Source organism: Xenopus laevis, chromosome 9_10L (assembly GCF_017654675.1).
Source record: "Xenopus laevis strain J_2021 chromosome 9_10L, Xenopus_laevis_v10.1, whole genome shotgun sequence".
NCBI lineage: Eukaryota > Metazoa > Chordata > Amphibia > Anura > Pipidae > Xenopus > Xenopus laevis.
In genome coordinates this window covers 122,039,500-122,094,692 of record NC_054387.1, presented here as the reverse complement: position 1 = coordinate 122,094,692, position 55,193 = coordinate 122,039,500, and the positions used below count along the sequence as shown (strand labels likewise).

At 40.0% G+C, this 55,193-nt stretch overlaps 1 long non-coding RNA gene across 1 annotated transcript; it reads right to left on the bottom strand.

The window, feature by feature from the left end:
* Positions 1-23,606: 23,606 nt before the first annotated feature.
* LOC121398030 lies at positions 23,607-30,629 on the bottom strand. Its single transcript, XR_005964083.1, has 3 exons — positions 30,404-30,629; positions 25,232-25,286; positions 23,607-25,100 (listed from the first exon to the last, which is right to left on the bottom strand). It is a non-coding gene; the product is annotated as an uncharacterized LOC121398030 (long non-coding RNA).
* Positions 30,630-55,193: the final 24,564 nt, after the last annotated feature.

Sequence of the window (55,193 nt, the reverse complement as noted above, 5' to 3'; positions counted from 1 at the left end):
AGCGTTTTGTGTTGAATCAACGCCTGCCTACACGAATCGACTGTCGGATAAAGACACTGCTTTCTGTCGGATGTAATGTAGTTGTTACCTCCGACTTATATCTTCACGCATGCGACTCCATCCGGGCGTCGATCTGAGCTCTACCCTAAATGTGTATCAAGTGCCACTGAATTTAATGGACCTGAGACTGAACGGATGAGTCTTGCACTACAGAAAAAACTGTGTCTGCAAGGAGGGAGCAGATAAACGCAATGACATCAAGTAAGGGGCTTGCAGAAAACGGAATTATTATTACTAAACACAAATAACTAATGTTTTGAGTCACATTGTTTTTTATTTATTACGTTTTTTTATGCATGTTACTGGCCCTTTAGCAGGACATCGGCAGGGAAGGAGATTTGACCGTTGTTGTAGGAAGTTTCGAAAAAGTACAGTCTGGTTCTAAAATTCTAAAATTATTTTTGTTTTGTTACAATGAGCATAGAGCTGGAAAAGCATATAAGACAATTAATGATAGTGGACCAGTAACATCAAATTTTTTTTTTTAAAAATTTGTTCGTATACCATGAAAAAAAAAACCACTAAGATAAATTAAACTTTAAAATCGCACAGCCTTTATTAAGAAATAACTTACCGAAACTCCGCTTGTGCTCCTATTTAGAAAAGGCTTAAAGGAAAACTATACCCCCAAAATGAATACTTAAGAAACAGATAGTTTATATCAAATTGAATGACATTTTAAAGAATCTTACCAAACTGGAATATATATTTACATAAATATTGCCCTTTTACATCTCTTGCCTTGAACCACCATTTCGTGACTCTATCTGTGCTGCCTCAGAGATCACCTGACCAGAAATACTACAGCTCTAACTGTAACAGGAAGAAGTGAGGAAGCAAAAGGCAGAACTCTGTCTGTTAATTGGCTCATGTGACCTTACATGTGGTTTGTATGTGCGCACAGTGAATCGTACGATCCCAGGGGGGCGGCCCTTATTTTTTAAAATGGCAATTTGCTATTTATGATTACCCAATGGCACATACTACTAAAAAAGTATATTATTATGATAATGGTTCATTTACATGAAGCAGGGTTTTACACATGAGCTGTTTTACTCAGTATCTTTTAATAGAGACCTACATTGTTTGGGGGGGTAAGTTACTGGTCCTTTAAGAAACACACATAATGATATGAATGCATCTTGACCAAGACTTGCAAATGAGTGAAATTGCTGCATCTCTGTAAGGGCTCTTACACACGGGTAATATGTTCATTGCACCAATATTATAACTGTGTCCCAAGTTATTTATCTGAATATGGCATTTCCCCTTAAAAACATCCTAATTGTAATTGCTTACCTCTAGCAGCAGCAGCAACACCCCTCCGCCACTTTATCAGTCTGGCACTAATCACTTCCATTGTGGCACGAATATCCTCCATTGTGGCCTATAACAATAATGAATTAGTCGGTGAATACATTTAAGCAGCACTTAGGGGCAGATTTATCAAGGGTCGAATGGAAATTTTTAATTCAAATTTCGAGTTTATTTTAGTGTAATTCCACTAGGCAATATTTGAGGTTAAAAAAAAATAGAAATTATAAATTTATTATGTACTGTCCCTTTAAGAATTCAAATTCGACTATTCGCCATTTGAAACCTGACGATTGGTGTTTTCGCCTATGGTGGTACGACCTCCTACCACCAATTTGGAGTCATTTGGTGGACTTTTGAAAATTAAATTTTTTTTTTAAAAAAAAAACTCAAAACTAATTTGATTGAATTTGATTCAAATTCGATTTGAGTTTGCAGGTCAATCCTATTAACCCGAATTAAAATTTAAAGATAAATTTTGGTTGGTCGTTTTTTTTTTTCGTTTTTAGAAACTCCCGTAAACTCGAAATTCGACCCTTGATAAATCTGGCCCTTTAAGTCTCTTTTTGTGGGTGTGCTAGTTGTGGGCAGCTCCTATTAATCTCAAAGTAGATAGGCAGATAATGTGGTTGGTTGGGCGAATGGGTGTATGGCAATTATCTCTCCTATTTATTTTCCACTCAGTTATTCAAACCACTGCCTTGTTGCTAGGGTAGATGGGTCCCTTGCAACCAAATAGCAGTTTTTTTAGTGGAGAGCTGCAGAAGGGTTGCTGGGACATGAGGTATGTTCCCAGTGACCTCCCACCATTGTACCCTAGGCCTCTTCTGCCTACTTCTAGTTCTGCCCCTAAATCGATCTAGAGTAGACGGTCATTACTAGTTAAACGACTGTAACTACAGGAGGAACAGGCTGCCCACCTAGTACAGAAAAATCATTACTTGGACTTTAACCTACATACAGGTATTGTATCTGTTATCCAGAAACCCGTTATCCAGAATGCTGAGAAAATTTGTCTCCCATAGACTCCATTTGATCCAAATAATCCAGTCCATTTTTAAAAAATATTTCCTTTTTCTCTGTAATAATAAAAAAGTACCTTGTACTTGATCCCAACTAAGATATAATGGGGCAAATTCACTAAAGGGCGAATTGTTACGCCAAGCTTCGCACCACTTCGCCAGGCACAAATTCGTTACCACTACACTAATTCACTTAAATGCGAAGTTGCGTCTCGGCAGCCAAACGCTGGAGACTTTTCGCTAGCGTTACTTCGGACAGTGCAAGCATTTCATAGCGAAGCTTTGCTAGCGTTCATTTCTGCCAAGCGAAACTTCTTTAGTACTGTTACTCTTGGGTCAATTTGAATAGGACTGGTACATAAAAGTCGTATAGACGTCTTTATTAGAGATGTTGGTGCAAATGCTTGAAGTGGCCACTTATTATTATAAATGTCCAAGGAACCATAATAAAGACACAAGAGATTCTCTAATGTCCTAGACATGAGCCCACCCTAAAACAAATGTGTAACACAAAAATAGTTCTAGACTTTTGAAGGCAATTCCGCTTTAAAAAAGTAAAAGTCGCCAGCGTTTTTTTTATAACTTTTTGGCATACAGGATGTGATGTCACTGACATAAGATTGAGGAGGACGAAGCTTCGTTTTATCAGTTCGCCAGGTCTAAGTGGCGAATGAAACTCTGTTAAAAGAAGTAACGTTCTGTAAAATTAGCACTTTAGTGAATTTGCGGAGTAACGACCATTCCGCAGAGCGAAAAGTCACCTGTCGATAGAGTGCGAACGTTGTTAGTAAATTGGCGATGTCCCTGCAGATGTAATTTCTGGCTAATTGTCAATAGCGACGGCCACTTTGCCCTTTAGTAAATCTGCCCCAATGAATCCTTATTGGAAGCAAAACCAGCCTATTGGGTTTATTTAATGTTTAAATGATTTTCTAGTAGACTTAAGGTACGAAGATCCAAATTATGGAAATATCTGTTATCCAGAAAACTCCAGGTCCTGAGCATTCTGGATAACAGGTCCCATACCTGTAATATGTGCACTATAGTGATGTATTGTATTCAATAAATAGTGAAACTGAATTACAAGATGAATACATTTATTTTTAATATAAATCAATTCAGACATGAATTAATTAATAGCAATGTTTCTTGTGCTCAGCAGGGGTTCTGTTCCTTCTGTAAATCCGATTTTTATTGACTGCCAGCACCAGTTAGATTCACTAATTGGGAACTGTAAGACCGGTGCAGATATTTTATTCTTAGAAATAGTGTTAAGGTCAGAATCAAACTAAAATAAATAATGATTTAAAAAACGATTGTTATTATTATTGTTTACAAATATTTCATGCTCATATTTATCTTTTAAAGGGCACTTATTGGCCGAAAATATTTTCCCCAACCGAAGCTGTGGGCTAATAGAGCCTGCAATCCAGATAGGGGTAAACAGTTTTTTATTTTTTCAAAATCCGTCAGCGCTAGGACACTCGCACTGGTAGGGAGCTCCTGGTGTGAGCGGCCATGTTGTGCAGACCTTACGCATAGTGAGCTTCATAATGAGTTAGTGACATCACGTGCATGCGCATAACAAGCAAGTTGCGGCATTCAATCATTATGCGCATGCGTGTGCCCCAACATGGCTGCATGAACCGGGAGCTCCGGTCCTAGCGCTGGCAAGGGGCCATTTTTTTAAAAAGAAACTACCATTACCCCCAACCAAAATGTGGCCTCTATTAGCCCTCACCTTTGATTGCGATTGTCCTAGCGCTGGCACAATTAAAAAAAAAAAAAAACTACTGTTACCCCCAACCGGAGTGTGAGCTCAATTAACCCGCACCTTTGGTTGGGTAAAATATTTTTGTCCAACAGGTGCCCTTTAAATCAGTTTTAATATTTATTTATTGACCGCCAGCACCAGTTATTCTTCCATTAAGACCTGTTGTAGGGATCATACATAAATCCATAAGGCCGATGCAGATATTTTATTTGTATAAAGAATGTCCAGGTTGAAATCAAACTCAAAACTAGTGGCAAATGTATAGGGGGAGCCGACCACTTGAGGAGGCCTTGTGGGACAGACTGGAGGGGTGTTGTGGGTCACCATCTAGGTTGGGGGACCCATGTTTGCTCGGGGTCCCCTGTGGCCCTGCTCTGTACCCAAACAAGGCAGCAATTGCAACTGCTTAGCTAACAACGAATAAACAAAATGCAAATCATTTTTATCAATTACTGTAAATGAATACTGGATACAATTATTTGTATTTTAATTATTCATTTGCATTACAATTCGTATTATTTAATTCATCTTGTAAATCGTTTTATAAGATAAAATAAGTGGCTATTATACCTGTGTGCCAGGTAGGGTTTCTGATCCTTCTGTGGATTGGCTTTTTATGAACACTCGGCACCGGTTATTCTTTACTAATTAGAAATGATGCTGCTGTAAGAATCATATGTAAGGCTGATGCAGATCTTTTATTTTTACCACCCGCCTCCCCCCAAAAAATTACTGCCAGTGGCAACACTACCTCAAATCAATATCAAATCAAGAACCAATGTTAGAAGGACCTTATTATTACCATTACCATTGCCCCTGCTCATATATTCTGATGTGAACAATTTTATTCTTATTTTTATCCTTTAGAAAGTGCCAATATGTTTATGCTGCACTTTTTTTTTTTACAGAGCCTCTTTATCATTGACATATCTGTCCCAATGAACCTTACAACATGGGGAGCAGACCCTGATACTGCTCTGGGGGTCCAGGAATGTAGGCCTAGTAGAGTCCTACAATATGGGCAGTTTCAGTGTATATATGTAATTAAGGCCATATTCCTTTCTTTTTCTGCATTCTACTTGTTGTCATATTGGGGGTCATTTATCAACACTGGGCAAATTTGCCTATGGGCAGTAACCCATGGCAACCAATCAAATTGCTGCATTCATTGTTCTACTTGCAGCTGGCTTCAAAAAGCTAATCATTGATTGGTTGCTATAGGTAACTGCCCATGGGCAAATTTGCCCAGTTTTGATAAATGAGTCCCATTGTCTTTATGGTTTATCGTGAACACTCAAATAAAATATTTTAAACATAAAAAGGCCATATTCCTAGGCTTATTGGTCTAAAAAGACTTTATCGCGGTACACGGTAACTTCTGCTTACAGAACCTTTTACTACTGATACACGCTAGAGCCAATTAACCCGTCCATAATTGGTTTTAGTGTGTAAATGAAGTGGAAACTGGGGGAACCCAAACCAATTGGGGGGGGGAGTACAAACACCTTCCATATAGCGTCTAGGCCAGAACCAACTCAGGAAGCCAGCGAGACAGCTGCACTATGGTACTGCCAATAATTACGAGGAAATGGCCCAATATAGTCCCATTTGTGAACAGCCTGTAGCATCAAACAGCCTTACGATAGAACTTACAATTGTGCAGTTTTATATCCCATACATACCTTAATATTTTTCCGATGAACTGTGTCGCTTTGATGGAGCGTAAGAAGGAAGTAAGGGGTGTGTAGCTCCTCCCATAAAACATGATGTATTTCCTTTTACCTTTTCTTTCGTATAACCTTTATCATAGTCATGTAAATGTGTAATCATAGCCCTTCCCCAGCATCTCAACTCTGTCTCAAAATCTGTTCCAACCCTCAACTTCACCTCCCTTCCATCACCACACCTACCAACGTCATTGTCTCTGAGCAGTTCACTTGGGAATGGCAGAAGCACATAGTCATTGCCGGCCAACTGTTCTCTGTTTCACGAGCTAACTATGGGATGTACTGCAAGTTCACAAAGCAGATGATATTAAACTTATATCATATAAAGAAGTCTATGGAATCCTTGGGCAGGTGGAATCCAATTTGCCTTACTTATAACCCATGCTGCATTGCTGCTAAACGGTACGTCCTCCATTAAAATGAACTTTTAGTAAAGGGTAGACTGGTCTTCTAACACTATATGCTACTGGTCATTATTATTTTTTTAATAATTAACACCCCCAAAAATTGGAACGAAGCCCATTTGCTCATGATTGCAGAATTTCAATGTCTACATCATAATAAAGGTTCATTCTAATTAAAAGATACAGCGTGAACTTGAACCTTTAAGGGAACTATTAACACTCGGAAATGTAAAACTGTCATACGCTTTCAAAATGTCATGCCTTTGAAATAAAATAAATCCTACGCTTAACCTGTGTTGTGTGTAACTCTCACAAGTCATGTGCCCGCATTCACATGCTCTTATTCTTACAGTATTAAAGGTGTAAGCGGTAAAAACAGCCAGTTAGATACTTAAGATTATTGTCAATAGCAGGTTTTTTTAATAAATTGTAATGGAACAAGCAATGTAAAAAGGGTCCCCCAGCTTAAGAAATCACAGAGGTCTAATTGCCCTTTATCAAGTGTTTAAGTAGTTTAACAGTAGCTAAGTGCCTCCAAGTGAGACATCCCTGACTTTAAAGGGGTTTTCACCTTTGAGTTAACATTTAGTATGACGAGAGAGTGATATTCCGAGACTATTTGCAATTGGTTTTTCATTTTAAGAGCTTTACCCTAGGGCAATCCTTACCTGACTGCCCAACTACAAAGCATCACCTTGAAAATAATTCTGGAACCCAACAACCAACAAAAACACTGACACAGAGTTTATTGAATGTTTCTTTTTTTTATTGCAAGTCCTTTCCTTTGCTAGCTCAGTAAGATGTTGGTGTGGCTCCATAAGCATGAGATGAGATGATTGAGCAGCTACTTTGACTCGAGTGTTCCATAATGCATTCTAAAGTGTATTACTCTTGTTACATCTCCAACGGCTGCTTTCAGATCTCAATTATAACATAAAATGTGACATCGGAGAATCAGGCTTAAAACATTCTCCTTATTATACTCCTTTCCACTTCTCTTTGCTACAAAGACATGGCAATCGTTGTCACATATTTCTATTCTACCCTTGTTCAATATCTGCCCCCTTCCTTCTTTTAAAGGCAACATTTATTCAATCTTACGCTGTCCTCCCAGCCACTGCACTGAGCCTCCTAGGAGGTCAAAGCCCACAGTTTGGGAACGGCTGCATTATATATTGTATTGCAGCTTCCAATTATTAATAAAAAAAGACTTTGTTTGTATTTCTTCAACTTGTAACAGTTGTTATTATTAGCTAGGGATACAATAGAATAGAATGGGAAGTATCCCAACACTTGTTATGGTACAGCTTTTTGATGCTCTTCTGGAATTCTTTCTTTATTCCTTTAACTGTGTCTTAACACTGCAGATGCCTTGTTCTTTTATGCAAATGAATACGCTAGCCTGGTCTTGTGGGATGCTGACCAACCCAAATGTCTTGTTTGGTTAAGACTTGCAAGTGGTTCTTATGTGGTGCAGACCAGTGTTTGACTGGGGCCCACCTGAAAACCTTAGACAGTGGGGCCTCCTCTCCTCACTCAACCTCTTTATTATCCTAGTCTTTTATATCTATTTACTATTCTCTTCCATTATTATGCATTATTTCTCATAAAGAAATAGGGAATGACCATGAAAATGGCCAAATGGTTAAAAGCAAAAGGGCCCACTGACACCTGGGCCCACCGGAGATTTTCCTGGTATCCCGGTGGGCCAGTCCAAAACTGGTGCAAACTGACTTGGTTGTTGTGTTGAGTGGTCTATTTCGTAGGATCTTATGTTGTGCAGAATAACCCACTATTCATCTGTGTTGTAGCCTAAAATGGTGTAGACTAATTAATGTATCTCATGTGGCACAATCTAACACAATAATGTGTTTTGTGTGGTGCAGACTAACACCTGCCTGTGATGAGACTGCTCCATCTCTTCCATCATTTCTCAGTTTTAAGTAAGGATCTTTTGAGCGTTCATCTGAAAACAAGAAAAATAATTTCCAACAGAAAGAACAGTGAAGAGAGGATTGAGAAAGGGTGTAGGAACATAGGATCTATAAATCCATGTCTATCTTTAGTGTAGTTGTTGGCGCATCTGTCAGTTATTTGCCTATCTATCATTATCTATCATCTATCTATCTATCATCTATCTATTTATCATCTATCATCTATCCATCTGTCTTCTATTGACAAATATCTGTCTATATTTATAGTGACAGAATGAGTGGATCAGAGGAGTGGGTGGCCAGTTGAATTTTGGCACACACAACGTGGTGCTCTTCACTGGCCTCCAATGTCCTAAATACGAATGTGTTTCTGAAATAGATTAAGTCTCAAAATCAGTATCAAGATCCATTCAGTTTAGAATAAATTACATTTGTTCTTTTAACTTCTATTGCCCATGTTGCCTATTATAGGAGGGCATTTCATTGTGCTAAAAGTTATAATGTAGCTGTCTACATCTATCTATCTTTGGTCCAAGATATTTTCGTTCCCTCTATGAAATTAAGACACAAGGGGACCAATCCATAATATACCCTCCTCCAGTATAATATCAGAAATCTCCATTCTTTGCAAAAAGAAAAAGTTCTACCCATGATCAATTTGCAGTACTGCAATGAATGACAAAAATACTTAATAATGCAATATTATATTTAAAAATGTCCAGCAGAGAATGTACTTACCATTCCAACAGACTCCTGGTTTCCCTGCATCCCATCTACACCGACTATTCATCCCTAACCATTCTGTCCTGTACATCTGACCCACTAGGAGAAAAAAAAATCTCTAAACTGAAGGATATATATCCTATACATATATCACGCAATACAAAAATAATATTCTCTGTTTGGACGTAATTCCAAGAAAAAGTAATATTTTTAGTCCTAAACCCCTCTGCTAGCCGTACAATATTGCCGTATGACAATATTGCATAAAATATTGGCTTTCCCATTTTAGAAAAAATTTCCTGGTGTCATCAGTTCTGGCTTAAAAAAAATTCTCTCCTCTAAAGAAGCTAAACAGACTTTGGTATCATGAAGTATGGTTTTTCCCTCCTAAAAGGAATGTCTACCCTGTCTTGAATACAGACTGAAATATCTACAGGAAAGTCTGTGTGTTATATATATAGTTAGCAAGATTGTAGTTATACCTGATATTCCAGTTCTGTTTGTTGTTGTGCCAAATACTTACGCAGGGCGAAGATCAACAGAAACCCACAACTGAATGTGTAATTGTGTAATTCTTTTGAGATCTTTCACGGTTCAGAAGTACCACCAGTCCTGCATCTCATCAAAAGGAAAGACTATAGTCATCTTCTCATTGTGGCAGTACTGTCTCTTCCATCACCAGCCCACAACCTTATTGCATCCACTTCTACCCCATGAGTCTTGTGCTTGTATCAAAACTACTGGGCCGAATTTGAGTTCTTATGTAGGAAAGCTCTTAAAGGTCAGATATAATGTTGGTGAACCTTCCTATTTCTAAACCTGCTGTATATTTTGCCAATAACAGTATATACTCCGTTCTCTTGATTTCATTATGATGTTAAATGTGTTTTTATGGCCATAGAGTTTTATATTGTGCAAGGGTAAATAAATGTTAAATATATAATTCTCTGTTAAAACATACATTCTCCATTACACCCAAAGTCAAGTCAACAATGCCAAGAGGATTGCAGTGAATACAGACAGATAATGAATGCTGTTTGGTCTTTACTATGGGAACCATAAACCTTGTTTCTTTATACGAGAAATTCTCTCAACAGGGTGTGTACAAAGGGCACGATGGGGGGAGTCTAATAAATGTTAACACTGGGTAGTCTGGAGGGAAATCTGCAAAATGTAAAGGATTTAAAGAATCTGACACAGGTGGAAGCCTTCATGGACCTCTTGGAGAGAGGAAGAATGGAGGACCTCCATATTTCTATTTATTCTTTTATTTCTTTGAGCGCTATATAAATAGATGATGATGATGATATAATCTAGGGATGCACCTAATCCACTTTTTTGGATTCGGCCGAACCCCCGAATCCTTTGCGAAAGATTCGGCCAAATACCGAACCCTAATTTGCATATGCAAATTAGGGGTGGGAAGGGGAAACCATTTTTTACTTCCTTGCGTATGCAAATTAGGATTCGGACTCGGTTTGGCCAGGCAGAAGGAAGGAATCCTGCTTAAAAAGGCAGAATCCTGGCAAAATCCTGAACCGAATCCTGGATTCGGAGCATCCCTAATAGCATCTATAATGTAGGCTGCATAATAAATCGATAATTTTATAGGTAGTAAATAGTAGTTGGAAGCCTTAATAAACCTCTTGGTGAGAGGGAGAGTAGATGACCTCCATAGGTCTCTTTCTTCTGTTATTTATTTGATGGCTTCTATAATGTAAACTGCACAATGAATCAATAATTGCGTAGGGTATTAAATAGTAGGTAGAAGCCTTAATAGACTTCTTGGAGAGAGGGAGAGTAGAGGACCTCCATATTTCTCTTTCTTCTGTTATTTCTTTAATGGCATCTATGATGTAGACTGCATAATTAATCGATAACCGTATAAACATGAAATCGTTTTATTTGCTAACAGTTGTTTCAATTAGGATTCAATTTATATGAATCAATATTTTATTCATTTTAATAGACACCTATTGGCATGGCTTCTTTGTCTACTTTGTAACCCTAGTAAGCAGATATATAATAATAGTAATAGCAAAACCTGCATGTGCTTCTCAAATCAAAGGCCTGGACAGGAATCTTTTATGTATCACTTAAAGGGGTGGTTCACCTTCAAGTTAACTTTTAGGGGCCCTTTTACTTAGCTTGAGTGAAGGATTCGAATGCAAAAAACTTCGAATTTCAAAGTTTTTTTTTGGCTACTTCGACCATCGAATGGGCTACTTTGAACTTCGACTACGACTTAAACTTCGAATTGAAAGTATAAATCGTTCGACTATTCGTTAGTTGAAGTACTGTCTTTTTAAAAAAACACTTCGACCCCTTAGTTCGCCACCTAAAAGGGTGTACGGCAGTTGCTAAAATAACGCTAAGCAGGTAGCCATAGTAATTGCTCCCAAGCAGAAATGCTTTGTTCGGTATTAGACAAACAGAAACACAAACATATACATACGAAAGAGTAAATCACCCGGAACGCAGTGGTTTATCCTTTGTCATCCGGGCAAAGACCAACAGCAATATGACTCCACCTTGTTGTATATGTTCCTTAAAGGGATACTGTCATGGGAAAAAAAAAATTTCAAAATGAATCAGTTAATAGTGCTGCTCCAGCAGAATTCTGCACTGAAATCCATTTCTCAAAAGAGCAAACAGATTTTTTTATATTCAATTTTGAAATCTGACATGGGGCTAGACATTTTGTCAATTTCCCAGCTGCCCCTGGTCATGTGACTTGTGCCTGCACTTTAGGAGAGAAATGCTTTCTGGCAGGCTGCTGTTTTTCCTTCTCAATGTAACTGAATGTGTCTCAGTGGGACATGGGTTTTTACTATTGAGTGCTGTGCTTAGATCTACCAGGCAGCTGTTATCTTGTGTTAGGGAGCTGTTATCTGGTTACCTTCCCATTGTTCTTTTGTTTGGCTGCTGGGGGGGAAAAGGGAGGGGGTGATAGCACTCCAACTTGCAGTACAGCAGTAAAGAGTGATTGAAGTTTATCAGAGCACAAGTCACATGACCCGGTGTACTGCCAAACAGAGTCTCTTGTAGTCTACAAGTCTATATAGGGGCTACCAAACAGCCAATCACAGCCCTCATTTGACATCCCCATGGACATGTTCATGCTTGTGTTGCTCTCCAACTCTTTTTTACATTTAAATGTGGCTCACGAGTAAAAAAGGTTGACCCATGATATACACCCAGACTCCTCAATGACCTTATCTTCAGGTTCTACCTTGTTCCAAGAGGGAAGTAGAAACAGCAACATTGAATATGTAACATGACAAGTACCAGGCAAGGAATCCAAGCATGGAATGCAGGGTCAAGTCAGTACTATGGGGGCAGCTGCAGCTTTGGATCCAGGAAACACCAGGCCCAAAATCCATGACAGGAAGCAACCCCCCCAGGAGTGGATCCCATAACTGCAAAGCCCCATCTTTCAGAGATTTTAACTTGTCCAATGTCCTTGAGATTCCTGCAGAAGGGCAAGAATCCCCTATGGCTTGTGTGTTTAGTATTAGCAGATATTAAGGCCTAAACCATTAGGGTTGTCCCCAATAGACAGATCAGCACAGCTTTCAGGACAACACCTAGGGGCAGATTTATCAAGGGTAATGGGAGTTTTTTGGAACTCTCATAACTTCGAAATTCGAATAAAAAAAGACCAAACGGAATTTATTTAAAAAAAAAATCAAATTCTTTAACTTCAAGTGAATTGGCTTTATTCGATCGTTCACATTTAATTCAGATCATATTTGATCGAATTAGATTCAAAGTATTTTCAACAAAAACTTTGATTTTTCAAATGACTCCAAGTAGGTTCTAGGAGGTCCTCCATAGGCTAAAACAGCAATTCGTCAGGTTTTAGGTGGCAAATAGCCGAAGTTGCATTTTTAAAGAGACATTTTTGAACAATTGAATTTGGACTATTCCCTAGACGAAGTACAGCTCCAAATTCGAAATTAAAAATTCGATTTTTCAATTTGACCCTTGATAAATCTGCCCCCTACTGTCTTAGATATTCTTGGAAACATCACCAAGGTCGAAAAGGTTATCAAAGGTCGAATTCTAGAGTTTTTTAAACCTCGAATAAACTCACCCGAAACTCAAATGATCTTTTCTTTTTATTGAGTTTTCAATAAGATAAATAAATAAAATTGACATGACTATTTGACAATCACATACACGTGTCTATGCCAATTCATGCAAATGATGTTCAAAAAGAATCTACTCAAGAACAATAAACAATAAAACAAGTAATGTTAAAACAAATCGACCTTTTCTTTTCCCTTAGTTCAAGCTTGACAAAATACATTTTAAGAATTAATAAAAAATAATTAATGAATAAATCAGCAAATTGTGTGAATGGTTTAGCCTTTATATAATATAACTACATTTTCTTTCTGTTGTTGTTTAGAGTTGCAATATAAAAAGACCATCTACGCTCAATTTTACCCTGTTTGAGATAAATCATCCACTCTATATCTAATGACCTCTTGAATACATAAATTTAAATAAATATAAAAATACATCTTTCAAAGTCGGAGGCTTATCTCTAAACCAACACAAAAATATAGATTTTTGGGTAGCTGCCATAACTAACCAGCAAAAATCAAAAATTTCAACTGGAAAATTAGCTGAAGAACTATTATTTACCAACAGAAACGAGTCTTTCATACCTAATAATGCAAAATGCGGATTCAATATAATATTCAAATTAATTGACCTTTTAATAAAACAGGTGAGACTCTCTCGTTCGGCCGAATGGCCGAAGATCGAATTACGATACGCCAAGGGGCTCCGACGGGTCGGTCGGTTAAAAATCAAACCTTCCCGATCGATATCATGGCCAGATATCGATCGGGAAGACCCGTCGGAAGCCCCCATACACGGGCAGATTAGTTGTCAAATTGGTCCAAACGACCGATGTCGGCAGCTTTATCTGCCCGTGTATGGCCACCTTTACTCAAACTATCTAATTCACTCAAACTTGAATTGATCAAGTTTTCGGGCAAAACGCAAACATCATGAAGGCTACTGACATCTTCACATGGTTTAAAGGAGAAGTAAACCATAACTAAAGAAGTAGCTAGAAATGTTGTACATTATGTTTTGTGCTTCTGTACCAGCCCAAGGCAATCACAGCCCTTTAGCAGTAAAGATCTGTGTCTCCAAAGATGCCCCAGTAGCTCCCCGTCTTCTTTTCTGCTGATTCACTGCACATGCTCTGTGCTGCTGTCACTTACTGAGCTTAGGGACCCACTCACAATATACAGTACACATAGAATAGAAATGTCACAATATAAGGCTGATTAGTAATTAATACAGATAATTACTACATGGCAGCTCAGAAACCAGTGCAATTAGCATCAGAATTTAATAATCAGCAAACCTGTAGCATCAGTTTATATTACAGACCAACCTCATTTTCTGCTGGATAATTAGTGACGAGCCCTAAGCTTAGCTTCTCAACAGCCAATCAGAGCCCACTGAGCATGTGAGTGTCACAGACACTTTCCAAGATGGTGACCCCCTGTGACAAGTTTGAAGTCCTGGATCATTGCTGCTATTGACAAGCTGAAACTTTAGGCTGCTGCAATAAGTTCAGTATATAACAGTATATAACATGGCATTTTTAGCTCTAGTCATTTTTAGGGTTTAGTTCTCCTTTAAGGGACCTCTGCCTACTACATGACCTTGACAGGTTTTAGATGGTGTATATTTGGATTCAAGCTATTTCCAGGGTCAGGGTATAATAAATCTCAAAAAATTAAATTTTTTTTTTTTTAGTCCGAAAATGTGACTTTTGACCAAAAAATACCTCTAAAATTAGAATTTTCATGGATAACACAACTTGAACCCCCTCCCCCCAAGTGTCTAAAACAATCAATATTTTCATTTGGCCAGTTTTGTACCTAAATTGGGGTTTGAGTCTACAGGTTAAGAAGCGCTCATTTGGCAAGGTCACCAAACAAGCAGATCTGAAGCGGATATGCCCAACAAAGGCAGAACGATATCAGATTACAATGAAGGAAATTGGCGTCGACGGGACGAGGACCACATTAACTAGCTGATGAGGTCCTCAATCGCCAAGAAAAATCAAACCTGCCCGATCGATATCTGGCCTGATAATGATCAGGGAGACCCATCAGAAAGCCCCACACACGGGCAGATAAGCTGCTGAATTGGTCTAAAGGACCGATATCTGTATGGCCACCACAGGAATTCAGATCCTTCTTCCTTGTTGTCTTAAAATATTCATGACCTTTAATTCCAACCCCACACACACACCCACTGAATACCTGCATACTTGACATTTTTTTTTTGTTATATAGAGGAAAAAACAACAACCCAGTTTAGACGGTAAAGGTGAAATATAATCTCCACTTTACACGCAGGACTTGGTCCAGACTGAGTATTGTCTTATGCTTAAAAGGATTCGCTTTTTTTCAAAACACAAAAATTATAGTGCTGCTCCAGCAGATTACTGCAGTGAAATCTGTTTTTCAAAAGAGCAAATATATTTTTTTTATATTTAATTTTGAAATCTAACATGAGACTAGACATGTTGTCAGTTTCCCAGGTGCCCTCAGTCATGTGACTTGTGCTGATACACTTCGGTCACTCTTTCTGCAAATTGGAATGATATAAACCTCTAACTCTCATCAATCAGGGTCTTACAGTCCTCGATCAATATCTGCACTCTTTACTGTTGCACCATGAACCCTAACTCTACTACAGCCACTCATTCCTTTTAGCGGGACCCCAAACTACCACCTACAAGGCTGTTTTTGTTCTGGTCTGAATATGCAAATGAGGTTCAGATTAAATATTCTGACAAATCGTTGGCCCAAAAATGTGTGGTTTGTTTTGTAGTATTAGAGTGGAATGAAATGATTGAGCAAGTTGTGAAACCCACATATTTGTTGCTTTCACGATTCTGAATTGCTTATCTGAACCTGTGGTTGAAGACCGGGAGTCAATATAAGATATACAGTACAGCACTTAGTGCTTCATATTAAGTGGCAACCTCAAATCCTTCTGAGAGGGGTTCAGGTCTGTATATCAACTTGCTGTTCTGACCTGACCTGTATTTGTATCCTTGGGTTTCAACATGACACACAAACTAAAATCCAGGTCCCACTGCGACACATTCAGTTACATTGAGTAGGAGAAACAACAGCTTGTCAGAAAGCAGTTCCATCCTTAAGTGCTGGCTCTTTCTGAGATGCACCTACACACCAATATTACAACTAAAATAATACACTTGCTGGTTCAGGGATTAGATTTTATATTGTAGAGTGAATTATTTGCAGTGTAAACAGTGTAATTTATAAATAAAAACTACACCATAAAAATCATGACAGAATCCATTTAAAGAACTACTAGAGACTTGTTGGTTTTTTGAATGAAAACTAAAAGTACTCTTGTTGAACTACAACTGAGCAAAAAATTAGGCTAGAGATTCTACACCTTATGTAGATCTGTACATCTGCACCAGCTGAAGGTCAGAGCAACCTGGAGAAGAAATGAAGATCCTCTTCTGTTGATCCACAGTCAATGTACCATCACAGCTTCTATGACAAATGGAACCTCACTTTCTGTTAATGTTTTGATGATTACTGGTGACTCCTAAACTTAGCTTTTCAGCAGCAGCTCAGAGCACACTGAGCATGTGCAGTGCCACTGACTCTCAAAAAGTGGTGCAACAAGATCCAAGATGGAGAGCTGCAGTTGACAGAATTGAAGGCCTGGATCATTGCTGTTATAGAGCATAAAAATCACCATTTCTAACCTTTTCTTCCAGTTATAATGAATCTAAAAAAAAACTTGTTAGGTATGGTAAAAATGCTGTGTTTCTAGAAAAACATAAAGCACATACTCTTTCTTTTGAATCGTGTTTTTTTAGTATCTGTTATTTTTTTTTATGGTGAACAGCATTTACCTTTCAAAAAAAGAAAAAGACATAACAGTAAATATACACCAACTAGAACATATTTTAAATTCCCAAACAAAAGAAATAATACTCTTATATTTATTAATCAGCAGTCTTTGTACCAGGGAACACTTACCTTTTATTATGGACCAACACGTAAAGACTTGCTGATGTTTTCATCCATTTTCCACTGATGTAGGGCTCAATGGCAGACTATGTGGGGCATTTGTGCTCTCCCATTTGATCGCTTGAAAAATGCAGATCTCTGTGAGTCACTAACCTAAAGGTGGCTCTACACATTGAGATAAATTCCTATGAAATGTAATTGATTCAGGAGTCAGGCAGGTGTGAAAATGTCATCTTCCAAAGCACCATGTTGGCCAGTGCATTATGCAATGACTGATGGCAAAGGGAATCAGAGCTGCTGTTTCTATTGTTTGTGCTTTTTACTTGACAGGCTGGATGGCAATGACAGCTGATGGTACAGTAGGTGATTAATTCCTTTTGTATTTACCTTGTCCTTAAATTGGGGTAAGGAAAGGTTCACTTTGATTGGTGAGGGAAGGGACCTCAGCTAAGGAGCTGTGAGAATATAAAGATCAATGAGAGACAGTGTCACCAATGGAGAAGGTATAGAATTAGGGAAAGGAGATCATCTGAGAACACTGGTGTAACTCTAGAGGAAGCAAACCCCACGGCAGCAGGGGGCCCGTGGAGCAGGGTGATCCGGACCACGGGTCTGCTTTGTTTTTAGTTAAGAAAATCCCCCCTCCCCAGCCGAACTCTTAACTTTACTGATGTAAGTGGCCAGGGGAGTGAGGGACATGACTGGGCAGGTGGAGGAAAGGATAGCTGGGCCAGAGATGCAGTTTTATTGCAGGGAGGCCTGGCACAATTTTGTTATGACACGGGGAGGGGAAAACGGGGATCAGTAAAGCAAGGAAACAGGAGAAGAATCGGGGAGAACTATGAGGTCAATGGGAGTGCTGAACTCAGGGAAGCAGCTGTGAGGGAATGGAGATTGGTGAGGAAGGGGAGCAGAAGAAGAAAGGTATACTGGGAAGGTGTTGTAAGTAAGTGTAGACGAAGAAAGTTAGTCCAGCACCCACTGTTTCATGAATAAAACGGCCTTTATTGGACCAAGGGCATTACAGCAACGTTTCAGACCAACTGGTCTTTTATCAAGCTGACCAGTTGGTCTGAAACATTGCTGTAATGCCCTTGGTCCAATAAAGGCCGTTTTATTCATGAAACAGTGGGTGCTGGACTAACTTTCTTTGCTAACACTGCCAGTGGAAGGTGGCCACTGGAGGACGTGCACCCAGCCAAAGAAGTGAGTTGCAGTTGTGCTACTAATCTGCTATTGTAAGTAAGTGTAGAGTAATGGAGCAGCTATAGGAGATAGAGAAGAAAGCTTTGTAGGGGGAATCCATAGGCCGGTGACATATAGAGACTGGTGAAATAGCACCATGCCCTTCCGCCACTCCAAGAAAGAAAGAAAGAAAGAAAGAAAGAAAGAAAGAAAGAAAGAAAGAAAGAAAGAAAGAAATGTGAAACTCTTAGTACACCACTCCACCCATTTTGTTATTGTTTGCCCACTTTTGTAAATAAGGTCTATCATTTACAAATAACATTATAAAGGTAACATGAAGCAATGAAGGGACTTTCACTACGTAAGGCAGCTTCTGTGTTGACCATCCCATCTTGACGTGTAAAATGTACTTGCACATGAAATTCATGCTCCGAATCAAAGGAATGTGTATATTGCAAAAGAGATGAATTTACGGAAATCAGTTTTGGCCTTCAAATAACACTTTTTTGTGGCTGTTTTATTCTGTTTCACTTGCTCCAGCTATGTTATCTGATCAACCCAACAATCTATTATTTCTTTCTTCCATATGATGCCAAGATTCTGCCCCACAGAAACCTGCCCAACGCTTGCAGGCTGGAAATGGCCTAAGGAGTAAAAATATATCTGTGTATAACGTAATAACTTCTATGTAACCCAGCGCATACCTATGGTCTATTAGATAAATAGCCGACTATGTAGATAGAGTTGGTCAGCGCCAGTCTAAGGGAAAAACAATACATTCTTAGCCAAATGTAATCAGGTTTAGACTTGTATTTTCTGCCTGAAGGAAAAATTGCTAAGAACAATGCAGGTTAAAGCCAGAGGCTTATTTCAGATTGCTCTTGAACCGCCATACACTCAATGACCCTGAGAAAAATACAAATTGTTCTTATCAAAGGAACAGCGCCTTGCCTTGACTACCACTTTTAAGGGGAGGAACATATAAATGTGAATATTGGGTACTTTTTAAATTCTCCTTTGAACGGACATATTATTCTGCATAATGTTGTTGTTCAGACTTGGTAGGCCTGGGACCCACCAGGGCTGCCACCTCATGGACCCCACATACCCCTAGGGCCCCCACCCCAATGTGCCCCACTTTCAAGTACCTTGTTCTTTTGTCTTGTGTCTGCGATCATGGGGAGGTAAGGGAGTGGCAGCAAGCAAGAGGAAGGGAGCACAAGAGGGAGGGAGCTTGGGTGGCTAGCAGCCCTGGCTCACAGGTGGCCGAACAGGTAGGTTGTAGTTTAAAGGGATACTGTCATGGAAAAACATGTTTTTTTTCAAAATGAATCAGTTAATACTGCTGCTCCAGCAGAATTTTGCACTAAACCCATTTCTCAAAAGAGCAAACAGATTTTTTTATATTTAATTTTTAAATCTGACATGGGGCTAGACATATTGTCAATTTCCCAGCTGCCCCTAGTCATGTGACTTGTGCTCTGATAAACTTCAGTCACTCTTTACTGCTGTACTGCAAGTTGGAGTGATATCTCACCCCCTCCCTTTCCCCCCCCAGCAGCCAAACAACAGAACAAAGGGAAGGTGACCAGATAACAGCTCCCTAACACAAGATAACAGTTGCCTGGTAGATCTAAAAACAACACTCAATAGTAAAATCCAGATCCCACTGAGACACATTCAGTTACATTGAGTAGGAGAAACAACAGCCTGTCAGAAAGCGGTTCCATCCTAAAGTGCTGGCTCTTTCTGAAAGCACATGACCAGGAAAATGACCTGAGATGCACCTACACACCAATATTACAACTAAAAAAATACACTTGGATTAAAAATTAAATATTACATGGTAGAGTGAATTATTTGCAGTGTAAATAGTGTAATTTAGGAATAAAAACGACACCATAAAAATCATGACAGAATCCCTTTAAAGTTGCGCTGGGCCCCTCTGAAGATTTCTGTGCGGGGGGCTGGTCCAGTCTAAGAACGGCTGTGCTCGGAAGCTATAGGGAAATGGCATTAACAGATTTGCACTTGCTGTTAAGTTGCTATCCATTGACAAAGAGCTACTAGTGGTTTGTTACTCTATGGTCATCCAATGTGCAGTTATAAATCCAAGGGACAATATGAAAGTAACGTATGTGTGTCTATTGGTCTTCTCCTTCAACCTGGGACTATATCCAACTGTATTCATCCTTAACGTATTCCTAAACCGTCATTCAAATCTTTCTTCATTTAGTTGGTGGATGTTGTGTCGCTGCTTTATAGAAGAGTCAACACTAGAGGTTCCACTTTCTTTCATCATGAGCCCCCTTTTCATCTCTGATGGTGACCCCTAAACCTGCTGATCCCTTGTAAGATCTATCGGCATTGTCTCCTGATACTTCTCTGCATCAGTTCTGTTGCTCTTGTCAATTTGAGAATAACACACATTGATGATATCAGCATTGTAGAACTGCTAATATCATTTACATAAGGAAAGGCAGTGTGAAAACCATTGGTAATTAACCATTATTTTGCACATTTTCTTTGCTTCAGTTGCTGCTCTATTCTGTCACATAGACCTTCACCTGCGTGATAAATACAGCCCTGCCTGTGTTCTAAATGGATCAGTTTTGTATTTTTGTTCTGTATGTAACTAGATTTTTCAAGAACAGTATCACTTTAGCAGCCGCACACAAAGCAGCACTGGTATTCAGAACTATTTATGTCAGGGCCGGGCCAAGCTGACCGAGCGCCCTAGGCAACCAAGTGGGCTAACACCCCCTCCCCGCATGCGTATGTGCGAACCAGAACACAGTTTGGGGCAGAGGAGGGAGGAACGGAGGGGGTAGGCGAGACCTGCAGAGGGAAGCGAATCTGGACTCGGGGGAGGCAGAAGAATCTTGAACATCTATTGAACAATCAAGATGGCTCCACCTACTGTTTTTTTAACTGAATGAGCTTCACTGTTCAGCCTTCATCTTTTGTCAAATATGGAAAAACAATAAAAATCATTTAAAGCAAAAAAAACAAATCTTGAACAGGTGCCTGCCCAGAACCCAACCGCATTGCGCCCAAGGCAGGTGCCTCTTCTGCCTACCCCTAATTCTGGCTCTGATTTCTGTTGTGTAATGACTGCAGTGTCTGTGGTGTGTTGGGCTAATTTGAAAAAACGCCCCGCGATGGTACATCAATATCATAAACAGCCACAAGGGGGCACAGACACACCATGCACATGAGGCACACTATGGATATGAGCCCTTTGGTAGATACTGAAATCTAATCTGCTCTGCACAATCCCGACTTTGAATTCGTAAATCATCTTTAATCCGTAAAACTCTATTGCCATGGATAGTTGTGAAAATCTATCTACAAGTGCTTAAAGGATAAGTAAAACTTTAAAATAAGTGAATGTACAATTGATGAGAGTGCTATGCTAAACACCTTTGCATTTTACATTCATTATTTATTTGCTTTTCATTCAAGAGATACATGTAGGGGCAGATTTACTAAGCTCGAGTGAAGAATTCGAATGAAAAAACATTTTGAAGTATTTTTTTGGGTACTTCGACCATCGAATGGGTCAAATTCGATTGAATTCGATCGAATCGAATGATTCGTACGATTCGAATTAAAAATCGTTCGACTATTCGACCATTCGATAGTCGAAGTACTGTCTCTTTAAAAAATACTTCGACTTCATACTTCGCCACTTTAAACCTACCGAGCTGCAATGTTAGCCCATGGGGACCTTCCCCAGCACTTTTCTAAGCTTTTTTTGATCGAATAAATCGAACGATTTTTATTCGAGCATTTGCGCTAAATCCTTCGAATTCGATATTCGAGGGTCGAATTCAAGGGTTTATTAACCCGTACTGTTAATATGGATGAATTTTGTTACAACAGTGCCACCTGCTGGTCATTTTCCCACCAGTCTGACCACCAAGTAGTCAAGGAAGTTGTCAGGAGAAGGAAAGAGACTGCTCTGATGTTCTTCTATTTAGGAAAGATTTGAGAAAGGTTTCTAATTTTATTCCTAAGCAGAAGAACATCAGAGCAGCCTCTTTCTTTCTCCTGACAACTTCCTTGACTACTTGGTGGTCAGACTGGTGGGAAAATGACCAGCAGGTGGCGCTGTCATAACCACTTTGTGAGGCCATGGAAATAACCCCATTACAGTAACTATTTTACATTGTTTTAAAGGGGTTGTTCACCTTTGAATTAACTTTTAGTATGCTGTAGAGAGTGATATTCTGAGACAATTTGCAATTGGTTTTCATTTTCTATTATTTGTGGTTTTTCAGTTAATTCGCTTTTTATTCAGCAGCTCTCTTATTTGCAATGTCAGCAATCTGGTTGGTCCAAGTTACCCTAGCAACCATGCATTGATTTGAGACTGGAATATAAATAGGAGAGGCCTGAAAGATGAGTAATAAAAAGTAGCAATAGCAATAAATGTGTAGCTTTACAGAGCAATTGTTTTTAGATGGGGTCAGTGACCCCTATTTGAAACAGATGTCAGAAGAAGAAGGCAAATATTTGAAAAAAAAAAAATAGAAAATAAATAACGAAGACCAATTGAAAAGTTGCTTAGAATTAGCATTTCTATAACATACTAAAAGTTAACTTAAAGGTGAACCACCCCTTTAAGCAATTGCTCTGGGTTTAATAAATGCAAGGATAACCGACCTGCCTGAATAGGTAATGCTGACTGTAAATTCTGTGCCTTCTACTTTGTGGCAACATTGGGGAGGCTTTTCCCTGTTTTAGCACAATAATGCCCCCCAGACACGTCATGGCAATGTCAGTACAGAATGAGTATGCTGAGAATAGATGTTGATCACAGAATTTTTTAAGCATTACATTCATGTTGTAGAAGGGACAATTCTAAGCAACTTTTCAGTTCGTCTCCGTTATTATTATTTTTTTTTATAGTTTTTCAATTACAGTAGAACCCCCATTTTACGTTTTTAAGGGGACCAGAAAAAAATGGTGTAAAATCCAGGAAAATGTAAAATGAGAGAAATGTATTATGCATAATATATAGGTGGGACCACAAAAAAACAATGTAAAATGAGGGAAAACTTAAAATCAGGGGATGTAAAATGGGGGTTCTATTGTATTTTCCCTTTTCTTTTGACTCTTTCCAGCTTTCAAATGGGGATCACTGACCCCTTATAAAAAAAACAAAAACAAATGCTCTGTAAGGCTACACATTTATTGTTATTGCTGCTTTTTATTACTGATCCTTCTATTCAGGCCTCTCCTGTTCATATTCCAGTCTCTTATTACAAATCAATGCCTGGTTACTAAGGCACTCTGGACCCCAGCATTCAGATTGCTGAACTTGCAAACTAGAGAGCTGCTAAATAAAAAGCTAAATAGCTCCAAAACCACAAATAATTAAACATGAAAACCAATTACAAATTGTCTAAGAATATCACTCAATACATCATACTAAAATTTAATTCAAAGGTGAACAACCCTTAAGAAATTGCCTCTTTTTGAAAGTAGAACACATTCAGAAAAATACTACGAGTGGAGTTTCAAGGTAATGGTCTGTAAGATGAGACCCTTGAGCAGTGATCCCCAGTCTTTTTTTACCCGTAAGCCACCCGTGGAGAGCAACACAAACATGCAAAAAGTTCCAAGGGGTACCAAATAATGTCTATATTGACTATTGGTAGCCCCTATGTGGACTGGCAGCTACAAGAGGCTCTGTTTTTATGCAATCAAATATTGTATCCAAGCCTGGAATTCAAAAATAAGCACCTGCTTTGAGGCCAGTTGTATGGCATATCCCAATAGAAAGAGTTGTGAATGTAGAGAAGAGGTTTTCTTGCAATGGAACTTCAGTACCTGGATCTGCTTGTGTTTCTTCAACAGGCATGTGTATGTATCGCAATCAAAGTAGATTAAATAAATATGTACTAGTGATGTGCAGGCTGAATCGACACCTACGGGTTTACCCATGGGTCAGGCAGGTTTGGGTCGTCCTCAGCACTTACTTTTGCCGGCTTCCAGCTTCTGTTTTTATAGGCGCGCACAACCACACTCCGCCCCTTTTGTGACATTATTGGTGGGGTAGAGCCTATAAATAGATGGGAGGAGGTGGGTGCAGGCGGGCTCAGATTGGGTTTGAGTCAGGTGCGGGTCAAGAATAACCCCAACCCGCACATCACTAATGCGTATCATAAATATTCTTAATTCTTATTCACATCAACACAAACAGTGCTTCTTATTTTGTGGGAAATGCTTACTTGAGGTTGCCTGGTGGCTCCACTATGGGGGATACGCATACCCCAAAATATACAAACTCATTTTATGGGAACAGATTTCTTGTGGTTATCTGGAGACTCAAGTACAGGAGTCTGGTTTGGTTTCTTCAACAGACAAACGCGTCTCTACAATATGCTTATTTGGCTCATCAACAAAGGCTGTGCACTTCATTTTTGGTTATTGTCTGAAGACTCCACAATGGGGGTTTGGTTGTGTTTCTTCAACAGATAAATTTGATCCCAAAAGGTAATTATTATTGGCCTTAACACCAAAGGCTGTGCATCTCATTTGTGGGAATGGCTTTCCTATGAATGTTCTGAAGAATCCAGAATGGGTCTCTAGTTGTGTTTCTTCAATAGATACACGTGTACCCAAAATATTATTGCTGGCCTCACCACCAAAGGCTGTGCGTCTCACTTTGTGGGAACATCTTTCTTGTGACTGTCTGGAGACTCCAGAATAGGGGTTTGGTTGTGTTTCTTCAACAGATAAATGTGAACCCAAAATATAATTATTATTGGCCTTAACACCAAAGGCAGTGCATCTCACTTTGGGGGAACATCTTTCTTGTGATTGTCTGGAGACTCCAGTACGAGGGTCTGGTTGGGTTTCCTCAACAGACAAAGGGGATTGGTTGATCTAGGAAGTGTAAGGTGGGAATATTAGAGTGGCTGTGCTTCTTAGCTACTTGACCTACTTCTGCTGCCATATAAGTAAATCCAACCTTTGCTACATCTAGGTTCTCTAAATATGGTACATGCAGGACTTACCTCCATCAGTCAGAATCCACATTCTTAGTTTGGCCCAAAACACTCCCATTGAATCCTGTAATAATAAAACTCAGATGAACAATCTCATTTATAACATAGATATTTCTGCAAATGGCTGTCTATTTTCTACCAGAATTCTACCAAATTTAAAGCATTTAAAGTGGAAGTGGGCAGCACATGGCGGAATCCGGAAGTAAGAACAACAGAAGACACATGACATCTGCTTTTGTCCCATGCTGTCAACCCATGATCCACTTGCCTGCTCTGTTCTTTGCCAAGGAGAGGAGAAATTGTGCAAAAGCATCCCACCATGATGTTCTGCTGAATGTAGGCCTTTAGTACTTTTAATTGCAGCGCACAGAGTCTACAGTCTGTGGTTAAAGTGTTAATATACCGGTTTCCTCCTGGAAGCTGAGCATGAAGAAGGGAAAGAAGTGGGGTCTCGCAGGATGTTCGCGCAACAGAGCACTATCCTCCTAAGCTATTAAAGGGGACCCGTCACCCAAAGAAATTATTCAAAATCCTATTTTATCACATTAGTCAAGCAAAATGAACTTTAATTACACTATATAAATTATTTGAATCTTGCTTCCTTCAGTCGGGGATTTCAAAATTATAACAAGCAGGCAGGAGCCATTTTGTGCACACTGTTATTAAGGCAAGCCTTGTATCATCTCAGAATCTTGTTTGTGCACCAGAATGGGGGACCCAATGTCCATTTCAATGCCCTGGATACACAATAAAATGGTTAAGAGAACGGGGGAATGTGTGGAGAGCAGTGACATCTAGGAAGTGCTGAATAGAAAGTGAAAGTAATTGTCTGCCCCGCCTCTATGCCAGTGGCATAGAGGAGGGGCAGACAATATTTGATTGACAGCAAAGATTTTTAAATGAGCTTACAACAGCTCTGAATGGTTTAATAAAAAATAGAAATTGGATTTCATGTTTAATTTGAAAAGGACTTTTATTATACAGATTTTTGTGTCTGGGTGACAGGTCCACTTTAATGTGTATTTTGATTAACCCGGAAACCCAAGTACTGAGATCTCATGAAGATGCTGAGGCTTCAATAACTGATCTATCTGGTCATGACTAATTAAAATCGAAGCCAACGGCAACGCTGTCTCACTGTAACAGGACTTCCATAGGAACTTGGGAGGACCTCATTGACATTGTTCTTGCTTCCTCTATAAGTGCCGCATCCTTATGGCCCTGTGGAGTTCATCTGGAATCTGAAAATAACTATACACATAGAAAACTAAGAGGCGTGACCTTATTTCAATGACCTGTTCACATTTTCCTTTGTGAAACACCTAAATCAGGATATTAATATAGTCCCATGTGCGAACAGGCCCTAAAATGCTCCTATGAATAATGTCATGCACCTTGGAACCTTGCATTTCTAAAATTAGGATTAGGGAGCCCATACATTGCAACTAGTATCTTGTTAGTTTAGTTGCGTGTCTTGACAGATCAATGGCGGATGCTGAAAAAAGGGGATGAGCTTAGGTATCGCCTTTCATTGGTCATTGCATGTCATGTGAAATGACAGATGTAGCTCCTCCTGTATATCTTTTTTTGAAGCCTTCTGATGACGTCTCTTCTCTCAGGATGTAGAACTCTTGTGAATGGTAAAAGAACAACTTGCAACTGCATCTTTTTCCCAGCCCCCTTACGGAAGCCTTCTCCTTACTTCTTTTCTCAGAACCCTCGTAAATGGTAAAAGTGCTAATATTAATATTAAGCATTGCGCCACCTTTCCTGCATCAAGAGTTGGTTACGAGGTATACTGCATGTTTAAAGGCAAGGGTATATAAAAAACATTTCATATAAAGAAGCTTGTGGGGACCCTGGAAAGGCTGGGATGCAGACATATTTCTTGGAGGATCACATCAGCGTCGGACTGGGGGCCCCACAGTGCCTGCAGCCTCAGGGCCCCCCACAACATCCCCCATGCCCCCCAGTCTCAAAGCCCCCTCTGCCCCCCCAGCCACAACCCCCCCTTGGGCAACCCCATCCCAGCCACAATCCACTTCCCCCCCTGCGTATACCTTTTCCTGCGTGTCTTCAGCGAGGGCCATGGAAGTAGGTAGGGGGCAGTGACTGGGGTCAGGGAGGGAGGTAAGGAGAGCAGTAGTGGAGGGAGCGGGTCGGGCCAGAGGGGCCCCCACTGGGTTTTTTTGCTGGTGTCCAGCCAGCCCAATTCGACCCTGGGTCACATGCAGCTTCTTGAATGTCATGACGCATACTATTAACCAGGATACGCACCCTCACATGATCTTTTTGTTGCTCATTATTTTTTGAAAATCCATAAAAATAGTAAAAGAAGACCAGTTGCATATTGTCTCATAATATCAAGATCATCTACACAGTAGTAAAAGTTCATTCTAAAGACGCTTACACATATACAGGACCGGAACTAGGGGTAGGCAGAGTAGGCACGTGCCTAGGGCGCAAAGCTGGGGGGCGCCAGGCACATGCCTTCTCTGACACCTACCCCATGTCCAGTCGCCTCTCTCCAAAAGCTTCTTATATTTGGCCCGTAGCTGTGCTTCCGCGCATACATCAATTGGCGCATATGCGAGCGAATGGCAAAAGGCACATACGTGCGCAAGAGCGTCAGTTCACGCATGTGGACAAAAGTGGGAGTTTGCGCATGCGTTCTGCCAGGAAGTGCCAGTTTACGCAAGCGTGCAGCTAGCAGGCGCCGGACCGGCCAGGTTGCCTAGGGCGCCTGGCCGGCATGGCCCGGCCCTGCACATATACCTGTATTTGCCACGTGATAAATGCGTTACACTGATACAATTGATTTGATAGGCTTGATAAAGGGCCCTGTGAGGTCCGAAACGTTGCCTACTTTGTATGAGCCAATAAAATTGCACAACTAAAGAATTGATTAATTTCATCAGTGTGCAGCAGCCGGTTGGATTGTACACTGATACAATTGGTTATGTCTGGTGTCATAACTATAGGGAGAGCAGACGCCATCTATTGGGAAGTCCTGCAAGGAATGAGGGTCTTGTAATGACCATGGGTGGTGGATTGTGGGTCAGAAGTTTTCTTGGACCCCTCTACCTTGTGTATGTGTTGAGCAAGTGTAACCTCAATCTGTCACATGCACATGAGTGGGTCAGGGTTGTCTAGGTATTTTTTTTGCCAAGATACCCCTTCTTTAGACTTTGTTCCTAGGGCAAATCTCTGCTTTGCACCAAAACCATACCCCATGGAACCCAACACAAATACTGACACCTGGTTTATTGAGATGTTATTGCAATTCCCTTCCCTTGGTAGCAAGTTGGGTATTTGATGAGACTCCACAAACATGGGTTGATGGATTCTCTTCTTTCTCCCCAGTGTTTAAAAATTCATTTTAACATAGTGTTTATTAATGGAAATAGATAACAGTGGGCACATTTACCTCAGGGCAGTAGCTCATACTTGTGTGTTGTGTTGTCAAGCTCATTGCATCCAGTATGGCACAGACTAAAGGTGGCCATACACTATAAAATCTGCTCGTTTGGCAAGGTCGGCAAACGGGCAGATTGCAACCCAATATTCCCACCAAAGACAGGGCGATATCGGGTTAATCTGATCGTTTGGCCCTAGGGTCAAATGACTGAATTACAACAAAGGAAGTGGGCGCCTACAGGATGAGGACCTCATCAACTAGTCCTCGATTGCCAAAAAAAAAATCAAATCTGCTCGATTGATAGGCTGATTTTTGGCCTGATATCGATCGGGGGGACCTGCCGGAATGCCCCCTATACTTGCAGATATGTTGCCGAATTGGTCTAAAGGACCGATATGGACAGCTTTAATCTTCCCGTATGGCCACCCTAACATGTGGCTCTTGTTTGGTGCAGAATACTCAATGTATCATGTGGGTGCAAACTAATATGATCCAGACCAACTGCTAACAACTGCCTGTATACAGCAGGGGGGACATCTCCTTCTCTTCCATTATTTCTTGATTTCGGGGATTGATATAAAATAAATACGCCGCTAAAATGAAAAAAGGCGTCTTCGGAAAACGAATTGCCGCATGTGAATAACGCCGGCGTTTTTTCATTTTAGCCGGCGCAGAGTGAGGAAAGGCGTTTGGGGAGATTGGTCACCGCATAAACTAGGCGATTAGACGCCAGGCGACCAAATCTCCCCAAAACGCCCAGTGTGGTCTGACCCTTATACTGGTGGGACCACAAAAAAACTTAAAATCAGGGGATGTAAAATTGAGGTTTTGCTGTAATTAGTTTAATAATGCCCTGATATATGATCAACTATAACTTTTTAAATACAATTGTTTGATAATTCGCAAGATCTAAAAGTCAGTGTAGAATAAATATCATTTCTCCTTTTTACTTTAAATGACTTATTATAGGCATTTCACCATATTGAAGATAATCACGGAGACCCAACCTTTAGGGGGTGGTTCACCTTTAACTTTTAGAATGTTATAGCATGGCCAATTCTAAGCAACTTTTCAATTCGTTTTCATTTTTGTTTGTTTTTTAACTACTTCACCTTCTTCTTCTGACTCTTTCCACAGCTTTCAAATGGGGGGTCACTGACCCCATCTAAAAAGACAAGTGCTCTGTAAGGCTACAAATGTATTGTTATTGTTACTTTTTATTACTCATCTTTCTATTCAAGCCTCTCCTATTCATATTCCAGTCTCTTCATACTATTGCCAAGGTAAACAAGACCCTAGCAACCAGATAGCTGCTGGAATTGCAAATTGGAGAGCTGCAGAATAAAAAGCTAAATAACTCAAAAACCGCGAATAATAAAAAATGAAAACCAATTGCAAATTGACTCAGAATATCCCTCTCTACGTCATACTAAAAGTTAACTTGATGGTGAATATCCACTTTAACAGCACAGGGACTTACTTTTGGTCCCTAAACTATATGATCTGTCTTTGTGAATATATTTATTTAACAATCATGTATCTATAGTCCAATATATTTTTCACACCTTCCCCATAATACTCCATTTTAAAAGAAAGAAACAAAGCACATAGTATGTCCCATTGGCATTCTGGGCTTCTAATAAACTGAGGGAATGAAGCAGAGGTTGGCACACAACAAATGTGTACACTGAGCTGTGCATCAAGACACAAATACCTAATAATGTGTGATAATATAAAGATTGGCCACCAGAGAACGGACTTACCTTTCCGACCAATTGCAACTATCCCTGCACCCATACACTCTGAAGACCCTCAGTAACCAATAACCGTTCATTCCTTCCCATTGTGCCGAACTTAGAGAAATGGAATCATGGAAAAAACTTCCCTGAGTTGAAGGGAAAACACATCTGGTGACACCTATATAATTAATGAAAAACATAAATAAAAGCATCAAACATTTTGGGGCTACAGCACTTGTGCTTTCCTCCCCTGGCCATACACAGTTATGCTGTGACCGTTAGATTGAATATTTGTTGGATCATTTTAGGAAAAAACATTTCCTGGACTCAGTTCCTGTGAATATTTTTTTGTTCCACCCAACATTCAGGCTGTTTCATAAGCTGCAGAATAATGTTGGATAGAGCTGAGAGCGGTGTGTAATATCCTACAGGGGAAATGCCACTTTTGGATCATTTTTGGGAAGAACAACGTACGCCCAATTTTATCATTCTGTGTTCTGCCTAATGAAGCCAGTGTCATTCTAGGCACCTTTCCAATGCACAATTTCTAAACCTGATACAGTATATTTAGTTAATAACAATACCTACTCTCAAGGGCAGATTTATTAAGGGCCATATTTAAAATTCGAATTCTAATTTTTTTATGGTCAAAACTGTAAATTCAAAATATTCAAATTTGATTTTCGAGATTTATCATTCTCCGCCCTTTAAAGGATAAGTAAACCTTTAAAATACGTGATTGTAAAATTGATGAGGGTGCTATTGTAAGCACTTTTGTAATTCTCATTCATTATTTGTTTTTCTTTAATTCCAAGATATTAAGGGATACATGTACTGTTACTATGAATGAATTTTGTTACAATAGCGCCTCCTGCTGGTCAGTTTCCCACCAGTCTGACCACCAAGTAGTCAAGGAAGTTGTCAGGAAAGAGAAAGAGACTACTTTGATGTTCTTCTGCTTAGGAAAGGTTTTGGAAAGGTTTTTAATTTTTTTCCTAAGCAGAAGAACATCAGAGCAGCCTCTTTCTTTCTCCTGACAACTTCCTTGACTACTTGGTGGTCAGACTGGTGGGAAAATGACCAGCAGGTGGAGCTGTTGTAAAATTCATTCATATTAACAGCACATGTATCCTTTAATGTCTTGGAATGAAAAAAAAAAAAATAATGAATGTTTGGTGTATTTTAAATGTGGAAATAAATGCGGTAGGAAAAACTCACCATTAGCTGGAGAGAGCTTCCTGCTATTTTTCAAGGGGATTTCTACCCAAAATCCTGGCATAACGAAAGCAAATTCTAAGCAATTAATATTCCAGTACTTTCCAGACAGCACCCTGGTAATTATAAAAGACAGAACTAAACACCCACATCCCTGGGTGCAAAATGCATCCTCCTGCACGCACCCAGGCCCGGATTTGTGGAAAGGCCACCTAGGCCCAGTCCTAGGGTGGTAGAATTTTAGGGGGCGTCATGCTGCCCAACCACACCCACATTGGTTCAAAAATAGTGATGGGCGAATTTGTCCCGTTTCGCTTCGCCACTAATTTCCCGTGAAATTCGTGAAACTGGTGAAAAATTCTCAAAACGCTGACAATTCGCCGGCATCGAAACCGTCAACGGCGTCAAATTTTCACCAGCAAATGCGCAAATTTATTCTCCGACCGTGGACCGGCTAAATTCGCACAAATTCGCGCCTGGCGAATAAATTCGCCCATTACTATTCAAAAACACTGGGGATATGCTGGAGATACAATTATTTTTTAAATTTCCCATCTGCCAATCCCCATTGCTCCGGTCCGGATGATAAAAATTTGCACGAATAAAGGGGAGGGGACAGGCGACAAACGGCAGTGGGCCTAGGGGCGCCCGCTATGTAAATCCAGCCCTGCACGCACCCACCACCCCCATACTGAAATTTACGCCACTGCTTGGTACCCTGGAGAATTAAAAATATTGAAAAAAATCAAAACACACTTGCCACCCAGTGGCAAAACAAAAGAATACACAGAAACCAAAGTACGGAGACAATGTGGGACATTCACTAAGAATCGTAGTTGCGCTCCACAAATTCACTAAAATCCAAAGTTGCGCTCAGGGGTAGCGTAAGGTTGTGAAGTTGCGTTAGCGTTAATTCGCCTACTACACTAGCGATAGTTAATTTGCATACGGCGCCAAATTCAGTTTTCAATGGAAGTATTCGTAGCAGCACTACACAAGCCTGGGAAACCTTCAAAACATCAAATAACATTTTTATTATGCCCTACACATGTGCCCACTGTATAGTTAAGTTGCCATGAGTTAGGAAATGTAGGGGGGAAGGAGGGGAGCCCCAAAAAAAATTTCGATCTTTTTCAGCCTATCACCCATAAAAAATGAAAAAACGCCAGCGTTTTTTGGGACTTAGAAATTTTTTTAACTTTTTTTGAAGCAATCCCTATCTACTCTATTGCGCTTCGCCTGGTCTGAGGTGGCGAAGGAAGTCTGGCGTAAAAGGTAGCGTTCAGTACACTGCGCGCGTTAGTGAATTTGCGTAGTTATGCCCGTTGTGCAAATTCACCAGGCGTAAGGGTGCGAAGTAACACTGTCGAATTCACGCTAGCGTTAGGCACTTCGACGTTTAGTGAATTTGCGCCAATGTTCTATTAACCCCACCCATTACAATGCAGTAGACTGAGGCCTCTAAAATTAAAAACAAACTCCCCTTTGAAAGGGGTAATTAACCTTTACATTAACTTGTATGATGTAGAGAGTGATCTCCCAAAGCAATTTGCAATTTTTATAGTCTGTGAGTTATTTAGCTTTTTATTCAGCAGCTCTCCAGTTTGCAGTTTCAGCAGTCTGGTTGCTAGATACCTACCCAACCTGGATCTGGATTGGGCAGAACTCCAGTGTGTCCTGGCACATATACACACAAACACACTTTATCAATTTGTTTCTTACTGTATTGTGTGTGTTTTTTGCCTTTACAAATATAGCCAATGGAAATAGTGTATTGAGTTATCACACCATGCAATTACTTTGATATTAATTTGTTTTTGTGGTGATTTTGTTGCATTTTTAATTGTGCATAGCTGCTGAATGCTTGTTTGTGCCCGAAGAACATCATTCACACTATGTTGACTGCTAGGCAAAAATAAGTTTACTTTTGAGTGTTTTCTGGATTTGAATGTTTTTATTGCATGCTTCATTGCAGTAAATGTGTGGATTTTGCAGTAACTGAAATGATAGCATTTATGGGGGTATCTTCATTTTGTGGCTCCTACATGCCAAATACTTTATATGCACACCCACACACACATCAGTGCTGCATAGCAATAAGCAGAATATAAACTTTTTGTAACAGGGATGCTGTTAAAGGAGAATTCAACCCTAAAGTTAAAAAAACCCTACTACCCTACCCCTTCCAGGGCCGGATTTACTAGGCCCACTGCCGTTTGTCGCCCCTGTCCTCTCCTCTTTATTTGTGCAAATTTTCATCATCAATGGGGAATGGCACATGGGAAATTTATAAAATGATTGTATCTCCAGCGCATCCCCAGTGTTTTTGAACCAATGTGGGTGTGGTTGGGCAGAATGCCGCCCCCCTAAAATCCTGCCGCCCTAGGCCCGGGCCTAGGTGGCCTTTCCACAAATCCGGGCTTGACCCCTTCCCTCCTCCCCCCAGCCTGTGTTACCCCGGGCAAACGTTTTACTTATCCCTCGGTGCAGATTCAAGCATTGCCGTTCATGGGCGCCATCTTCTTCTCTTTGGAAATCTTCGGAATGAGACCAGCATGGCGACACATTTGGAGCAATTTTCTGTTTTGCGACAACTGCGCATGCGCCGAAACTCACAAAAATTGTCGAATCGCTGTCTCATTGTGAAGATTACCGAAGCGGCTGAAGATGGCGCCCGTGAACTCCGATGACTGAATCTGCACCGAGGGGTAAGTAAAACGTTAGTGACATTTGCCCGAGTAACACTTGGACTGGGGGGAGGAGGGAGGGGGATCTATGTAGGGTAGGGGGGGAGGGTTTTTTTTAACGTTAGGGTTGGATTCTCCTTTAAGGGGCACTTATCAGGGCAAAGACTTCCAGTTATGCATGTGTGTGTGTTTGACATCACAAGCATTTGCATAATGAGCAGGTTGGGGGACTCTTTCATTAAAGGGGTTGTTTACCTTTAAATAAACTGTTAGTAGGATGTAGAGAAGGATATTCTGAGACAATTTGCCATTGGTTTTCATTTTTTATTATTTGTGGTTTTTGTGTTAGTCATTTGTACCCTAGCAACCATGCACTGATTTGAATAAGAGACTGGAATATGAATATTATTGAATAGCAATAACAATAAAATTGAAAAAAAATACATTTGTATCTAGTAGTTCAACAACTACTTCTACTGTCTCGGTTTTCGCTGGACAGCCTCAATTTTGACAGCTCAGCCGACAGTTACTGAAATATGCTGAGTATTCCTTTGATCTCCTGCACGGAAAAGCCAGAAAAAGATACAATGTTTCTGAACTGTAATTAAATAAGAGGCTTTTGGCAAAGAGCCCAGAATACTCAGCACCTGAACTTACATACATTTGTAATGATTTAAGATAAGCAGGTCTCTTGGGAGAACTGAGATGCACAACTTAATTGGCAATTCACCTTTATTAGCAAAACTGTAATAACACATAAACAATGGCCCTAAAATGAGTTCAGCCTTTCCATAACCTACCAAATTTTGTTAAATGGATGTGGTATTTAGGGGGTGTGGTGATAAAAAAAAACGCGGCCAGATATTTTTGTCCCTCTTTCTATTTTTCAAATGTTGGGAGGTATCCTTCTAGCTTAAATAAATAATTGGGTTAGTAAATATAAGGCCCTGTCCCTGTGTGAAGTGTCATTTCATGTACCCGCATATCATTTATTTGGACACCGAATTCAAAAAAACTTTGACATTTCTTTTATTTCAGGGTGTTCTCAGTTTAAAGTTATGGAATGTGAATTCATTCATAACAAACACTGCCTCCTCCAAAGCTGAAATAGCCATTACATGAATTGTAGCCTTTCTACCCTAAATACACATTTTCCTTGTTTTATTCGATAAACATATTCCATTTATCAATGAACCTATTATTATATTTTAGAGAACCTTGGTTTTGGAATGAGATGCTGGACAAAAAAGTCGTCTAGATACTTTTAGCTATATAGTGTATTCCAAGACCATTTTATAATCCTTAAAATACATACCCTGTATCTATACCGGCCTATCTAAACATTCACACATGTTAACTATAAATAACAATATCTATACTGAACTAAGATATCTTAAAATCCCAATAGACTTGAATATTAAGCTTGTTCAAGAAATCCTCCATCCATCCAATCATCACAACATCAACCGGCAAGGCATTCCCCAACTTCACTACCCTCATCTTGAAGAACCATCTAAGCTGCTTCAGTTGAAAGTTCTGTTCCTCAACTCTAAAGAGGGAATGGTACAGGGGGCTCAGGTTCCTTGATCTTTTCCATGGGAAATTCGTAAATGGTAATTTGTAAGCACCTAACAATCTAGCATGAGGTGACAATGAAATGTTTGACATTACCAGACACTGATTGTGACGTTGTGTGTCCTAAATTCACATTTGTTACCATCTCATTCTGTGATAGGGGTTTCTGGAGACTCTGGTACAAGTGTCTGGTTGTGTCTCCTCAACAGACAAATGCAAACCTGAAGTATCATTATTGGTTTCATCACCATAGACAGTTAATCTCTGGGAATGCCTTTCTTGTGACTGTCTGAAGACTCCAGTACGAGGGTCTGGTTGTGTCTCCTCAACAGACAAATGCAAACCTGAAGTATCATTATTGGTTTCATCACCATAGACAGTTAATCTCTGGGAATGCCTTTCTTGTGACTGTCTGAAGACTCCAGTACGAGGGTCTGGTTGTGTTTCCTCAACAGACAAAGGCAAACCTGAAGTATCATTATTGGTTTCATCACCATAGCCAGTTAATCTCTGGGAATGTCTTTCTTGTGAACGTCTGAAGACTCCAGTACGAGGGTCTGGTTGTGTCTCCTCAACAGACAAAGGCAAACCTGAAGTATCATTATTGGTTTCATCACCATAGACAGTTAATCTCTGGGAATGCCTTTCTTGTGACTGTCTGAAGACTCCTGTAAAAGGGTCTGGTTGTGTTTCCTCAACAGACAAACGAACACCAAAAATATCATATCTGGTTCCATCATGAAAGACAGTTAATCTGTGAGAATGGCTTCTTTGATATTGTCTGTAGACTCCACAAAGGGGGTTTGGTTGTGTTTCTTCAACAGAAAGATTATCACTATTGGTCCCATCACCAGTGACAGTTAATCTCTGACTTTCTTGGCACTGTCTGAAGACTCCAGAAAGAAAGTCGGGTTGTGTTTCTTCAACAGAAAAACATACACATATAATATCATTATTAGTCTCATCACCAATGACATTTAATCTCTGGGAATGGCTTTCTGGGCATTGTCTGAAGACTCCAGAGTGAGGGCCTCTTTCTGTTCCTTCAAGAGACAAATGTGTACCAGAAGAATTTTCACCGCAGTCGTCACCAAAGTTACTGCATGTCCTTCTGTTGGAATCGTTTTCTTCAGGTTGTGGTTGTCTGGAGGTTCCAGTACTGGGCTCTGGTTGATCTAGAAAGAGTGCAAATTTAGATTATTAGTGCTGTGATTATAATTGCTCATTTGAACAATTTTATCTTCTGACAAGACCATAACTTTTCTGGTCCGTCCCTTTGCAATCCTAAAGAACAACTTGGACTTCCCTCTTCCCTTTCGCTCTTTAGCTGCTTGAAATACTCTACATTTAAAGAAGACATATAGCATAACTGAATGCCCCCCAATCTTGTAGCAAATATGGATAATATAACATTATACCTACATACAGTTTTCGGATATTGGATATTGGATATTGGATATTGGATATCGGATATTTAGTGGATGATGCAGTTACTGGTGAAATTAGGTCAATGGTTTTTAGTAAACCTACTGCTGGCAATAAAATACCAGGAGCTATCATCCTAACCATACTAATAAAAGCATACCTTATGGACAGTCCTTGAGGTATAGATGGAACTGTTCCATAATGATCTGTTGGCTGGAATATTTTAGTTCTGTCCACCAATATATGGGACATACAGTCAAATACAGACACTAGAGGGTCATGTATAGGGTTGCCACCATTTCTAGAAAAAAATACCGGCCTTCCTATATATTTATCTTTTCTCCCTATTAATAACATTGGGATCAACCATCATTTTTACCGGCCAGGTCAGTTAAATACCGGCCAGGTGGCAACCCTAGTCATGTATAAATAAGGGTACAGGTATAGGACCTGTTTCAGCATCGGGTCCGGAGTACTGGGGATTGCTGCACAGGAAATTTTAAAAATTATTATCTCCTGTGAATCCCCAGTGCTTCCATGAGTGGGTGTGTTTGAGAATTCCGTCCCCAAAATTCTGCCGCCCAAGACCCAGGCCTTTGTGGCCTTTCCACACATCTGGGCCTGCTTGTTATCCAGCATGCATGGGACTTGGGGGTTTCCGGATAATGGATCTTTCCGTAATTTGGATCTTCATACCTTGTCTACTAGAAAGTCATGTAAACATTAAAAAAAATCAATAAGCTGGTATTGCTTCCAGTAAGGATTAATTATATCTTAGTTTGGGTCAAGTACAAGTTACTGTTTTATTACTACAGTGAAAAAGGAAATCGTTCTTAAAAAATGTGGATTATTTTATTATAATGGAGACTATGGGAGACAGCCTTTCTGTAATTCAGAGCATTCTTGATAACAGTTTTCTGGATGATGGATCCCATACCTGTATTACTTCATCACTAATCAGAGTTTCTGATTAAGGGCAGGGCTCCGGAAACACATCAGACAGTAGCAGAGCAGTTTGAAACATTAACTTTTTAATGTATTTATATTAAAATGTGTTTCTTTTTGCACCAAATGAAACACAAATGGGGGACGTGTACGAGAACTCCCTTCTGACCCCTAAGCTTAGCTTTCCAACAGCTGTGAGCATGTGCAGTGCCACTGACCCTCCTACTAAAATCCAAGATGGTGAGCTCCTGTAAAACAAGGTGAAGGCCTGGATGATTACTCTTACTAAAGTAAACCTCTAGGCTGATACAGTAAGGTCAAGATATCAAGTTCAGGATATTCTAGCCATATTTGTTTTTAGGGTTTAGTTCTGCTTCGTGACAATGGGAGAGTCCTGTGGGCAGATTCACTAAATGGCAAAGTGGCCATCGCTACCGAAAATTCCATCCGCAGGGACATTGTCAATTTACTAACAGGTGTAGAGGACAATTCGCTAGCGAAAGAGTTAGTGCAGTTTCGCACCCTTTCTCCAGGTGCATTTTCGCTCAGACGAAAGATCGTTAATCCACAAAAAGTGCGAATTTTACAGAAAAAAAACTTCTTTAAAGAGTTTTCTTCTCCAGCTTAGACCTGCCTAACTGATAAAATGAAGCTACATCCTCCTCAATCTTATGTCTGTGACATCATATCCTGTATGCCGGAAAGTCATAAAAATTATTTTAAAAAGGCTGGGGTTTTTTCATATTTTAACGCGGGATTGCCTTTAAAAGTTGTAACTATTATACATTTTTATCTTTTTTTAACCATTTGAGGGGCATGCCACATTTGTTTTAGGCAGGCCTGGATTTGTGGAAAGGCCACCTAGGCCCGGGCCTAGGGGGGCGGCATGTTGCCCAACCACACCCACATTGGTTCAAAAACACTGGGGATGTACTGGACAATCATTTTTTAAATTTCCCATGCGCCAATCCCCATTGATGATGAAAATTTGCACAAATAAAGGGGGGGAACAGGGGTGACGAATGGCAGTGGGCCTAGGGGTGCCCACTATGTAGATCCGTCCCTGGTTTTAGGGTGGGCTCATGTCTAGGACATTAGAGGATTTATTTTGTCTTTATTTTGCTTCCTTGGACATTTGTAATAATAAGTGGCCACTTCAAGCATTTGCACCAACAGTGTCGGACTGGGATGCCAGGGGCCCACCAGAAAACCTTAGACCGTGGGCCCACTTTCCAAACTATTATTCCTCCTCTCCTCACTCAACCTCTTTATTCTCCTAGTCTTTTATCTCTACATACTATACTCTATTCTTCCATTATTAAGCCTCTTAAAGAAAAAGGGAATGGCCATGAAATAAGCCAAATGATTAGAAGCAAGAGGGCCCACTTATACTTGGGCCCACCGGGAGTTTTCCTGATATCCCGGTGGGCCAGGCCGACACTGTGCACCAACATCTCTAATAAAGACGTCTATACGACCTACAGTATATGTACCAGCCCTATTCAAACTGACCTAAGCATAAGAGTACTAACTAAGTTTCGCTATGCAGAAACGAACGTTAGCGAAGTTCACTATGAAATGCTCAAGCTGACTTATTTACGCTCGAGAAACTTCACCAGCTTTCGGCTGCCTTTAACACAAGACTTTAGATAACACAAATCCAAGTGGCTTTATCTGTAATATATCTTGATTGGATGTCTGGTAAATCAATTATCTAGCTGTGCCCTGATTACACTGTAGCTGACAGTGGAGGCGACAGGTATGGAGGAAGACAAACTTATAGAAGTGGATTACATGCAGTGGCGTAACTAGAGTGTGCCGGACCCCATGTAAAATAAATCTTCAGCGGGGTCTGGCACACTCCGATCCCCTTCCTCCTCCTGTCCCGTCTCGCCCACTCCCCACCCCGACTCTGCCCACTCCCACCAAGGACCAGTAACATAAACATTTTTTAAAAAAAATTTGTTTGTATTTAACGGGGAAAAAAACACCAAGACACTTTTAACTTTAAATTCGCAAAGTCTTTATTAAGAAATAACTTACCGATTCTCCGCTTGCACTCCTCTTTAGAAACGCGTCAGGGCTACGATCCATCGTGCGGCGCTCGATTTCTCCTCCCTGGCTATCTCCTATAGAAGGCAGGGAGCAAAAATCGAGGGCCACATGATGGATCGTCGCCCCTGTTTCTGAAGAGGAGTGCAAGCGGAGAATCAGTAAGTTATTTCTTAATAAAGACTTTGCAAATTTAAAATTAAATGTGTCTTGATGGGTTTTTTTTGTTATGTAGAAACGATTTTTTTTAAAAAAAAAATTTATGTTACTGGTCTTTTAAGGAAGGTGCTAGATCACTTGGGGGCTGAATACCAGAAATAACCTCAAGTGGACTTTGGCACTAATGTTAATGCATCAGCCTCAACTGCTTGAGCCTCAACTCCCCCTTGTGACAGCAACAATGCTAGAATTCTGGAGAGAATGCTACATTATGGGAAAACCATGGTAATTGTATTCAAAATTGCACCACTGCACTTGCGGTTGTAAGTGACCCCTCTTGTGTCTCTGACTATTGCTGCAGTGTTTTTATCTAGGCCTTACCCAGGGCTAGCACTGCAGTATCATGCTAGAGCACATAAAAAAGTTTTGTCATTTTGCTGAAATGCTGAGTGGAGTGAGCAAGTTGAAATGTATGATTGTCTCAGGGTGTAAAGGTGAATGTGGATTTTTATTACATTCAGTAATAATCTGCTGGGCAATAAAGCCATTTGTGTACGTTATGTCTGTATTTTGAGTAAAGGTGGCCATACACTGAGAGATCCGCTCGTTTGGCGATGTCATCTTGAGGTGGGCAATATCCGGCTGATCCGATCGTGGGCCCTAGGGCCCAACGATCGGATCCTAACGCATGGGAAACGGTCAGATTGCGGGAACGCATCAACGACTTTCGGCCAGATCTCGTTCGGTGAAGCCCGTCGGGGGGCCCCATACATGGGCCAATAAGCCACCTTAACTCAGTGCTCATGTTCTTTGGGAGTACAATCAGTGTGTATGTGTAGTTATGGCCAGGGCCGTACTGGGAGGAAAAAGCAGCCCTGGCAAAAGTATCAAAGCAGCCCATCTATTCACACGCATGCAAAGCATGATATATATTTTCAACCTCAAGATAACTAGACCTAGTGTTTACTAATAGATATTTTAAGTGTCCATTACCATATAATCCCCAGCTATATTATACACCCTATGTGCTGGAACTGGCCCTTGCAACAAATATCTCACCCTAGTTTCTATCACAACTATTCTATCAGATTGATTAGTGGCCCTATACTTACAGTATATTCCAAATTTTCCTTTGTGTGCCCCCAGCTAGACCATGCACCATTTAATTACCATGTGTGGCATACTTGAAGTGACTAGGCTGCCTCATGCAACAGCTCGTTTACATGTTGGCTCATGATTGGCTCATTTACATATTAAATACAGACCTAATTTGCATTTTTAGGTGAGCACTCCATTTACATTTTAAAGCAAGCGGCCCATCAGGCATTTGCCCGAACCCACAGATTGCCAGTCCGGGCCTGGTCATGGCAGATTATTATCAGTTGTGCCTGTGTTTGTAAGCAACACAATGTAGTAGTAGATACCATTACCAGTCGACCAGAGATAAATGTCAAAAATCCCAGACATATTTTCAAGAAACTGGCAACATAGGAACCAACATATGAGTCTTTTTTCCTATTGAAAAAGCAGTAATAGCACAGTGGATAGGGGTTCTCTAACAAAGTGGGGCAGTATACCGAGTGAAAAATGCATGTGATTTTGCCCTCCCAAAGTAGAAACAAGGTGCTACAAAAATGCCATAGATTCTAAAGTTGTTTGCTACAAAAAATGATTTGCTCATCACTAGTGTGAAGCTTTGTTGTACCTAAAAGTAAAAGAGAGCCCCATGAAACCCTGAAAGTTATTATGTGCTCAGTACTTGGTAGAGTTTGTTTAAATTCAGATTATTGCAACTGTTTCAGGCTGCCTTTTGTAAAGCGAAATTGATGATGATGCTGTTTGTAGTTGCTGATTAGATCTGCCCCCATAAAGATAGATGAGATCTAGGTCGGACTGGGCCGGCGGGGTACAGGGTAAAAACCTGGTGGGCCCTGCAGATCCACACCCACACTCTCCTAAGGCCAGCGTTGCCCCCTGATTGTGCCCCTCTGCCCTTATCGTGGTTGCAACTGACGCACAGGTACAAGTGGGAGCCAGAGGGGGGGGTCATGGCTGGGAGGCCTCTAGGGGGGTGGCGACAGGTAGGGGGCCAGAGGAGGGGGGCCCTGTGCCGGAAGCCCCGGTGGGACTCCAGGACTCCAGTCCGACGCTGGTAGGGTAGCCACTTGGCCGGTATTTTACTGGCCTGGATGGTAAAAATGATGGCTGATCCCAATGTTATTAATAGGGAAACAAGATAAATATATAGGAAGGCCGATATTTTTTTCCAGAAAAGGTGGCAACCCTAGATGCTGGATGGGCTTGAACTAGTTAATAGTGCTTGATAACTAATTAATTACTGGCACTACAGGTTGACCTGTACAGATTTCTCTTGACCATAACAGCGCCGCTAAACACTAAGCCGATCTGCCACCCATCGTTGCATCATTTTTGTTTATTAGTCAGACTGTCGGAACTGGGCCAATATTGTCCCACATGTGAACAGGGACACAAGTTGCAAGCTAGCACTTTTACAGCTCCAACTTACCATTTAAATATGTCATAAGAATGCTGTCGTGGACCTCCATTTCATAAGCGACGCAAATAAAGGAAGTGAGGTTATAGGGGGGTGGGGTTTAGACGCCAATAATGACCAGCACGTTTATATGAAACTCAATGCAGCTCAGCTTTGTTCCTGCAGTGCAATTTTTTTTTCTGGGAACTTCCCTGCTTGTTTGCAGGCCAGATTGGGCCACATAATGTCATGCTAGCATGAGCTTTCAGTATGAAGTAGACACTCGTATTCTAAGACAATTTGCAATCGGAATTAATTTTATATTTAGATTCTTTACATTTTATGATTAGGGCTTGCCTACCCTAGCAACCAATAAGAAATTTGGTAGTCAGGATGGAAGTTGAAGAATAGAATAGACTGAATATAAAGATTTCTGATGATTACTGTGTGACATTGACCATCGGGGTAGGCCAATGAATGCGTGCAGACCTACTCCAGTTTAAATATTTAACCTTATTCATAACTGTATGGCGTGTATCATTCTGTGGTTTTTTTTGTGCTAATAAAATATTATAAAAGAAATTCTCAATCAGTCTGGCTGTGGTTTGGGTCGGCAGTTTCCAGACCACTGTACCATGTCTTGTTGGCTCCAAACCTTACCTGACTGCCCAACTGCAAAACATCACCATGGAAACAATTCATCTTATACCCAATAAGAACTCTGACACAAGGTGCATTGAAATTTTAAAATTTTATTGCAACATAATAAAATGTGAGTTGAATATCTATTGTTATAATTTAATATATACTTTGTGCCATGTAGAAATATATATATATATATATATATATATATACATATATATACATATATATACATATATATATAATTTTCACGTAGAGCCGCACCCAATTTCTTCTTTGTGAATCAAATAATATTTATTTGCATAGATTTGTGTTCCAACGTTTCGGCCCTCTTTAGGGCCGAAACGTTGGAACACAAATCTATGCAAATAAATATTATTTGATTCACAAAGAAGAAAATGGTGTGCGGCTCTATGTGAAAATTATACACAATATTTGAACCAGCACCCACATTCAAGAAATCCGGATCCGAGTGTGTTTTCACACTTCCCAGGATGTCGTTACTTATCAGCAATGACTACATTCCATATTTCCCCCTTCTGGCTGGAACAATATGAACACTCTTTTTTCCTCTGTTTTCTATTCATTCCTTAATTATATTATTGTACTCGCTTCCCCTTTCCTTTGTTACTCATTAGGTCCCTGTAGCACACAGCAAGGTTTCACACATATGAAGGCATCACCCAAACACCCAACCACTGGCACCAAGAAGAGCCAATCAGTTTGTGAACTGCTGCATTATACATTGTATTGCTGCTCCTGATAAATGGAAAGAAGCAGATATGTGAGTAGGGTCATGAAGTGTCTCAATAAGGAAGACTAAGTTAATACACAGCTCTTTGATGACCTTTATGGATTCCTTCATTACTGCCTTAACTTCAGCATTATGGGTACATCATTACTGTACACACACACAAATTTACATGTATCTGTCTTGGGTGGGCTCAGACTATCCCAATAGTTTTATTTGATGCATGGTTTGTGTGTGATGAGGTTTGACAGGATCCTGTGTGATTGCAATTTTAGCTCATGGTTCCTGTGTGGTGCAGTCTAAAAGGGTTCAGACTTATTATTGTATCATGTGTGGTACGGACTAACAAGGTTGAGATAAATCCTTGTATAACTGATGTCGAGATGAATCCTTGTGTCATGAGTCGTGCAGCTTAACCAATGTGTTTTGTACTTCTTATGTGAAAATATATAATATTTCAAATATATATATATATATATATATATATATATATATATATATATATATATATATATAAGACATCGATATTTTGTGCATACAGCTACTAAAAAATGCCTTACCCTTTAAACAAAACAGGGATTGTTTGTCCATATATTGCAATATATTTAAGCTGGCCAACTACTATATGTATTTTGTGGTCACAGCCTCATTGCACCCCGCCTAATGGTTTTAAAAAATAGTGGTGAGCACAACTTTCCCTTGTTTGTTTTATATATATATATATATATATATATATATATATATATATATATATATATATATATATATATATATATATTCTGTTTTAAGGAGCCATCTGTTGTTCAGTGATGTGAAAAAATGTAGAAAAATACGGTAGAACCCAAATTTTACATTTTTTTCAGGGGACCTGGATAAAATAGTGTAAACCTGGGAAAATGTAAAATCAGGGTAATGTGTTAACGCAACTTATTCTTCAAGTACTCAAAGAATAAACACACAGGATTCAGTTTTAATATGAAATGTACTATTTACTGTGTTAATGACTAAAGTTAAAGAACTAAATCCAAAAAAACTTTACTACTCAACTGCTGCAGTCTATATAGACCTGTCAAAAAGGGCCAAGTGCTGGAATATAGCCCCCAACTCCAAAGGGCACTCAATTCAAAAATTCAAAGATATATTTCCAGTCAATTCTCAAAGTTAAAAAATCACTTTTTATTCATCAAAAATATTAAAAAAGTAGGCATACAGACCAACCGATACTCCGCCCTACGCGTTTCGCACCCACAGGCACTTATTCATAGGCCTATGAATAAGTGCCTGTGGGTGCGAAACGCGTAGGGCGGAGTATCGGTTGGTCTGTATGCCTACTTTTTTAATATTTATGATGAATAAAAAGTGATTTTTTAACTTTGAGAATTGACTGGAAATATATCTTTGAATTTTTGAAAGAAGAACTAAAGCCTAACTAAAGAAGTAGCTAGAAATGTTGTACATTATGTTTTGGGCTTCTGTACCAGCCCAAGGCAACCACAGCCCTTTAGCAGTAAAGATCTGTGTCACCAAAGATGCCCCAGTAGCTCCCCGTCTTCTTTTCTGCTGATTCACTGCACATGCTCTGTGCTGCTGTCACTTACTGAGCTTAGGGACCCACTCACAATATACAGTACACATAGAATAGAAATGTCACAATATAAGGCTGATTAGTAATTAATACAGATAATTACTACATGGCAGCACAGAAACCAGTGCAATTAGCATCAGAATTTAATAATCAGCAAACCTGTAGCATCAGCTTATATTACAGGGGAAGCTCATTTTCTGCTGGATAATTAGTGACGAGCCCTAAGCTTCGCTTCTCAACAGCCAATCAGAGCCCACTGAGCATGTGAGTGTCACAGACACTTTCCAAGATGGTGACCCCCTGTGACAAGTTTGAAGTCCTGGATCATTGCTGCTATTGACAAGCTGAAACTTTAGCCTCGTGCAATAAGTTCAGTATATAAAATATGGCATTTTTGGCCATATTAATTTTTAGGGTTTAGTTCTCCTTTAAGGATTGCAGCATTTATGTTAAACTATGGGGGTACGTGCAAGGTCTCTCTGACAGTCCTAAAGTCATTGGTGCGGGTGCAGTCTAATTGGAATTCACTATTCACAGAGAGAATAATGGCATAATATGCATTGGGTTAGTATTTTAAACCTTTAAATCTTACTTATAATATTCATAGAGGACAAACAGACATTTTTGGGAACATCGGGATACAATTTTGGTGTAATTTCCAGAAAAACTTGATGTAAAATTAGAGAAAAGCATCCATTGATGTGCATTTTAAATTGATGGAACCATAAAAAAAGTATAAAATGCAGGAAAACTTAAAATTGGGGTAAAATTGTATCTGTCTGTTTCCATACCCTTTATATCTGTCTTTTAACCAATCAATCTTTAGCTGTCTATCAGTTAAACTTTCGTCCATATTTATCTGTCTATTGCCTGTGTATCTATCAACCAAAACTTGGAATAAATCTAAACATCCCTTCTTTCTGCCTCTGTAACCCCATGGGCAGTAACCTAAAGGGGTATCAAAAACGTGTTTTCCCAGAAAAAGTTAGCAATTCCCTTTGCTTTTTCCGCCCTGGTCCAGAAGAATGGATAAGACCAGTGGCACAAACCATCAGAATAATCACTGAGGAGGTTCTGGTCACACAACTCAACTCTCCAATAGAGATGGGTGTTTGTGTTACTTACCCCTTTAATGCTCTAGGTGAAGCAAATTCAACCAAGTCATTCCTTTATCTATAAGAAAAAAAAAACATTTTAGTCATCATCAAATCTATCTATGTGTGAAGGAAGGAAGGAACTGGAATACTTTGTGGAAGTAAATGAGTTTTGTCATTGCAGATGAAACGCCCTCAGTTACTTCCACCCATAGGGGTATAACAATTTGATTTGACAGATATGGGGAACACCCTATAGACTAGAGTTTGTAATTTTGAGTTGGGTGCAGTCTATAGGGCAGGCTCCACCTTGCTGTATATGTTAAGTAGCAGCTTCTATGTCTTTGAAATGTATAAAATCTATTCATGATCTTTTTTGCATTCTCCCAAACAAGTATCATTTTATATAGCACCACGTGTATCCACAGTGCTGCACATTCAAGCAACTCGTCAATAAAATAGACAGGGATGAATATAATGATATCACATAATGATATGATGATGATTATAATACTAGAACATGAATAACCATAAACCATATATACATTTAAATCATATGTTTTTAGATACAAGAGGGAGGAGTCCTGCCCTGTAGAGCTTACACAAGTGGGTAACCTACAGCCCCAATGTTGTGCTTTCTCTGCAACTTTATCCATTCAACATAATGCATTCCCTTCCTGGACTCTGGTGGGGTCAGTATTCTTTTCTCTCTGTCTTTCTTCTTCTTCTTTATTCTCATAATTAAAAGCTTACCATATGAGCATGTATTTGCACTTTCTGTCAGTTCCCCATTCCTTCAGGCACAGGGGACAACCTTATCCTCAGCCACAGAGGGTCCTGGAAAGAATTCAACATTTTTCTGATAGCTGTGGCAAGTACTAGTAATAAGTAATATTATTAGTGACAGTATTAGTAACTATCACATGGTTATTTTTAACAACCTCGTGAACATTACACAGTTCTCCTTTTTAACCCCTGTGTATGCACATTCTTGATTTAGCTTTGCTGAACTTCACTAAAATGGACTTTCGTTGTCAGCTACATCCTTCATCTTAAAACAAGTCACAAGTCATACAGCATTCAGATAAGGGGGCTATGGCTAAATATTGTATCTCAAAGGGGGGATCTTGAAGCAAAACAATCCTAAACATTGTTTGTATTAAAAAAAAGTTTACATTTGGTCCGGCAGCTTAACGGAAAGGCTTTGAGTTGCAGAATTCCCTTCTGGTACCAGAAAGAACAAGCTTCTAACTTTCACCCTATATCCACCTATATACTTTTGTCTATTAAAGTGTGTTGGAAAGTGCATTGACTGTTTATACCCTTATTTAGTATTCATTTCTTGGTAAACACCTGAAGGTGCCTTTGGGTCCTTGGGTGTCAGGACCAGTGGCCTAATAACAGTGATGCAACCACCAGGGATATTAGGGGCCACCAGTTTTAGTGTTTAGCGTAAGGACCGAGGAGGAGGCTGGCAGGGAAACATTAACAATAGAAATTAGCTTTTATTCAGTGGAACAACGGTAGGCACAGGATGGGTTATATTAAGGTAGGCACTGGCACAATGAGACCAGGCAGGGAGAAAGTCCAAGGTTCAGCATGGAATGGGTTAAAGGAGAAGAAAAGGCTAAAATTAAGTAAGCTTTATCAGATTGGTCTATATAAATACACCAGTAATCCCTCAAAGTAATGCTGCTCTGAGTCCTCTGTCAAAAGAAACACAGCATTTCTTTCCTTCTATTGTGTACTCATGGGCTTCTGTATCAGACTTCCTGTTTTCAGCTTAAACCTCCAGGGCTTGGGCTTGAGCATGCTCAGTTTGCTCCACCCCCCCCCCCCTCCTCCCCTCCCTGCTGTAATCAGTGTAATCAGAGTCCAGAGCTATGAGTGAGCAGGGAGAGACTCAGGCAGGAAGTGATGTCACAGCAAGTTAATATGGCAGCTGCTATCCTAAACAAACAGAGACAGTGTCTAGAGCTGTTTACTCGGGTAAAGAAAAGTATTCTAAAGAATAAAAATGGTGTTCTAACTTGCACTGTTATGACTAATCTATTGACAATAAACTGCCTTGGTAGCTTTCCTTTTCCTTTAATACACCCTAAAGGGCAATGTACAGGTAAAAGGTCAGGATTGGGAGAGGCTCTGAACTCTCTGAATGTCAGGGGAGTCTAACATGTAGGGGTAGACAGCCAACCAAGGCTTTAATGGAACTAATGGACACATCTTAGGTTTTTGCATTGCTTGTACAGAGAGAGAGAGAGAGACAGAGAGAGACTGGAGGGGCAAATTCACTAACATTCGTAGTTGTGCCAGGCGCAACTTCGCCGCGCTTCGCCGCACTTTGCCACACTTCGCCAGGCGTAGTTTCGCCAGCGCTCCGCAAATTCACTAAAATCCGAAGTTGCGCACAGGGGTAGCGTAAGATTGCGAAGTTGCGCTAGCGTTGATTCGCTAAGTGAAGCGAAGTTACGCTAGCGAAGGCTAATTTGCATACGGCGCCAAATTCAAATTTCAATGGAGGAATACGTATCAGCACTACAAATGCCAAGAAAACCTTCAAATCATCAAATAAAAATTTTATTTTGCCCTACACATGTGCCCACTGTCTAGGTAAGTTGCTATGAGTCAGGAAATGTAGGGGGGAAGGAGGGGAGCCCCAAAAAATTTTTCGATCTTTTTCAGCCTATCACCCATAATGTAGAAAACACACCAGCGTTTTTTGGGACTAAGAAAAAATTTTGACTTTTTTTGAAGCAATCCCTATCTACTCTATTGCGCTTCGCCTGGTCTGAGGTGGCGAAGGAAGTCTAGCGTAAAAGGTAACGTTCAGTACAATGCGCGTGTTAGTGAATTTGCGTAGTTACGTCGGTAGCGAAAATTCGCCAGGCGTAAGGGTGCGAAGTAACACTAGCGAAACTACGCCAGCGTTCGTTAGTGAATTTGCGCAGTAACGAAAATGCCAAACGCTAGCGAATTAACGCTAGCGTTCGGCACTTCGGCGCTTAGTGAATTTGCCCAAGAGAGAGAAAGAGACCACAAAACAGTTGCTAACTGAAATTGCTACAAATGACACGATTAACTCATTTTTAACTGAGACCCTGTAATTTCTTGTGTCCAAGAGCTGACTGTTCTTATGAAGAATGTCATTTCCAACATATTGGTCTTTACAGCTGGTTTTCTTTCATTGTCGCACTGGGATGCCAGGGGCCCACCAGAAAGACCATAGACTCTTGAAATGATTTTTTCCTCCTCTCCTCACCCGTTCTCTATATTCTCCTAGTCTGTTTTCTTTATATAATGTAATCTATCCATCTATGTATCCTCTTTATTATGTACAGAGATAGGAAATGACAATAGAATAGGCTAAATGCTTAAGAGCAGGAGGGACCACTGACACCTGGCCCAGCGGGAGTTTTCCTGGTACTGACACTGTTTTCTTTTAGTCATTATATCTCCTCATGTATGGGCATCTACAAACAGAATAAGAATATAAAGGGTGTATTTGCACATGCCTTACCAATGACTAATCCCCACAGCTATATCTGATTTTATATCTATCTTACAGCACAAAAACTTACCCAATAATATCTCATTTCTGTTATTTATATTGTCTAGTTCCCAATTCTCAGTAAAAAAACTAGGGAACTAAGGATTTGCATATGTTCCTTCGCTACTGTCAGCTGAATTGGAAGCAGAACTAAACTACTTTCAAGGCTCTATAGAGATATTTTGGTAACAGTCCAACCACACTGTGTTTCAGTGTATATACAGTATATAGTATACTGTATATTTATTGTGAGCACAGTTACTTGTGTAATCACTTCCTTGAGTTTATTAAAGTATAGGACCATTATCATGGATTCTGACCTCCGTACTGCTGTGTATGGTTACACCCCAGATTACCCAGTTTTAAGGACGTCTCTACAGGGAAGGTGTGACACTTAAGATTTAGGTTACCATCTTTGGTTGCAGGTCATTCCTGGGCTTGATTATGAACAATGGGAAGAAACCACGGATATTGCCTACAATTTCTTAATTTTGATAATAGATAGACTTATGCAGTTCAAATTCCTCCACCAAATCTACATAGCCCCCTTAAAGAAGAACTAAAGCCTAACTAAGGAAGTAGCTAGAAATGTTGAAACATTATGTTTAGTGCTTCTGTTCCAGCCCAAGGCAACCACAGCCCTTTAGCAGTAAAGATCTGTGTCTCCAAAGATGCCCCAGTAGCTCCCCATCTTCTTTTCTGCTGATTCACTGCACATGCTCTGTGCTGCTGTCACTTACGGAGCTTAGGGACCCACTCACAATATACAGTACACGTAGAATAGAAATGTCACAATATAATAAATAAAGGCTGATTAGTCATTAATACAGATAATTACTACATGGCAGCACAGAAACCAGTGCAATTAGCATCAGAATTTAATAATCAGCCCTGTAGCATCAGCTTATATTACAGACAAACCTCATTTTCTGCTGGATAATTAGTGACGAGCCCTAAGCTTAGCTTCTCAACAGCTGCTCAGAGCCCACTGAGCATGTGAGTGTCACAGACACTTTCCAAGATGGTGACCCCCTGTGACAAGTTTGAAGTCCTGGATCATTGCTGCTATTGATAAGCTGAAACTTTAGGCTGCTGCAATAAGTTCAGTATATAAATTATGGCATTTGCAGCCATATTCGTTTTTATGATGTAGTTCTCCTGTAAGCTGAAGAAATTCGGTAGGAAAAAGGATGACGTCTGTCCATGGTGCAAATTTCCATATATATATTCATATAAAGTTGGCCCAGGAAATTTGCACCTTAAAAGTCCTGTCCCTCCATACAAGAGTTTTGGTCTAAAACAATCGAGACTCTAGTGTATGAGTTGGGCACGCCACAGATGGTGGACCCAGTGGTCTGCTTGTTAGGGGTGATAGATGATGTACTACCCACCAATGCCGCCACACGTGGCTATGTACGTTCATGTTCTATGGTAAAAAAAGCAGTAATTATGTACTGATAAGAGGAACCCACATTTAACCTTTTGGAGACAGTTTGTGGATGGGGCTTTTCCCCTTAAATTAACCTATGAAATGATGGGGGGCACAAGACATGTTTGAAAAGATCGGCTGGGTGGAATGGTGTGATCACAACTCTCTAGATATGTAACCTATTCTCATTTGACCTGGCATCAATCCAGCATCATACTGCATTGTATTTTGTTTGTGTTGTGTTTGTTGCTCAGAGACGCTGACTCTGAGTACATTTTTCTTATGCAAGCACAACATGATATGTGCAATCAGGAACAAATACCAGAGGCACAAATATTGTTGCTGGTTAGTGAATAAAAGGAACAGAAACACCAAAAAATTAAAGTGTATTCAAGTAATGAAAATATAATGTACTGTTGTGTTGCACTGGTAAAACGGTTGTGTTTGCTTCAGAAACACTTCTATAGGTCATATAAATAAGCTGCTGTGTAGCAATGGGGGCAGCCATTCAAGCACAGGATACACAGTAGATAACAGATAAGTTCTGAAGAATCCCATTGTATACTACACAGCTTATCTGTTATCTGCTGTATATCCTGTGCCTTTTCTCCTTTTTAAGCTTTGAATGGCTGCCCCCATGGCTACACAGCAGCTTGTTTATATAAACTATAGTAGTACTTATCTGTTATCTACTGTGTATCCTGTGCTTGAATGGCTGCCCCCATGGCTACACAGCAGCTTGTTTATATAAACTATAGTAGTACTTATCTGTTATCTACTGTGTATCCTGTGCTTGAATGGCTGCCCCCATGGCTACACAGCAGCTTGTTTATATAAACTATAGTAGTACTTATCTGTTATCTACTGTGTATCATGTGCTTGAATATATATATATATATAGATTTGTGCAAGTCTTCATTTGTGGGTAACCTCTGATGATTTACTTCAGTGTCTATTTTTTGCATTACACATGTGCCAATATAGCGCATGCATCAAAATGGCACCTGTTTTTCCCATACGTGCATACATCCGAACTGGTGATGTCACACCCCTTCAAGCACCAACATTACTAATAAAGACGTCTTTATGACTTTTAAGTACCCGCCCTATTCAAATTGACCTAAGTGTAAGAGTACTAACGAATTTTCGCTAGGCGGAAATACACACTAGCGAAACTTTGCTATGAAATTCTCGCACTGCTGAAGTATTGATAGCGAAAATTCGCCAGCATTCTGCAGCTGAAACTCGACTTTGCATTTTAGTGAATTAGCGTAGTGGTAACGAGTTTGCGCCTGGCAAAGTAGCACGAAGTGTGGCAAAGTGATTGCTGGCAAAAATTTGCCCTTGAATTTGCCCCTAAGTGTTTCTACTGCCAGATTTGAACATCCTAGCTGCTTTAGTTTTGACTTCTCCAGGTTCCTAAATTGAGTCTCTCTGAATACGGATGTAGCAGCAAACCTTGTTTCAGAAAATTCTCTACCAACAGATGTTGTTATGGTTTCTGGATCAAGAGACATCTGAGAAGAGAAAACCGTGGCCTGCAAAGCTAATTAGGTAGGAGTGCTATTTTCTATACTCATCTTTCTATTCAGGCCTCTCCTATTCATATTGCAGTCTCTTATTCAAATTAATGCACGGTTGCCAGGATAATCTGAACCCTAGCAATCACAAACTGGAGAGCTGCTGAATAAAAAGCTCAATTACTCAAAAACCACAAATAATAAAAAATGAAAACCAAATGCAAATAGTCTCAGAATGTCACCCTCTACATTACTAAAAGTTAATTTAAAGATGAACAGCCAATTTAATAAGAGAAATGTTTAAAGGGATACTGTCATGGGAGAAAACATTTTTTCCAAAATGAATCAGATAATAGTGCTGCTCCATCAGAATTCTGCACTGAAATCCATTTCTCAAAAGAGCAAACAGTTCAATTTTGAAATCTGACATGGGGCTAAACATATTGTCAATTTCCCAGCTGCCCCAAGTCATGTGACTTGTGCTCTGATAAACTTCAATCACTCTTTACTGCTGTACTGCAAGTTGGAGTGATATCACCCCCTCCCTTCCCCCCCCAGCAGCCAAACAAAAGAACAATGGGAAGGTAACCAGACAAAGGGGTACGCCCCCGAAACGTTGTTTCCTGTTTGGCATTGACAATAAACACGGGTTATGAACCCTTAAGCATTCGTGTGCTGGAGTTTCGTCTTATTGAGCATTTGTTGGAGGTGCCGTCCTCCTTTAAACCCCAAGCACCGGTGAGGATACTGAGAGACCAGGTGTGCTACTGCTTCTATTTTGCTTGAAAGGTAACCAGATAACAGCTCCCTAACACAAGATAACAGCTGCCTGGTAGATCTAAGAACAACACTCAATACAAAAAACCCATGTCCCACTGAGACTCCTTCAGTTACATTGAGAAGGAAAAACAGCAGCCTGCCAGAAAGCATTTCTCTCCTAAAGTGCAGGCACGAGTCACATGACCAGGGGCAGCTGCGAAATTGACAAAATGTCTAGCCCCATGTCAGATTTCAAAATTGAATATAAAAAAATCTGTTTGCTCTTTTGAGAAATGGATTTCAGTGCAGAATTCTGCTGGAGTAGCACTATTAACTGATGTGTTTTGAAAAAAAACATGTTTTCCGATGACAGGATCCCTTTAAGCAAAGTGTCCAAGCTTTGTGTGACAATGATGGCAAAGACTGCACTTTTAAATAAAAGTGGCTAACAAAAAGTACAGGTGAGCTGACATATCTGAAGAAGTGAAACCATATGAAACACTAACTGAAAAATGTGGTGGATGGTGGCGGCATGTGGAAACTGGCAGCAGCATTATGCATTGAAATAATCTAACAAGGCAAATGTTATAAAAGGAGGCTTTAGTTTCCCTTTTGAGGGGCCAAAATACCCTAATGTTTCACTGCAGATTTGTGCTCAGTACAGGGGAATTCCTATGCTGGTTTAGATTTACAATATCTTCCTATACAGGCTATGAGCAATCTCAGGGACTTTTGATATTGAACCAAGGCTCCTCCTACATATGAGTATATCTGTAGCTAAATCGGACTGCCTTACTAATCAGATCATTTGCTTGTTTGCTAATATAGGTTTACATTTACCGTAACTTTTACTGTATAAGGGCTATTCCACACGGGGAGATAGCGACGCGTTTGCGGTCGCGGCGACCGGCGCAGGCGACAGTTTTGTATGGGCG